Consider the following 54,219-nt stretch of genomic DNA (forward strand, 5'->3'; position numbering starts at 1 on the left):
GGCACATAAGCTTGTGCCATATGTGGAGAACGAAATGCATGTGAGATGTGTGGAAGCAAATACCTTGACGGTGCATGAGTTAAACAGCTACCACCTTGAGTACAATGGGCGTGATGGCAAGGTTTATCTGGTTGATATGAGAAATAAAAATTGCAGTTGCAAGAGGTTTGATATCGATAAGTATCCGTGTGTGCATGCAATAGCAGCTGCTATCTTTATGAGCGGGGATAGAGAGCTCCATCTACGTGAATTTTGCTCCCACTATTATTGGATGGAACATTGGTCGTTGGCTTACTGCAGGACAATCTATCCAGTCCCCCATAAAGATGACTGGGTTGTTCCTGACAATATCCGAGCAAAATGTATATTTCCTCCAGAAATAATTAAGAAAAAAGGACGCATCAACACAACTAGGCATCCATCAGTTGGAGAACATCGAGGGAGAGGAAGAGGAGGAAGAGGAGGAGGAAGAGGAAGAGGACTAGGAGCATGGTTGTTTAATGATCCTAATGTACCAGAGCAAGAGGAAGGAGAATAGTAATCGCTGTACAACTAGTACAACTATCGGGTACAACTAGTATAACTATTCATGTACAACTAGTATAACTATCGGGTACAACTAGTACAACTATCAGGTATTGGATCTTCTTTTTTTTTCTTTTTTTTGTTTTATTTAAAATACCGCATTTCGGAAAGCAGTATGTGTTTAAGGATTTAGAAAATAGATATGTAAATCCAACTTGATGCATTTTTGAATATTGAGAACACAAAAATCATATTTTCATAACATATACCTTATACTTCTATGACAACTATTACAACTAATGCGATATAGTTATAAGAAATTAACAAAAAAACATAATTTTATACATTTAATTATCTATATGTGTCTTAAATGTCTTATTATTAACTATTTTCAAAAGTAAAACAATAAAAATGTAATTTCTAGTACGATATAACTAATAAAATCGTTTTATCTATGAAATTGTGTAATAAAAAAAAATAGAGTACAACTTACCTACTTGGGTACAACTTTGTATATTATTTGACGGCGCGAAAAAAGTAATTAGTTATTTTTATAATTATTTTGCTGGCGCTCGTGTAGTTTGACGGCGCTCGTGTATTTTGACGGCGCTCGTGTAATTTGACGGCGCACATGTGGTTTTTGGGCCTGAAAATTTCCTTTTGTTCTAGTTTCAACAACACTAGTTGTACGCAATAATACCAGTTGTACTAAAAAATCTGAAAACATAATTTAATTAAAACAGTAAACCTCCTAATAGTTTTAACATATCACTAAAACTTGTTTCACCTAACATAAAAAACCTCCTACTAGTTTCAACCTAAACCATCTACTAGTTTCACCAAAAACCAATAACTAGTTTCAACAAAAACCAAAAAAAACTTGTTTCTTCTACTTCTTTTTTGCAGCCTCTCGTTTCTTCCTTTCTCCTGGTGCATCATTTTCGTAAGGAGTGGATATATGCCTCGATGGTTTACCCTTTCTCCTATTCCTAATGAGCTCAGCCGTCCTTTTAGCCTCAGCACTCTTCCGCATACATATTTTGTAGCGTGGTTTCTTTGCTGGTGGTTCAGGAGTCTCCGCAGGTACAGGTGTAGGTGCGTTTGTGGTCTCCACTGCAGGTACAGGTACGTCTGTGGTCTCCTCAGGTACAGGTGCAGGTGCGTCCCTGGTCTCCTCCGCAGGTACAGGTGCAGGTGCGTCCCTGGTCTCCTCCGCAGGTACAGGTGCAGGTGCGTCCCTAGTCTCCTCTGCAGGTGTCTCCTCCATACCGTTATCACCTACATTGCAAAATATTTTTTTTTTTAACATACACTTATGAGCGAGGAAAGAAATAAATATCTTTTTTTACCTCTTGCATTTGATCCTCCACCTGTTTCATACACTCTCCCCTCATCTTCATACTGAAAATCCATAAAATATGAATCTCTCCTTTGATCAGCTATTTTCATTTCTACAGACTTCAGTCTTGTGTCCATCTCATGAACCTTCTCATTAATCTTCCTAAACCCTTCTTCCATTTTCTCGTTAATCTTTATAAACCCTTCTTCCATCTTCTTCAACACATCCTCACTTCCTACCGCTTCAGTATCTGTCGGTTTGGGCAATGGCTGGTCTTCTCGCGATTTAACAACTAATAGGTACAGATCCTTCAAGTGTATTTTCTTCTTTTGTTGGACTAAAATCGTGTGTCAACTATCAACAACAGGGTCAGAAACAGTATCATCCTCTCCTACTTCGAAGTCATCCCATACATGCTCGTCTAGGATGTCAAGCAAGAGTTTGGCTTCTCCATCTTCAGGTACCAAGATACTAATAATATCCTGTTTAACAAAAAACAAAAATTAAATTAAACTAAATCTCTAATAATGTATAAATATAAAATTAAAGGAGACTTCTAAACCTTTGTATCTCCAAGCATTTCATAAATATCAGCTAAAGAAAATCCTGTTTTGTCTGTTCTCTTAAACTTCCACTTGCACATTTTTGGACAATCACCATCTGCATTCCCAACTTTTTCTTGAAATGCTGCTTTTAGAACCAGGATAGATTCAAACGCCAAAATCTGCACATATAAACGTACTAGTTATGCCAGTTCTACCAATAATACCAGTTCAACTAGTTGTACCTGAAACACGAGTTGTACCAATACTACTACCTATACACTATATCAAGTTGAACCAAGAATACTAGTTGTACTAATACTACGATTTTTAGTTGTACAAGTTATACTGAATTTAAAACATATAACATTACCTCTAAAGGCAATATGAACCCCGGAAAAGTCCAATTCCCTCAAACAGATCCTCCAAAATGAACCACCAGATGTGCAACCTCAGCTAAGACGTCATCAAAAGTGAAACGACCCCAGGGAAACGTTTCACACAGATCCAGATCATCCACCACTCGGAGAATGAATGGGTCTATGGATCCACCATATTTCTTGGACTTTCCTTTGATGACAGTTGCTAAGAAGAAAAGTACAACCATCTTCAACCGATCAGTACCACCTTCAATGAAATCCATTGATTCCAGCTTCTCACGCACCTCTTTCACCTCAATATTAGTCTTTCCAAACTGCTCCTCCACAAAATACATACTCCCTAACTGTTCATAGTCGGCTGGATAATGGTGGCAGAATAATCCTGAAAGAAGGCCGTGTTCTCTGATTGAATACCGAACAGGCACACCATTCACAACAAACCAACACTGCCGCTGCTTGTCTGTCACTGCTGTTCGGAGAAGCAACATCCACATTCCCATTAACATTTTATTCTTCTGGATAAACATGTGGACAATATGCTTGAATTGTGGGTGGTTCTCAAACCAGTTTCTCTCTGAGATATCAAGCCTCTTGAAGACTTCCATGAAATTAAAGGTTTCACACCTTGATTGAAGCTTCGGGTATAACCGATACTCGCTTTGCTTGAAGAATAAACCTCGAGGTTCCATCGGTATTGAGACGTCCTCTTGCTGCAATCAAAACGCATAGGATAAGTGAATATAAGTGTATTGGTACAACTAGTATTCTTGGTACAACTAGTATTCTTGGTACAACCAAAACCAAAAAATAAGTTGTACGCGATAATTCCAGTTGTACTAAACTACATTTCGTTCAACCACAAGCAAAAATCAGTTGTACGCGATAATTATAGTTGTACTAAACTACAATTCGTTCAACCACAAGCAAAAATCAGTTGTACGCGATAATTCCAGTTGTACTAAACTACATACCGGTAGACCACAAGCAAAACTCAATTGTACACGATAATTCTAGTTGTACTAAACTACATACCGGTTGTAATGGATCATTATTTGAGTTTGAACCCAATCCTTCTTCTGATGCAGTAGCATACTCAGCCTCAGATCTCTCTGGTTGAGAAGGTGAACCCCTAGTCGACATCCTCCAAAAATTCTGAAACAAAAAATCAGAAATCAGTTGGGGTTTAGGGTTGAGGGAAGAAAATCATAAATTAAGGTTTTAATTACTCTTAAGCCTAGAAGATACCTGTTCGGCGATGACGGAAGTGTGAAACGGCGGTTGTGGCAAGCCTAAAACGGCGACGGCGACGACCCTAAATCAGAAGGGTGAAGAGTGGAGAGTGAGTGCAAGTGAGTGGCGGTGAGCGAAGAGTGTGGGGATTTAATCGAAGAGGAAGAAGATGATGGAAGAAGACGAAAATGATGGAAGAAGATGATGGAATCGAAGAGTCCGAAAATGATGGAGTATGGAGATAATGGAATCGAAGAGGGGAGATGAAGGAGGTGGGAATAGATCCGATTTTTAGGGGGTAAGGTTTAGGTTTAGGTTTGCTTTCTGGTTTAATTAAATTGGATGGTTTAAAGGCTGGTTTAAAATAATTAAATTGGTTTAGTTTAATTATTTCGGTTAAGTTGGTTATAAAAATTGGATTTTGGTTTGAGTCTGGTATTCTGAATTGGATATGTAATTTGGTTATTCATTAATGGTTTTTTGGTCTTTTTATACCCTTTTGTATTAAAAAGAAAATCAAAAACAAAATATAGAGATAGAAAGAGTATATGAGAATTTCTTATAAGGGAGAGGAGTATGTGAGGTTAAGCTCCATATGTTTAATCACGAGGTGAAATATAAATATCTAAATAAAAAGTTGCGTTAATAAAATGATAAAAGAAAATAAAAGGGAATTTTAAAAGGATTGCAGCGATTGCCAAATGCAAAAAGAAAAAGAAAAAAACACGACTAGAAAACTGGTAACTTTTTCCTTTTGTCTTAAAAATAAATTAGATTCATGGGTTATAGAACTTATAACGTGAGTTTTAAAGACTAGGGTTTTGTAAATGTTTGTACTTAATCCCGAGCCCGAGGACACGTCAGTTAATCATAGCCATTTTCAAAATGAAATTTTCCCGAATGCACTAGAACTAGCTCGAATCATGAGCTCTTGATCTCTATTTTACAACTGTGTGCTCACTCTCTTCAATATCTGTTACAATGGCTATACTCGTATCGACTTAAGAGAGAGAAGGTGAAGGAATTGTAGTATGACTTTATACTCTCAGTGTCTCACACGTACCTTAATGAGAAGCACCTGCGGCCTGGATCAATCTACACGAAGATAAGACCCTCTCCTTCCCTTAGAGGTTTCAATACACACAGAGAAATCAGAAGATGAAAGACACATATTCTTCATACTGCTTTGCTTTTTATAGAATAGGAGATTCAGTTTTTTTTTGTTTTTCAAATCCGTCCTAGAATCCACAGAGACAATTGGCTCATCAATTCTGGTTGTTGTGACATTCCGGAATTGCTTAGATTCTTGAGATTCACATTTGAAGAGTTTGTATACCACGCCAAATTGTGTGTGTAACTACATTTGAATAAAAACTTGAATTAGTTGTTTAAGAGAAGTTATATCAAATACCAACTAACACATGGATTAAAAGATATATAAATATTTTTCTCTTTGAATAGTTGTAAAAAAAAGGAAATCTGAAAAAGAAAACAAATTTTGTATGTGAGAGTAGACTTACATCGACAATACATTATATTTATAAAAAGTTTATACTAATAACTAATATATTATGAATATAGAACACTTTATTTATTATTTATTAATTAATTTTGAATGAGATGTTCATGAGCCTTGAGAGTTGAGACAACAAAACGACTATGGTTTTGCTGTGTCACGTTCTAGAATGTGAATATCTAATTTATTTATACTTTGCATCTCTTCATTGATTTCTATGTAAAAACCAATTGACAATTACAATAAATAAAACTGTTCATAATTTCGTATTTTTATATATTACATCAGGTACGGTGTGTTATGTGTACTCCTCCTCATTCTACTTATTGAAATTGGGATGAATCATATTGAATGTATTTATCTTATTCATCATTCATTGCTATATTGTGCAATATTATAGATGTTTTTATTATTTTGAATGTAAGTTTAATATATGAAAGTGTGTAAGTAGTAGAATGTAAGTTTCATTTATTATAGAAATTTCAACGTGGAAGATAAAACGAAATAGATCTTGTAAACAACATAACTCGTAAGAGCAGTATTGACTAAAGAAATTTATATATGCTTCACCAATTTTTAATTCTACCTCATATGATATAGTCTATACTATAAAAGATGCTGAACTGACTTACACATCAATACTGGAGAGAGCGATGTTTCCTTTGAAATTTTAATTTAAAAAAAAAATTTTCCCAAAAATTCTTATAATGTTTCTTCACGTTCTCTTCACATTCGTTGCGAGTCTCCCCTAGAAGGTCTTTTAAAGTTCCCATCATAGCGGACTTTGTTTTGACGGAGCTTAACCGTCGCCTTTAAAATGGTTTCTTTCTTTAAAAACCCTAATCTTATGCAGACTCTGTCTTTGCTGCAATTTTCGAGCTCACTGCTGCATTGGTTTAATCGAAAGTGTAATTTCTTCTGTTTCCGTTTGAAATTTGCTATCTTTTCATCATGGGTTAAATGTTAGTGACCCCGATGCCTATGTTAATTAATCAAATATTGTTGTTTCAAATTCACTGTTGACAAATTTGGTAGCGGATACATTCAATTTTGGATTATCGACATGCGATTGTGTGGGTTTTGTGTTCTGATATGGGGTTTGTGTCCAAGTTTGAGTTCGACACTGATTCGAATGCTTAAAAAAATATGTTATTTTGATCGCATGTTTCTGATTTTGGCTCAGTCTCATTTGTGAATTATGAGTTAAATTTTTCATTTTTTTGGGTACTCGCACTGTAATCCAATGGTGATGAGCTATTAACCAGCTTCAAATCTGACATCTCCTGGGCTTTCACCATTTGCAGGGCAGGAGAGCAGCTTGTGGGGATAGAGCAAGACCCGTCTAATTTTACACCTTCGAATACGAGATTCCAGCGAGGAAGCTCTAGCATCCAGAGAAGGTTTAGCACCAATGAATCTATCAATCTCCAGATTCCTCTGTACTTCAAAGTTTGGGTTCGATTCGGGAACCTGATATGATTTTTTATAAATATATGCTTAATTAGGGTTTCACGATTAATTGTGAGCAATTTGATTACCTGCTATATAGTTGTTTTTAAGAAGACGCACATGTTCATGATCATGATTTATATTCATATCTTTGAGAAACACAACGAAGCTGAGGTCAGTGTTTGGATCCTTCTTCTTATACATGTTCATGATTTATATTCATATCTTTGGCTGGGTTTTTAAATTACGTAGATGAGAATGTAAATTCAAAAGGATTAGTATTTGGTCAGCGTTTTCTAATGATCTGGTTATACATTTACATATTATTCCCCTCATGAACTGTGGTTTTAGATATTTAATATCCTTTTTATGGGTTTGTCGGATTTGGATTAAAGAAGAGAATTTACTAAGATTGGGTGATTGTATTTGAGTTTTTGAAGATGCAGATTGTAAAGAAAAATCTGGGGAATGCAAAAGAGGAAGAAACAGAGTTTTTTTTTTTTTTTGGTAAAAAGAGGAAGAAACAGAGTTATTGGACGAAGGTTTTGTTGATCCTCACACTAATTCTTTTCCCCATATGTTTGGGTAATTTCTCCTAATACTTTTAGAAATTGTAAGAGAATTTAAAAAAACAGCTTCTATGTTGTTGTAGAATTATGTTTTCTGTTAAAGAAAAAAGGTCATCGAAAACAAGGAAAAATGGTTCAAATTAGAAGCTTTCAGAAACCACTTCTTATCATATCTTCCTATTCTGTTTAAGTGGATAACTGGAGAATAAACATGAACCTCTGCCTTTTCTTGCCAAATATATGTATTACTTGCTATCTATTTATATTTACTGTTTACTAATAAATTATTTCAAATTTTGGAGGGTTATCGATCAAAATTTGTTATTCGAGATTATGTGAATTAAAGATTAAACAAAATTTTGATCTATGGAAAAATATGAATCATATACATATTAATATTGGTAGGTGATTTGTAAACTGTCATTTCTTTTAAAAAAGGTCCAATAAGATCAAAAACTAATTTGAAATATATAAAAGCTTCAGTCTCCAACAAAGAAATTATTTTCAACAAATTCCACTTATTCCATAAAAATGTGTATTAAATTTATAATGATTTAATTATTTACTAATACAAAATAAACCTGTGCATATGCCCGGGTACTTACCTAGCAAAGGTAAAACGTAAGAAAAACTTTTGCTTTTAGTGTATTAGTAAATTTCTCAGGATTCAAATGATAATAGTAATGATGACTTTTATCTCAGAAAAAATAAATGAATAAAAGGATTTAAAAATTTACCGTTATAGACAATTTTTGTTTTGATTTGGCAAATAAGATTTATATTATTCTATAGAGTATATATTTTGTTTAATGCATAGACTATAAAGATCTCTATATTATTATTTGAGTAGACATTTTAAAATATAACATTTATTTTGTAAAATATTACATGATATGCCATTACAAATAACAAAGAATAATTAAATAGGAAAGGATATAGTTGTCTTTCAACTCTATTGTTAAAAATATGGAAAGTCTTTATTTCTCATTTAATAGAATATATTTATTATTTAATTTCTAAATTCAAAAATATGATAGTTTTTATTATTTTTATTTTCAAATGATATTATAAAGTATATTTAATTAAAAACGTGAAAATAAATTTTTGAATTTAGAAATATTATAAAAGTCAAAATTAAAAGTTATGATATTAAAAAAGTGGTGAAATATTTTTTTCAATAATTTGCTACATTTGATTGATTATATACACAAATACTTTTTTAGTTATTTTACTAAAAATTTGATATGAAAAATTGATTTTTAAATAAAAAAAGTTTGTGGTGAAATGAGAGTTATTAAACGGTGAATATTATAATTAATTATTAAATTTTAATCCAATACAAATATGTTAAGTAAACGGGTTAGTTCGATATGTACAGATTATAATTTTAATTTTTTAATACCCACAAAAAACCTCAAAATTCAAAATATTAATTTTTAAAAATAGGTAATATATTCAATCTACTAAATTATAGATTTTTTAAATTAAATATAATTTGTTGTATATTTATTTATTATATATCAAACCTAAGTGTAAAGAATATTATATTATTTTCATATATAGTTAAAAAAATAAAATAAAGTTTTTATAGTTAGTGAACAGATTATAAATATCAATTATTAAACGATGCAAATTAGAGTTGATGATTATAATATTATAATTTTTATATAATAGCCTAGATAATATTTTAGTTTAGTGTCAACGGTTTAAAACAACTTATTTTGCTTTACACGCTTATAAAATAAATTCATATACGGATTAACTCATTTTTTATAATTCAAAAAAATATATAAATATATACAAATCAACTCATTATTTAAAATTCACAAAAATATGCACTATATTATTGTAAACTTTATAACAATAACTATTTTTACAAAATAACTGTTTTCATCAAATTATTTAAATTAGTTAAAGATTAAAAATATATCTCCTGCACTATAGCGCGGGTTAATCCCTAGTAATTCTAATAGAAAATTATAAATGATAAACTCAAATAAAAACAAATAAAGTTATACTTATTTTTATTTTAACAATAAAACAAAAAAAACTATTTAGTTTTTCAGTTTTTGACCAAACTAAACCGAAACTAAATCTTAAAAATATGATAACTAAATAGAGAGTTTTAGGTTAAACTATAACCAAACCAAATCATTTCCTGGTTTAGTTTGGTTTGGTTTTTTGTTAAGTTTTTTTTTCCACCCCTAATTTGTAAGATGAGGGTGAATTATTTGATTGAGAAAATTTTGTTTTTTGAATTAACTTGGTAAAAATATATATATATATTTTTTCTTAAAACAACCCAAAAAGGTCAGAATATATTCCTTTAGCATATATTCGTTTTGAATTACTTTTCTACCTTTGCAGAGGAGATTTGATGTTTCTTTACTGAAATTTTGATCTTTACTTGTGGAGATAATTTTGCAGAGGATTTGATGTATTTTTACAGAGATTTGATCTTTGCTTGTGGAGATAATTTTGCAGAAGATTCTTTACTTTTCCAACTCATATTACGTAAAAAAGAAAATTATCACATTCAAATTTAGTATATGTTTGTCGAGTTGAAATCTTTTTGTCCAATAATCAATTTTTTTGGGGGGGGGGGGGGGTCGTATAATATTCAACGGGGAATTGTCTTGTTCATTATCAAACACGTTATGATATTTTTCATGGAAAGATACACAAGGGCTAGATTTAATGATTTCATTCATTAATGAGCGTTGTCTCACATGCACACAAACAAAGCATTTGTACGTGTATACATCATGGTAAAGGAATATAACCATCAAGTATAATACCAGATTTAATAGTTTAAATAGGTTATAAAAATGTTCAAAATGTATAATTGTTGATAAGGTGTTTGACAAAACAAAAATGTTGATAAGGTGAAATCAGGTTCTTGGCACTCAGAGTGGAATGCCCCTTTTGTATGGACTGTAAACACGACTTCCAAATAGATTGATTACAACAGGTGTATTTGTTCTTAAAAAAAAAATTAGGTAATTATCTTATGCGGGATAAATATTAATTATAATTTTTTATTTAAATATATAAATATAATATATATATATATAAATACAATTATAAAAATGTTAGTTGATATTTATAATTACAAATCTATGTACTGATTATGTAATTATAAATAATAATTACAATTATATTTATTTTTTAATATAACTGCATAAATGCTAGATAATTATTGGTAATTTTAATCGTATTTTTTATATGAAAGAAATTGTACATTTTGAATATACTAAATTGGATTAATAAGTTCTATCTAACCAATTCAACATATGATTAAGATATTTTGTTTTTATATCAAAAAATAGAATTATATTATGTATAAAAAAAATAGACAATATAATTATCTTTTAAACAAAATTAATATTAAAAATGAGATAAATAAATATAATGTTAAGTACCATAAGTAATATTAGGTATTAAATTTTTATAAATATGGTGATAAAAGATATAAAGAGAGAATATTTTTACAAATTAAATATGGAATATTAACTGTATAATTGATATAAATTAATCTCTGACCAAATTAATATTAATGACATGTAATTATTCTAGTAAAGCAATCAAATTTTTATGTGTTTTGAGAAGTTTTCTCAATACATCAAATGACACTTTTATAAATCACACGTTTAAAATGTCATTCTCAATTAATAATATATATAAGATTTGGACATGATATAAACATTTAGTAAGTACTAGTATTATCCGTCGATTAGCTAAATTCTTTTCATCGCACACTATATTTGTATTTATTGGTTTTTAATAGTGAAATTCATAGCTCCAAAACCTACCATTTGTTACAATTTTTACATCTACTTCGAAGTCATTGTTTCATGTCAGTCATTAGCTCTCATGATTCAATTTGTGACTTTAGCTCTAATTAAAAGAAAATATATTTCCAAGAAAATACATTTCCAACTAGAAGTATATTTCCAAGTCATTGTGCATGTCAGCCTTTAGGTCTCATGATTCAACTTGTGACTTTAGCTCTAATTAAAAGAAAATAGTTACTTAAAGTCTATCTCTCCATCTCTCTCTTAGTGACTCACGGATATATAAATAAGACTTGCAGCTACATTGTTTTATACTCTCGACTCTTTTATGATATAATACTCCACACTCAAAAAAATGTGGATTTCTCAAGTCTTTCATGATATATTCTACAAAAAAAATGTGGAAGGGTACAGATTTGGGCAAGGCTTACATAAAATATACGATAGCTACAAAACAAAAGGAGGTTGATGCCGCCTTAAAAGCTCTAAAGTCAAATTCCAAGAACCGTAAGAAGTTGATCGGTTTGAGCATGGAACCAATTCAAGAACCAAGACAAGAAGAGTTATCAGCTTATGTTCTCCTTTGTGATGAAAGTCGATGCGTTATAATTGACCTTGCTTCCTTACATGTTATACCCAAATCTCTCTACGAATTCATCACTTGTTCGAGCTTTACTTTCGTAGGTTTTGAGATAGCGGATACAATTGCTCCTAGACTTGAGAAGTATGGTTTGGTGTGTAAGAACGTCCTCGAGGCTGGACCATCGTTTCCCAAAACGCTTTCTCAGCTTCTGTCTCTGCGTCCAGGAGATCGTAGGACGACCGTAGGTGTACTTTCCGTTACTAACTAAGTGGAACTTTCCGTGGTCTCTATCTCAAAAGCCTATGCTGCGTTTTATGTTGGAAGCATGCAATATCATACAGTTAACGTGTTTACTTCTAGGAAAGTTTTTTGTTTTCGGTTCAATACATCAAAAAAGAAAAGTATGTTGTATTTAGATTAACTTATAAGAAAAGTTATCTTTCAAGTACTTTTTTTCGTTTTAGGTTATAGTAGAGGTTGCTATGTTGTTAATTTCTGCTTCATGGTGTCAAAATGTCCCTCCAGTTCATGTTACCTAAATAAACCATAACTGTAACTGCTCTGTTATCTGTGTGTAAGATGAAATTGTGATCATATATGCTTAATGTATTTATTCAACAACTGCAAGAAAATTCTCATTTCATATTTCTCTTTTCTCATAAAGTCGTTCTCGCTAAAATGGTAAGAAAGACACTAGATTTCCAATTTTACCATTTAATTCAATAGTTGGTTGGTTCTAATTTATCTCATATATATACATCTTCTTCCATTAGTACATTCACAAGACAATGATTTTTCATTTCCCAAGTAATTCCACTTAGAATCTCAGCAAAAAGGCAGAAGAAACATTTTAAAAAGTAGATGATTGTCGGGATGCAAGGAAGAGATCCTTTACTCCTCATAACAACAGCATTTTGCGTAATCGATGATGTCATTTTCACGGCTCAAATTAATCCATCACTTGTGCTAAGAGAAGAAAAAGGATGTCAAAGGCAAAGCAGAGGAAGATAAATCAACCATGGTTATTCATTTATTGTGGGGACATTTATGTATGAATGGTCTTTCTTTTTTTCTGAAGCCCAACTTGTTTCGAAGTCTACAAACATATATACATTTGCTTAGGCAAGCTAGAAACATCCGTGTTTTGTTAATCACAGTGTTGTATAGGACTACTGCTCAGTGCCAAAGTAACGATCACCAAACTCGCCCAAGCCCGGTATACCACAGAACTCTTGGTTCAGACACTGGTCCGTGAAACGTTTGCAGACACAATGGATTCTAGTGCAGCGAAAGGATTCAGAGGAAAGAAACTCGTTGCAGAGGTTTAAGCAAAGTGCAAAATAGGTTCTGAAAGAAAATTAGCTTGTGATTTGCAAAGAACTAATACGGCTTATAAAGCTCTGTTTATTAATTCTGTAAATCTATCGAACCTTTACAACTTAGGTTCGTATATATAGGAATAGAAAAGAAAACCTAATACGTTTCCTAAAAGGATTAGAAGAAAAAGAAATAGAAAAAAGAAAATAAATACTTATGCTTATCCTAAGTAAGAAATAATTAAAAGCTTGCGGTAAAAGAAAACGAAGTTGCGTTGCTTTCGACGATGCGCTGCATCAGGTCCCCGGGGGTAAGAGAAGATTCGTCTCTGAATCTTGAGGGTCATTGTCACCAGCATAAGGACTCAGATACTTAACATTGAAGACATTTGCTGTTTTGAGGTGCATGGGCAGTTCGAGACGGTACGCATTGGCATTAATATGCTCCAACACTTTGACAGGCCCAATCTTCCTTGAACGTAGTTTATTGTATTCATGCGCAGATAGACGGTCTTTTGTCAAATATACCCAGACGAAATCACCTGGTTCAAAAAGAAGCTCCCTGCGATGCTTATCTGCGGCCGTCTTGTACTTTGTCGCTGCCGACTCCAAATTAGCACGAGCTTGAACATGAACTTGGTGCATATTATCCACAAAAGTGCCAGCAATACCATGAGGTCGGACTTGATCTGGCAACGCAGTTAGGTCCAAGGGGCCACACGGAACGACGCCGTAAACCACATGAAATGGAGAATAACCAAGGCTTCGATTAACAGAATGATTGTACGCAAACTCCACCTGTGGCAAACGTGTTTCCCAAGAACGAATATTCTCGCCTACCAAACCCGCAACATATTACCAAGAGATCGATTTGTAACTTCGGTCTGGCCATCCGTTTGAGGATGATACGCAGTGCTCATGTCAAGTCTAGTTCCTAGCATCTTCCATACCGAACGCCAAAAATGACTCAAAAATCTTGTATCACGATCGGAAACAATAGACGTAGGAAGCCCATGAAGGCGATATACCTCCCTGAAAAACAACTGAGCCACTTTAACTGCATCCGTAGTTCGTTTACAAGGAATGAAGTGTGCCATTTTGGAGAAACGGTCCACAACAACGAAAATGGAATCACTTCCTCGCTGAGTACGCGGCAATCCCAACACAAAGTCCATACTAACATCTGTCCAGGGCTGTGTAGGGACAGGCAATGGCAAATAGAGTCCAGTGTTAGAGGCCTGACCCTTAGCAAGCTGACAGGTACGACAGCGTTCAACGAAACGCTCAACATCTCTGCGTAACGTCGGCCAAAAGTAGGAACTTGAGACAAGCTGCAAAGTCTTATCACGTCCCACATGTCCTTCAGCGTGAAACTCGGAGATAAGACGCAAACGAAGGCTGCAATCCGGTACACATAACCTAGTGTTCTTGAACAGAAACCCATCATGAAGCACAAAATCCGAACGACTCCCTTGCTGGATGTCACGGAGAATAATAGCAAAATAAGGATCAGAAACATACAGCTCGGAAAATGTGGCAAAACCCGGAACTGAAGTATGCATTGTTGTGAGAAAACAATGACGACGGCTCAGCGCATCTGCCACCTTATTCAGCTTACCAGACTGATGCCTAATCGTAAACGTAAACTGTTGCAAAAATGCTATCCAATTCGCATGCCGAGATGAAATCTTTGCTTGACTGTCTAAATGCTTTAGAGCATCATGATCGGTGAAAAGAACAAACCCGCGGTGAAAAAGATAATGACGCCAATGCTTAATCGCCTGAATGATCACATAGAACTCGACATCATAAGTACTATAACGACTTCGTGCACCCGCAAGTTTTTCACTGTAAAAAGCCACTGGACGTGATTGCTGACTTAGAACTGCTCCAATGCCCAGCTTCGAAGCGTCACAATGTAGTTCAAACGGAAGAGAGAAATCTGGCAACACGAGAATTAGCGCGGTAGTAAGCTTGGTTTTGATGAGCTCAAAAGCAGCTGCTGCGTCAGAAGACCACACAAACTTACTCTCTTTCATGCAATCAGTTATCGGTGCCATGATAGAACTGAAATGAGGCACAAAACGTCGATAAAAGGATGCAAGCCCATGAAAACTGCGAACGTCAGAGATCGTTCGGGGAACCGGCCAAGAACGAATTGCCTCTACCTTACTGGAATCTATAGACAAACCCTTATCAGAAACCACGTACCCCAGAAATAAGACCTTATCCACTCCAAACTCACACTTTTGTCTAGCAACAAATAACGACTCTTTGCGCAGGATAGTAAGAACCTGTCGCAAGTGATCAAGATGGTAAGCCAAACAGGAGCTAAAGATGAGGATGTCGTCAAAGTAGACGACCACAAAGCGCCCAATAAAAGGACGTAAGGCCTGATTCATGACTCTCATGAAAGTACTAGGGGCGTTAGACAAGCCAAAAGGCATGACGAGCCACTCAAATAGCCCCTCATGCGTTTTAAAGGCTGTTTTCCACTCATCACCAGGTCTGATACGAATCTGGTGGTAACCACTCTTTAAATCCAGCTTAGAAAAGATGGAAGCCTTGCCAATCTGATCCAACAAATCATCTAAACGCGGAATAGGAAACCGATAACGAACAGTGATTTTGTTGATTGCTCTGCTATCTACGCACATACGCCAAGACCCATCTTTCTTAGGAATAATAAGTGCAGAAACAGCACAAGGACTTAAGCTTTCCCTGATATGACCACGTGCAAGTAGCTCCTCTACTTGTCGTCGAAGTTCCTCGTGCTCTTGTGGGCTCATACGATAATGAGGACGATTGGGCAGAGAAGCACCAGGAACCAAATCAATTTGGTGCTGAATATCGCGTAGAGGAGGCAGCTCTTGTGGTAACTCAGTAGGAAATACATCCATAAAATCAGACAGCAACTCCGAAAAACAAGGAGACAACGGAGGAGGAGAAGATGTGGTGTTACTAGCAGCCACCAAAGCCCACACGCAATCGTCACGTTGGAGTTCTTTCTCAAAGTCTCCACGTGAACAGAACAAAACAGACGAGCTACGAACCTCTGTTGACCCTGCAGAAGAATCAGCAGCAAGTGGAGGAGAAGGAGGTGTGGCTTGCGGAGAGGGAAACAACACAATTTTTCGATTCTCAAAGACAAAACTGTAACAATTGCGGCGACCATCATGCATCACATTACGATCATACTGCCATGGTCTCCCCAAAAGTAGATGACTAACATCCATCTGCGCAATATCACAATAAATCTTATCCTTTGTAGTGAGACCCGATAGAAAACGAAACCAAGCAACGATGCTCAATGCGAATTTCAACTCCTTGTTTTAACCATGCGAGCTTATAAGGTGCAGGATGTTCTTCACGCTTTAATCCCAACTTGCGAGCCGCATCTTCCGCAATGACATTGCGACAGCTACCAGAATCCACAACAAAACGACACACCTTTCCCTTGATTGTAGATGTGGATTGGAAAATATTGGAACGAAGCCACGGCTCCTCGATCACTGCCGGTGCGAGACACACATGTCGTAACATCAAAGATGGCCCTGTATCTCCATGATTATGGTCTTCCAATAAAGTTTTATCCATCGCATCTCGTCCACCATATGTTCATTAGAGTCCCACTTGACCTCATCACCATACAATCCTCTCCGCGTCTGTTTTGGACAAGCGGTTTGCAAGTGTCCTTGTTCACCACAAGTAAAACAGCGCAGAGCGTTTGGACGCGTAGAACGTCGAAGCTGCTGGTCAGTGCTTTGTTGGATCTGTTGGTGATCAGGTTTAGAAGTTTCTGTTGACTCTTTCCGGTTTGACTGTCCGTGAGAACCTTCACCTGTTGATACTCGCAGAAGTACGCGAACGAGAAAAGCTCGAGTTCCAACCTGTCGACGAGGATTTGAACTGTTGTTCAAACGCAACTGCTCTCCGGTGAGCCTCTGACACAGTATCTGGATCGAATTGTGCCATTGCCGCTTGAAGTTGTGGTCGCAATCCTCCAATGAAACGAGACACCAATTGGACCTCACTGTCATAAATCTCCAGTACGCGTTAACAGTAACGAAAACTCCTCCGCATAATCATCAACGGAGCGAGCACCTTGCCGTAAATTTTGCAATCGAGTGTACAGGGTTCTATCAAAATTATAAGGCAGAAAGCTCTTCTTTAAAGCTCGTTGTAACTTTGCCCAAGTTTTGATCTTTTCCTTGCCCAAGCGAGACTTTGTTGTCTTCAATTTGTATCCACCATGAAGCTGTTAGCTTGACCACTCATTCATTGGTTCTTCTCTTCGTTCGTTGTTAGCTTGATTGGTGTTTTTTGGAGGCATCGTAACAGTTGAACGGTGAAGAAGAAAAGAAAATTTCGCAGGAACGGCCAGGCTCTGATACCAAAACTAGTGCAGCGAAAGGATTCATAGGAAAGAAACTCGTTGCAGAGGTTTAAGCAAAGTGCAAAAGAGGTTCTGAAAGAGAATTAGCTTGTGATTTGCAAAGAACTAATACGGCTTATAAAGCTTTGTTTATTAATTCTGCAAATCTATCGAACCTTTACAACTTAGGTTCGTATATATAGGAATAGAAAAGAAAACCTAATACGTTTCCTAAAAGGATTAGAAGAAAAGGAAATAGAAAAAAAGGAAATAAATACTTATGCTTATCCTAAGTAAGAAATAATTAAAAGCTTGCGGTAAAAGAAAACGAAGTTGCGTTGCTTTCGACGATGCGCTGCATCAGATTCCCTCCGGCGCCTTTCAGATAACAAGGTTTTGAGTGAGTGAGAGAGAGAGAGAGAGAGAGCTTGAGCTTGAGAGAGAGAGAGAGAGCTTGAGCTTGAGAGAGAGAGAGAGAGCTTGAGCTTAGAGAGAGAGAGAGAGCTTGAGCTTCTACACATATAAGGTTAAGGAGTATAATGTGAATCCATGAACTCCTTACGGTATGAATAGTTCAATGGCATAATTGGCAGAGTTACCTTCAACAACAAGCAATAATCATGGAGATAGAGTATGCAACCTAAAGAAACAGAGTACCTGTAGCTAAGACATGGGGTTCAGAGATGTCATGAGGAAGCTTCTCATATATAAGCTGATTTACATGAGAAGAGAAACCTTAATATTCTTGTTTACAAAAAGAGATGGTAATAACATCTTACGGATAACTTGAGACTATACCCTTTCTAGCCTTCTGATTCTCAGGACCCGCTTTGGTGCTTCATGCTCTCAAGTTCAACCAAACTTCCTCTTTGATCTTTTTTACAACTTTTCTTTCGGGTTTTAGCATTGTGTCTATTGTTTTAACCATTTATATTTTTTTTTTTTGTCAACAACCATTTTTATTCTATTAGTTGCAAGTTTTTCAACAATGGCTATCAACCTTTATCTGTACATAGACTTGTTGAAGAACAGTAATGATGTCAAATACTGGGCCCAAACTCGGGTCCAGATTCTAATTAAGTTTTTGTGCTTTATAATAATGCATTTGCTAGGGTTTACAAGTTTATAAGATTACAAATCTGAATTCCATTTATTAACAAATTTAATTATATCTTTCTTTATAAAGTAGAAACTTAGAAAAAAAGATAATATTAAATCCGTACAAGGCGGGATCACTTTCTAGTAATTGAGTAAGCAACAAGAGCTTGATAAATCATAAGAGAGTAAATAAATATATCACAAGCACAAGAAACTTGTGTAGGTTATTTAGAACTAAGACATACAACTCCATCTAATGTCTAGTCATAAATTTAGGCTTTACTCGTCAGTGCCAAAGTAACGATCACCAAATTCTCCCAAGCCCGGTATAACACGGAACTCTTGGTTCAGACACTGGTCTATCTCAGACGTCACTATCTTCAATGCCGGAAAACGTTTGCAGACGCAATGGATTCCCTCCGGCGCCTGTCAGAAAGCAAGGTCATGATTAGCAGAGAGAGAAGCAAAGACTAAAACAGAGAGAGAGAGAGAAACAGAGACTACAATCACCGAGATAAGATTCAGGAATATAATGTGAGATTCAGGAACTCCTTTCTGTATGAGTAGCTCAATGGCTTGATTAGCAGAGTTACCTTCAAGAACAAGCAACGATCATGAAGAACCATGTAGCTAATGAAACAAAATATGCAACGTAAAGAAATCGAGTACCTGTAGCTAAGACAGGGTCTAGAAGCAGGACATGGCGTTCAGAGATGTCGTGAGGAAGCTTTTCATATATAAGCTGATTCACATGAGAAGAGAAACTTTAGATTTCTTGTTTACAAAAAAGAGATTATACTCAATATTTTAAAAAGAGCAAATAGCAGACCTGTTTTCCATTGTCCCCATCACGGTGGATAAGAATCTTCCCTATCTTAATTCCTTTGCAGCAAGCGCGTAATGCATTTTCCATGCTTTCACCACTAAGAAGACATACATAACAGAAAACTTTTAGGTAAGATCAATTAATCATAAAAAGCTATATGTGCTTCTAATATATTATACAGTTGGAAGAATGAGCATCTTCTCAAATAAAAACTTAACCAAAAACAATACCTTTTAAGGCTCACCTTCGAATAATTGAGACCCCGCAAAGTTTCTTGCAGAAATCAACACCGGTATACACAGCTCCTGGTGTGGAAAAGATAAAGAAATGTAAAACCAATTGAATAAGCTAACTCTAACAAATCTGTGTGGTATCGATAAACGTGGCAACAGTTTTTCTAGATCCATGTGACAAAGACAGACATCTGATGACCTAGTTGGTTGCATATTTAGAAATCATGGCTTTATCTAAGAAAGTGTATAAAGTATTGATACAGCTCACGCAGCCTCCTCTCATACCTGTTGGAGTAACTACTTGTTTCTCAGTGAACGGCAAATGACCAAGACCATGCTCCACGACCTGAAAAAAAAAAAATCCCGACAATAGTTAAAATATGAAAGTCTGAAAGCTGAGTGACGATTAAAGAGATGACATGAGGCAGAGAAAGACCAGACGAATGAGTCGATCTGAATAAAATACAAAGTCATGCTTTGATATGTCCTTCTCCCGAATAAGTGTATGCATGCCTCTTATCTGCAATCGTGATCCTATAGTGAGACCATTGATACAAGTACTTACCGTCTAAACCAAGCATCACAGAGTGTAATAGAGAGAAAATACCTGAAATGTTGATTGGATGACATAAACATTCGGGTAGATTTTGCAGAGATCATGCTGCCCAAGTTTTGTGTGGATATGTTGAGTGATCAAATCAACTGCGACGTGATTATCACCTCCGCGAGGAATGATCACGTCAGCATATTTCTTGGAGGGAAGCACAAAGTCGTCAAATGCCGGCTTCACAAACTTTGCATACTGTAAATGAATATAACATCTTCAGATAAATAGTGTTTCGCAAATACAACAGCAGGAAGAAGAAACCAGAGTAAAGACACAATGAGATGTTTGCGAGAGTATAATTGCCATGTGTTGTTCGTTCCAGATCTCTTATTCACAGACATTATCAAGCCACCAACGTGGGACAGATGAACCAATCCTACACCATAAGTTGAAAGGACTAACCTGTTCGAGCACAGAATTGACATCTCTGCCTCTCTCAACTGTGTCACGCCTGATTCTGCGAGCAAGCCTCACATCAGCATCTGAAACCATACATACCTTTATATGAGGATAAGAGAAATATGAAATAGATTCCAATTTGGCTAGGATAACAGATAACATAAATGAAAAAAAGTGAGAAAACGCATCCAGGCATCAGCTACAGAACAGGAAATGGACAAAATTTATCACAATATCATTCGCAATGAGTGAAAAACGATGAGTAGCACAGGACATACGCATGCTTTGGGGATATGAAAAAGAAATTGCAGATGAGATAATACTGAAGGTAAGGTAGCTCATTACCTGTGTCAACGAAGATCTTCATATTCATCAGATTCCGAACTCGTGAGTCATGGAAAACTAGAATCCCTTCCAAAATGATAACATCAGAAGCATTGACCTGACAGAGGGCCCAAACTGATATTAATATAATAAATCAACACAAATCTCATCCACTGCAAGCCGGAAATCAACTCATTCTTTCTAATGTAAGAGACGTGATCTAAAACTTCAACTATGGAATTCAAAGGGATCTCGAAGATATGCTACTATGCCCCTTAAGTTAAAAATAGGAACACATCTATAGCCACTCTTAAGAGGATTCAAATCATACGAGCACAAAAAATAGTCTTGCAAAGAAGAGTATGCACCTGGCGGAAAGTATCAGATCTACGTTGATGAGTCTTAAAGTCGTAGATTGGAACTTGATACGGTTGCCCGCTCTTGAGAGTCTCAGCACAATGCAAAAGCTGCTCGGTGTCAAAGGCATCTGCAAAAGAAACAGAAACAGAAGATGATAAATTGACCAAACACAGCCCTTGAATTCAACCTCACTGTATTTAACCCAACATACAAGCAGAGAGAATATTCAAGGAGAATCCATTAAGATAGTTTACCTGGATGATCAAAGTTGTACTCTTGCACACGCTGCAATTCTTCAGATGTCAAACCACGGTAAAAGGAATCCTAATCAACAAAAAACATCAATTATATGATGTGAATCTCAGCCAATCAATATTCAATACAGTGGAAAAGTGAGAAGGGAGAACAGAATCAAACCTGATTAACTAGAACAACACGATGATCATGAAGTTGCTGGATTATCATGTCACAGACCGTTGTCTTACCAGAAGCCGTACCACCAGAAACCCCTATACACAATCAAGCAATCAAACGCAAAACCAAACAAAACGCAGACTAAAGACTATGCCCTGGAAACTGATATTCATGCAGAGATGGTTAATCTTTATACAGTTGAAACCAGATTAGTTAGCACAAACTCCAGGAGCACAACACAGATCTCATCAATCAAGAGACGAAACCCAAATTATCCAAATTTGATCAAACCAAAGCATGAGAAAAAAAACAATTAAGTAACGAAATAGGGGGGGATTGAGGAATCACCGATAACGAAGGGCTGTTTGGGAGCTTCGGGATCGGAGAAATCAGGAGAAGAAGAGGAAGAAACAGCCGATCGGAGGTGAGAAGGAGAAGAGACGGAGGAATTGGGTGGAGAAGAAGAGAGAAGGCCGTCGAAGCGAAGACCGGAGAAGTGAGGCCCCGATGCCTTCTCCATCGCGTAGTCTATCGACGAAGAATCCTCCGGCATTGAATTCCGATGAATCGGTGGTTGCGAAAATTTTGGGTTTTGTGATTTTCCGGCGAAGAATCAAGCGACGTCGAATCGGAAACAAAAAAAAAAATCTCCGTAGTGAAGAAGACTGACGAGTGACAACGATTCTGTTCAACGCAAAGTAGACCACTTTGTCTCACTCTCCCTTGTATTTATTTTCAAAATGTGTAATTAGGTTATTTCAAAACATGCCAAATACTGTGATTTAATTTAAAACAATCTGGCTATAGTTATGGTTACAATATTTGATTCTGGATTTATAAAAATTTTAAGTTTAGACTTGTTAATACTTTGATACGTACTCCACCAAAAATTGATGATAATTAAGTAAGAAATGAAACAAAGAGATTTAGGGGGTGTTATTCAATCATGAATTTGAAATGAATTTTCTATGTTTTAATTTCTGCAATATACACTGGATTTTGATTCTAATAATTTACTCATAAAATTTTATTATAATTGATTTGAAATGACTTAATGTACAAAGATTTTAAAAATTATTTAGTTTTGAATAATACTGGAATTTAATGAAAGATTTGGAATCTTTATTGACTAACACCAAACTTTAAAACCTCTTAAATATGATTTACAATCAAAAGAACCAATAATACTTGATTTTAAAACATTATTTAGAATCATTAGTTGAATAATAGTGGGTTGTGGTTGGATTTAAATTCTATTAAAAACCATGATTGAATAACACCCTCTTAATGGCATATCATATTGATGAGCATATATAAAAGAAGAAGAATGGATATTCCATTTTTTACCAATCTAAGTAAGCCCCACTTATTATGAGACATGTTGCATGGTCAAACCAAAGAGTTAAAGTAGATCAACTTTTTGGGTATTTTTGTAGTGTTTGTCACAATCCTTATACTTTTGGACAAACAAAGGCAAATTTCATCCACCAAATTTCAATATACAGTACAGAATCTAGTACTCCATTTAAACATAGGCAAGCATGGGCAAACAGGATCTAGTAATAGGAATTTTTTTTTTTTCAGTCTGATTCTGATTTGTATCAAACTGAAATCATATCATCAATCCATGAACATAACTGTTCCAAAAAAGTTTTTGATGAGGGACTTAAACATTTAAGTACGTGTTCATTGGACTTAATGTTTACAGATATTTTTAAGTTTTTGATTAGGGACTTATACAACTTTTACTATTCCCTCTGCTTAAAAATATAAGATGTTTTGAAGATTATTTTTTGTTTAAACATATAAATATTCTCACATTTTCATGCAACCATAAATTTACTGAATAATGTATGAACAAAGTATATCATATAGTTTTTTACTATTAATTCATACATTAAATGATAATTTTTGAAGAAAAATAGGTTTGCTAATCTTTGTGTTTTTAAGTAAAACATCTTATATAGTTTTCCCAAAATCTATGAATTCTGATTAGAATTGACAAGTGAAAGAGCCTTTAACTAATACTAATGTTCGACCTAGTATTCAGAATTATGTTAGATTCTTCAAATTTCACCAGAAAATGATCCAAAAACTAACAATAATTAAATCGTACAAAAGCTTCTCTTCATCTAGATCATATGTTGTCTTCTGTTATTCATCATAGCAAATCAGCAAGAATTTAAACCTGTAAAATTGTCAAGCTAAAAGTTTTCAGATTTTGATTATAAAATATCCTTTCTTTCAATCTCATTTCACATGACTTTTCTTCTTCTTCTTCTTCTTTCTCTTCTCCATTAAACTTCCTTTAAAAGATGATAATCTAGGAAGACAACGATGATGGTAATTCAAAGATTTAAGATTCTTCTTCTCTATTTCAGAATCTTCAATGACCTTGAGCTCACCAGAGTTATCACCCGATGATTTTTTACTCTCTTCACTTTGATTTTCTGAAAACTCTTCCAAAATATCCACTCGTTCTTCTCTTATACTGTCTCTAAAAAGCTCGGCTAGTTTCTTCCTCCGCGGTGCTGGAGGAAGCAAAAATGATACGCGAGGCTTCTCTTCTTCAAACAAAGGGTTGTGAAAACGAGGATGCTTATCTGAGAAACTACATTTTGGAGTATTTCCACGTGATGGAGTGAACTCTGCACAATCAACAACTCAATCTTGAGTTTACATAAACGAAAGTTTATCACACTTTCTGTTACACGATTATTATTTTTGTCAAAAAGTTTATAGAAAATTGATTACACAGATCTTGAATGTTAGTTGTTTTGGCATTTTAAGTTTCAAATGAATAACCAGAAAAGAAAGGAAAAAAATAAACATTTTCTTGTGTCCTTGTAAAACGAAACTAACTTTTGGAAGTATTATTAGATTTTACATTTTCAGTAGTTTTCATTAGAGAGATCATTGAGATATTGCCTTAGTCATTTACAAACGACATTCTCGTATGAATTAAAACATAACTATAGTTTTATTGTGGAATGGAGATTAATATTATTTAACAGTTTAGGAGGTGTTAGTGCAACATACCTCCATTGACACTATAGAAATCATCTTCTGAATCTGATTGTAGCCATTGATGTGAATCAAAGAAGGTTTCATCTCTACTACTTCCTGTTTCATTAAAACAATTTACACATTTCATCAAGACTTCAGTTGAAAAAATTAAAGCAACCATTCAAGTGAAAGAAAACACTCTTTAGAGCTCTCACCTTGAGACACAAATCTTACATCACAAAAACTTCTCCAATTTCTCGAACAAACAAAATGGAATATGTCGATACCCATCAAATTACTAATTGGAAACAATGACACACTCAGATTATGTATATAACAAAAAACGAACGAAAAAACAAATATTCAACGTTTTTGAGAATTTGAAAATCACTATTTAAGCAGCCATTAGAGGAAGAAATTTCTCTCTTTTGACGGAAGCATAAGCCAATGATTGGGAAAATCCATTAATGAAGAACATAATCTGATCATGATTCTAAAACTAAACAAATTTTCTGGACAAAAAAAACTATTAATGGAAACAAAATTCCTTAAAGGCTAATTTTTCGAAATTTATGATATTGTCTTACTAGAAACAGCTCAACTACGATATTTTCATACTATTAATTAACCGTGTCAAATTAATACTATTAATTAAAAGAGGCAAGAGATAATTTAATAATTATCAGAGAAAAACAAAAAAACTGTTCGGTATTAATCAGATCAAACACGATCAAACTAAGTATATATTTGAAAGGAAATTAGAAAACAAGTACCGAAGCTTCTCTTGGAAGAGGAAAACGACCAACGAGATTTCACTTGAGCTACACCTTTATCTGCCCCCGTCGTTGGAGTAGCCGCCGGAGCCAAATTATCCTTTATCGGCGATTCTGATCAATACATACGTTTTATACGAAATCGTGTATATAGACATATTATAAATACACATAGTTGAACCAAAGAAAAAACATACATTTTTGCTTACATTCTCGGATGAATAATCCCCACTAATTATTTTGTTTTCTTAAATCATGGAGTATTAAACCAAAATTCAAACTAATCTACCAAACCTATGAAACCTGATTTTTTTGGCCAATTAATCAACCATGACTAAAAAAGAAAACCTCACATTTCTTATATAATCCGAGTTTGCATGGATGAATTCTTAAAATATCAAAAATAATAACAATACTATTTTTTTTTCTTTTTTGCTAAATGGTTTACTCCTAAAAAATAAAAATTAAAAAAAATCTTTGAAAATAAGAGATTCATCAGATAGAGAGAATTACTATACCGGAGATTCTCTTAGTAGAGGGAGACGTATGACTAGGTTTCTCCGCAACATTACCGTTCTCCTCCTCCGTCTCCGGCGAATAAACCACCAAAATTGAGTTATTATCTTCCCTAGAAGATTCGGCGTTTACCATAGTTGGCGTTTTCACGAGCTTCTTCGATGGACCTTTCGACTAAGAACGCAAATACTTTACAAAAGATTTGATATTTGCGAGTTGATGTTTGATATGTATTGCTTTGCACGCCGTCGGAAAATTTGGCCGGCCGATTATTCTAACTTTTGGACAGGCATTATGGGTCCCACGACACACGAACACTCGAACTCCTCTTGGGGACGATGTCGTTTTATTTCACTTCACGTTATATTGATCGTGCCCCATTGGAATGACATGGCAGTTATATACGATAAACACTAAAAACGTTGGCTATTAATATTATGTATCTTTTAATGAAATTTTGACTGTGTGGTAAGACTTTTCCTGATTATTAGTTTGTTTATTTTGATTTTTATTCTGATGGGGATTTTTTTTTTCTTTTAACATGCGTTTCTTCTTTCCATTTTCACAAGAGAACAGCTATGAAAAAAAATATTTAAAAAATAAACACAACGAACGTGACGAATAATCATCTTCTATTTTAGTAGCTTTGTTTAGTGCACTTTCAGTAGCCAAAAATTTGTTGGACAAAAGTAGCAAGACTATAAACATATGGCCACATAGTGCAAGACGTGGCAATGAAGACTAAACCGAACTCTCTTCTTTTTTTGTCTGTATTAAAAACATTATTGCTAAATTTGAAGATCAATTCTACTTTCTCTATGCACGTGTCCAAAGTAACAAGAAGAAACCAGCAAAACTAAACAAGAAAGCAACATATATGGTGTTTCCAACTGTGACTTTTGTTAGCAGTTTTAAAGCAAAACCTCACCAAACTCTCCATGCATTGCTTGTTTTTGATCAACACCTAACTAGAAATTTCGTCGAAACAAAGCGAAAACAAAATCAATCATGCATGTTGTATATATGATTTGAGAGAAGCCTGTGATCGTAAAATCAGCAAAAATTGTTCCCTTCAATTTCACTGAGCTGTTTAAACAAAACACACACACTCGATCTAAAATGTTCTTTGTATTAAAGATTTACTCCATCCCCTAGAAAAATCTAACGGGACTCTACAAGGCAGGAGGATTCTTCTCTCGTGCAATACGGCCATAAAGGCGAGAGCTCGACAACTTTCCCAATGATGATGAGCGTTGGTGATACCAATCCAGCTGACTGAATCTCACTTGCAAAATCTTCAAGCTCAGCAAAAACCTGCATCATCATCATCATCCCAAAACAATAAACCTCTTCAAAAACTCCAACGTAAAACATCACAAAGAGTATATGGTTAAGGCAACGCTTACGGTTCGCTGTAGAGGAGTGGTTCCACGTTCGACAGCAACAGCTGGTGTATCACAAGGTAGACCGTGGTCCATCAGTTTTTGTGCAAGAGAAGGTAAGGTTCCTAAACCCATGTAAACAACAAGTGTTGTATCAGGGTCAGCTGCATTCTCTGCAACGAACAGAGGGTCGGTCCCTCCTTTCCTAGAGTGACCCGTGAGGAACCTCACACTGGTTGCAACGCCTCGATGTGTTAATGGAATCCCTAACTCTGCTGCTATCCCTGACGCTGCAGTAATCCCTGCAGAGTCAATTCATAAGAGTTTTAGAGGTCTATTCAAAGAAACCTTATTGAACCAGTTCATTAGAGTTCCAATAAAAAGCAACTCTAATCAAAAACCAGTTGCTTAGAGTATAAGAACAAACATTACCTGGGATGACTTGAACTCGGATCCCTTGCTGTTGCAGAAAGTCCATTTCTTCCCCGCCTCGTCCAAAAACCTGAAACATCGAACCAGAGAGTTGCCAAAAACATATTATACAAAGGAGCCAAAAGAAGAAAGCTACCAGAGAGTATATCAGAAGAAGCAGGACAAAAAAAGAAGCTTACCAAAGGATCTCCACCTTTAAGCCTCACAACAGTAGCTCCAGCTTCAGCAAAGCTTAGGAGTAGCTCATGTATCTCTTCCTGTAACAACAACAACAACATCAAAAAGGGCTTATTGCTCCAATCCCATCAATTTCAAATTCAGACAGGAGCTGTACTGATCACCAAGCTAAGCAATCAAAAGGGCTTATTGCTCTAATCCCATCAATTCAATTTCAAGAACTTCAAATCATAAACAATCTGGCTAAGCAATCTAAACACTAACAAGGGCCAATTTTGGGTGTCTGTGTACCTGAGTCCTGCTATGATAACCAGCAGTTTTGCCGACATAAAGGAGCCTAGCATCAGGAGCAACCAGCTCCAAGACATCATTGGAGACAAGCCTATCGTAAAGCAAAAGATCGGCGCTTTGGATGACCCTGACGGCTTTAAGAGTCAACAGCTCAGGATCTCCAGGTCCTGTCCCAACTAGATACACATCACCTGGTCCACAATCACCGCCTCTGCATCCTTTCTCCCTCTTCTCTCTCAGCACCTCCAAGAGCTTCTTCAGCTCCGGAAGCTGAGACGCGATGTCGTTTTCTCTAACGAAGACTTCATCTTCTTGATCCGACGATGGAGATGGCGTCGAGGCCTTGTAAAGCCATTGGTCCCTCTGGTATCTCTCAACGGAATGCTTCTCTGTGAAGGGCGAAGAAGAAGTAGAAGAAGAAGCAGAAGTTTGTGTTTTGTAATGGAGAGAGCAAACAGGGGTCAGTTTTGTCGAATTGGTCTTCCTCCAATTTCGAAAATTGGATGAGAAATTCGGAATCCGCTGGACAAGAGCCATTCAAAACAACAACAACAACAACAACACGCGCCTGCACAAGATTCAGATGCAACACAGAGAATGTGTAAGAAGAAGGAAGCGAGCGTTGACACCAACTTGGAGGGTTTTTGCACATATGCGTTAAAAGGAGACATTTTTATAATCGGATTGATTTGTTGCTTTTTTCCGAGGACGAAAGGGCACTCAACAATAAAGGTTACTAACCCTTTGATGCGTTCAAGGGGACTTGTGTCTCTCTGTCTACTCTCTCGGAGCTCAAGCCGAGGGCAAATTCGTAATTCTTTCGGTCGCCATCTCGGACCCATAACATATATTTTGTTCTTTACTAAATAAAACCTCAGTTTTCAAAATTGCTTTTGCTTCCGCGAATCAATTATCAAACTTTTCACAGAGCAGAACCAAAGGCATGGATTTTAAACAGATCAACGAAATAATTAAAGGGTTAATACCTGTGAGGGTAAGAATCTCCGGCACGGTGGATACGGAGGAATCGAGCTGATCTCGGAAGAGAAGAGAGAGAGACAGATTTGAGCTTCAGAACGCGAGAGAGCTTTTGGGCCCTTTATTGGGCCTTTCAGCAAAGCCCAACATGAGATCCCGACAGTGTCACGTCGGATAAAAGGTCACCACCCCTAAATGCCACGTAAGCTTAGACCAGACACGTGGTATACAAATGACCTAGCAGCAGTAGAAAACGTTTTTACCACCGCTATGTTTTTGAATCATTGAAATTTGAAAAATGCCAGCTCACCGATTTGATCAACTCGTAGTTATCTTCCTATTTACTTCTTTTTATTCCGAATATTTACTTCTTTTTCTGTAAAAAAAATATTACTGTTAATATAATAATATTTTCCATATCACAATCATAAAAAAATTTGGGAAAGGAAAAGGAAGGAAAGATTTATATAAATAGAATTGCATAATTAAGAAGGTTTGATTTTTTGTCACCACCTAATTAAGAAGCTTCAAAACTACCCATATATGACTTTATCACAGACCTAAATCAACGTTTTCAATTTCCTATAATAATTTCTCAATATTTTCTTACTAAAGTTTACGCTTGGAAAAACGAATTAATCATAAAAAACAGATTAAGCGTGACTTAACAATAAAATTAAAGAATACAAATTATAAAAAGTTTTCTCGGGTTTTTAAGAAGCTTGTTCCGTACACCGCATGACCGTTTTTTATTTTTCTTTTCCCATTTCTCCTCCATTTTCTTCTTTTATTTTTCTTTATTCAATTTTCTTCTCTCCCTCGCTTCAGTATCTGCGAAGCTTTTGCTCTCTACTCTTTAAACATTAACACTAAAATCCCAGAATCTGAGAGTGAGAAAAGTGGTCAAAGACCAAAATGTTTTACTCGCAATGTCTCGTGTCGGGAAAAGGACCTTTAGGAGCCATTTGGGTCGCTGCGTATTTCTTCAAGAAGCTTAAGAAAGCTCAAGTCAAAGACACTCATATTCCTTCTTCCGTTGGTTCGTCTCCTATCTTAATTCTTCACATTGTTCCTTGTTTTACTCTTCGTTCTAAAGAAAATGTTTTTCGCCGGCGATTTTAATGTTTTAGACTTGGAAAAAAAAAATTGATTGAATGTGTGAAAGTCTGCAACTTTAGTGTAAAATTACCCGAAATCGGGTTTTGTGTTTCTTATTGTAATTGCAGGATAGATTCCTTCTCTCATTCGTTGGAAGATTAACTTTGTTTCTTCTTTGATCTCTTTTTATCTTTTGCATCTATTGGCAGATTAATTCGAGGTCACTGTTGATTTTTGGGATTTTTTTCTATGTTGGTTGTTTATGCTCATTAGCTGTTTGACGAAATGCCTGAATGAATCTTAAATGAGATTTTTTTTCAGGGATATTCATATAACAGATGCTTTTAGAGCTGAAAAGTTTCACAAATTTTCTATTGTAAATTGATGGATTGTTTTTTTATTTATAGTAAAGAATAAAGTCGACTGTTTTGGTGGAAGAGTGACAATAACAGAATCTGTAAAAAAAAACACTCCTTTTCTCATTGGCTTGAGCATCTGAACTTGAGTATCTCTTTAGAACAGAAACTTGTTTACTTTTTACTCAGCATTTAGTTCGCTTGATTTCTACAGTCCTTGTTTCTACAACAATTGACATTTTGAGAATTTTCTTACCTTATGTTCCTTATTTTCTTTTGGATACACAGACCAGATCTTGCAAAAAGAGTTGGACGCCTTGACATACAGGGTTTTAGCGTATCTTCTGCTGGGTGTTGTTAGAATATATTCCAAGAAGGTGGACTTTTTGTTCGACGATTGCAACAAAGCGTTGATCGGTGTAAAGGAGTTTGTGGCTAAGGAGAAGAACAGAGAAAACACAAATGTACCATTGCCTGGATCTACGGGCTTTTTATCCATTGATTTGCCTGAGTGTTTCGAACTAGATGCTTTTGATCTTGGGGTTTTGGATGATTTTCACGGGTATGCTTGTTAATCTTGTATAAAATGTATTTCGCAGAGATCTTATATATAGTCTCACTTTTTGTTTCTTCTTCGCAGGGGTAATGTTAAGCCGCAGGAAGATATTACACTGAAAGGTAAATCTCTACTAAAATCTTTTCAAGTTAATCTCGTCACTGTTAATGTGTTTATATCTCTCACTGAATTGCGATGAAACAGATGGAAGTCCAGAAGCAGAGACCATGGACCAGTACTGTATGGAAAGGGTATGGCTTCTCATCTGATATACTACCGAGTGTGTAACTTGAACGTGTATTGACATTATTGCATGAATCTATGTCTCTTTTATCACTTGTTTTATTCTGGTATTCTATGGAAATATAGTATATATGTATTGAAGACATTATTTTGTGGTGTTGCAGTTCGACATGGAGGAGGACCTCATGGTTACCTTTCATGAAACATTCTTATCTGATCACAATGAAACCAATCAGTGAGTATGATACTTTTTTTTTATCTCGATTTACATGTATTTGACAGGCATAAGCCCAACATTCTGTGTTTAAAATTGTTGTTGCAGTGAGAGATCCGCTCATGATTCAGAAAATGTCAGAGATACTACTGAAGAAGCATCAATCAGAGTCGTTGAAGCGGAACCAATGGATTCTAACGAGCCATCCATAGATCATCAAAGTGCATCTTGGCATAGGGAGGATCCAGAATCAGATGATATGGTTGTGGAACCTCAAGTTTCTGAAGGTATCAGAAGAGCTCAAGAAAAAGAAACAGTTAGAGAAACCATATGTACCATTGTGCAGAGAGTAGAGGATCCTCATGGATCCGCAGACGATAATCTACATAGAGACGGGCACAGAGAGAATTCAGAATCAGAGAAAACCTCGGTGGAAACAAGTCTGGAAAAGATGCGGCATGACGGGTTCCTACCATCTGAATGCAAAAGTCCTGAAACGATTCAAGGGATTGAGGAACAACCTTCTGGTGCCACAAGAATTGATGGGGAGAAGGAGATCCCCGAGATGAGCACTTTAGAAGAACCAGAACCAGGATCTATGAGTGAAATTAGAGACTTGCCTGATGGCATAGAGAAACATCGAGGCCATAGTGATGGGGAAATGACGGACTTTGAGATGTTTCATGGGTCTCATAAGGAGCCATATGAGACTCCTGAATTGAACACAGTTGGAAACAATGGTACCGAGAAAGATTTTCTCCTTGACATGAATTCTTCAGAAGAGGGGAGTAAAGGGTTTACTGCTAAAGATACGCCAGTTCCTGTTACTCCCAAAGCACCTTCGCGGCTAAGAATCTCTGAAGGTACACACTTTTTAGAAATAAGAGCTTTAGAAAATTTACTTAGTTGTGTTTGTAATGTGTTATCTTATACTTTGAAATACAGGGGAAACAAGCCATCAGTTCTCGATCATTCCTACTCCGGCTGCAAAGGAGTCTGCTCGGGTTTCACGGAAGAGAAAATGTGTAATAGATGACGAAGTGATAATTCCGAACAAGTAAGAAAACTTTTTTGTTAACCTTGGATTTATTCATCTGTAGAGTTCCATACAAATGTGTAATATTTTGGTGCTTCTCTGTTATTGTAGAGTTATGAAGAAAATGATAGAGGACCCAAGTACATTGGTCTCCAAACGGAGAAAGGTTCCTCATACTGACTATCCTGAGAGAAGAATCAAACGTCTTGCCGATCCCTCAAGAAGTGTCTGGGACCCTTTGATTCCATGTAAGTGAAACTTCAGAATTCGCTGCATTTCAGATTGTATTGTTGTGTTTGCTGACTGTTGTAATCCTATCGCAGATGGTTCTTCGGACTTCCTGTCACTTTTTGGTCAACCCATAAAGCTCAAAAAACAGGACACCACAGAAACTCCTAAGGGTACTAAAACCGCAAGGCGAATGGAAAATTCTTCTCGTGGAACAGTTGGAAGTCATGGGGATGTTTTTTCTTCAGAGCAGGCCGATCATGTTCGAGAAATTATGGAGACTCCTCAGGCTGCTGCTCTTGCTGAGCTGAAAGTTATTATTCCAGAGACTGTTGGAAATAATAAAGAGGTTTCAGCTGAGACGGGAGCTAGTTCCATAGCTGCTAGTATTGCTCACCAAACAGAGATTGCCCTAGAGACGCCAGTGAAGCCTGTGGAGCCAGTAGAGATTGCTCCGGAAACACCAGCGAGGACATCAGAGCAAACAGAGATTGCTCCAGAAACACCAGTAGTCTCTGAGCGAGTAGAGATTGCTCCTGAAACGCCAGTGAGGGAATCAATGTCGATAAGATATTTCAAGGACCCTGAAACCTGTGAACAAGAAAGGAGACCTGCAAGTTCCTTCACCTCCTTTGACGGGCAACCATCAGAATTTCGCGAGGATAGAAGGGACCTTGATGCAATTTTGATGAACGAGGAGGTGCTGCTCAATTGCATCTTCTGACAGTAGCAAAAGAAAGTTTTTTGAATAATACTTTTAGTCGCATCTAATTGCAGAACTGAGCATTTGTTTTCGTTTCTGCTTCAGCAGGTGAATACACATGCAACAGAGGACTTGCAACAAGGTAAAATGCTTTCTGATCTTGTTCTAAGATTCGAGAGCACCCAATATCTTGAAACCATAATTCAGAAATGATCTCATGCCAGTGCCCAGTTTTTGGTTGAAATCTATGAAGAAAATAGGACATTTGGATTGGTGCTCTTGAAAGTATATGTAGCTTTTAGTGAAAAGTTTCAACCATCAAAATGTAGACTACTTATTTTGGGATCCAAATCTTTTTATCGAAATGTTGTTTGTTGCATGTCGGTATGTTCATCGTGCTGTGTTCTTACCATTGTATGTTTTTTATTTGCAGAGACATGGTCAGTAAGAACAAGGTTGGTAGTCCCAAGCCTTTGATCTCAACTTCTCCTTTTGGCTTATATTCAGATAATGATCCGGACTTTCTGACTCTGGAATGTGCAGGAACGTGGCGAAATTCTTGGAAAAGACGTTTCTGGAGCAGAGGGAAAAAGAAAAAGAAGAAAAGCTTAGTTTGTTGGAGCTGTGCAGAGGAAGAACTCAGAAGGAAAGCGCAAGACTCTTCTACGAGACTTTGGTATGTCACATCTGGTTTCTCGGTCCAGTTTATTATCTTTAGGTTTTTCAAGTTTTGGAAAATGGTTCTGAATTAGAAAAACACACTGAATTTATTTGATATGGGTAATAAAAAAACTTGTCTGGTTGCAGGTGTTGAAGACGAAAGGTTACTTGGAAGTGAAGCAAGATCATCCATATAGTGATATCCTTCTCACGCGATTCACCAGACAACAAGAAGCTTGTTGAGAAGCTCTAGCTAGATTTCTTCTCTCCAGTTTTAGGTTTTCTTAAGAAGTATCTGTGAATCAAAGTTTGTTGTCTCTTAGGATCCAAGGAATCTAACCCCTTTGCTTAGTTCTTTTAAGTTGAGTCTTTAGTAAGAATGATCAATGATCTGAAAATATAAATGAATAGAGTTTGGTTAATCTTATCAAGTTTCTAGAGACAATGTAGCTTCTGTAACCATTCTAGAGACAATGTAGCTTAGTCGATCATCAAACGTCTGAAAGCAAGAAGAATGTTTAAGCAGAACAACACGCTTAAAAAAACCACACAATAGATCGTTCGTAGAGATATCCACAGGAACTACCAAACCAAAATCAAAGATCAAGTAAAACCTTCCCAACCAGAGAAGCTCCCTTGAATTTCTCCAAAACCTCATAAGAATCAGCTGAGCTGTCAGGTTTTGGCACCACCTTTTTGGCTTTAGGATTGGCTTTCTTGGCATCAGCATTGGCTAAGTTGGCCCTTGAGCTTACCAGTGGGAAGGGATGACAACCGAGACTCAGCAACCACGTACACTTTCCCATTGTTCTTGTTACGAACCTTCAAATAGACAAACTTTGCATTGACACACAAAGCAAGATTGCTTGGAAGAGTCCATGGAGTAGTAGTCCATGCCACAAAAGCAGCATTATCTTGATCGCCAATAACTGGGAATGTCATCATGATTTCTGGATCTGGAGCGTCCTTGTAGCTCTGACCCGCTTCGAAATTAGATAGAAGGCATAACCTTGAAGCCTCTGTAGATGAGATTCTTGTCAAAAAGCTGAGCAAAAACCCACCAAACGCTTTCCATAAACGTCAGATCCATCGTCTTGTAGTCATTAGTGCAGTCAATCCAGCGACCAGTCCTAGTAATAACCTTCTCCCACCCCTCATCATATCGCGTCACAATACTCCTACACTCCTTGTTATACTTATCAATGCCCATCTCAAGCATTTGTTCTCTCTTCTTAATATTCAGCTTCATGCACATCCCACTTGGAGGTCCGGGCTGCTTATCCTTAGATTTCAACTACAATACAAAATAAATAAATAAAGTGGAATTAGAATAACAAAACAAAGAGCAAGACATGGAATACAATAAGATTGTGTAACCACTAACCATAAACTTCAGGTTTTTTTCTTTTTTTTCTTGGTATCCTCTATGAATTTTGCGTTTGGTGTCATGTCCATGTCGATGGAAAAGAATTCAGAAAGGAGATATTGAGGTTCTGCAAGACATGAATAAGCTGCATGCTTCATTCTTGTGGCTGCAACCTCTATAAGCATGACATAACTAGATACATACATGTATCCACGGTTGCAGTTGTGAGTGTCATGCATGCTCTTGCACTTAATCACCCTCTTTCCCTCATAATCTATGCACGAAAGCATTAACACCTGGTGAGCACCTTGATATGCAGCACCACGTTTAGGGTCATAGTAAATCTCTTCATCATCCCAGCCTTCAAAACAACACAAAGTGGCAGCAACTGGATGAGTTTGTAGTCTTCCAAAGCTTCCTGCAAGGTGTTATACCTGAAAACACCCTTAATTGTATGCATTCTCTCATTGGGAGGAGCTTGCTTCACATGCTAAATTGTAGTTCAAATGGGATAACAGTTCCCTATCTGTAGCTTTGGGTAGACCATTTTGCAGAACAAAATCCACTACAGTTCTGAAGTCGTACTCGTAACAGCTATGAACCGCCTCATCCTCTAAGTTGTCACCACTTTTGACGTACTCTCCATAGTGCTCTTTATTGATCTTTTTGCACAAATATAATGTGCTGAGCGGCTTATATTCCTCTAAAAATCTATGCATGGTAATGAAAAAACTTTTAATTGTAAGGTATATATATTCGTTTTTCTCCATGTTGATAATAGCTAGAGCTCATATAAAAAAGGCCAGCCAATTGAATCGTGTCATATTAAACTCTAATACTTTCTGAGTAATGTACTATTTTTGTGCAGTACCATATATCATACTCAAATTAGGTTATGGACATTCTCTCTTTTCATATGCAATATTATGTGTGATTTGATTGATTTATAAAAATTTATTGTTTGAACTTTAATTAATTTTTTTTATGGGTTTCTAGTTGAGTTGAATGCATATTTTATTTCCTTTTTTATCTGTTTTATTTCACTAAAAAAATATGAATATATAATTTAGTATTGAAAAAGATATCCAAAATATGTCTGATCAAAAACAAGATGGAAAACTTTGAGTTATTATAGATTTTTTAGAATTTTTATTGTGAAAGGGATATATCGTATCTCATATCATTTTACTTGTACATACATCCCAAAATAGACAAACATATGTGTGTGTATACAGTAGCTTTGATAACTCAACTCAATTTAGGAATTTGGATAATCTAAAAAAAACTGACTTAATCAGTAAAAAGATTAATAAATCAGTTAAGACCGTTTTTTTTTTTATGAAAACACCTCCTATTTTCTTGCTATTGTTCCTATTTTTGAATATAAATTCGGGAATAGGATATTCCAATCATTTGTCTAGCTCAAATTTGGAACTTGGGTTTGTATTAGAAGTTTTGCTTTAAAGGTTTTTGTCTACAATCCATGTTTATAAAATACCGTTATTAGCAAAAATCAAGACACAAATACGATGACCATCTTTCGACCCAAAAAAAAAAAAAAATACGATGACCATCCTCTTTCCTTATACTATGGTGAGAAGAATGTGAATTATCATATTGATGTGGGATATGCGAGAGGAAATAAATTCAAAGAATTGATTCTACAAATGCAGTGAGTGTGGCTCCACTCTTCATACTAAATACGTATTTAACAATCATATACACCCAAATTTGTTCATGAAATCATATACGCCGGCAGTCCACTCTTTATATCATATACACCCAAATTAAAATGCAATGAACAAATTAAAGTTGCTTAAGGCTTATAATTTTTGATAGTTATAGTATGCTATAAATTTTGAGAGGAATCATTTTGCATACAGTATCGGGTATACCACACAGTCTAGATTTTTTGAATTTTCTGATTTACACATACATATATATATATATATATATATATATATATTGTTTCCCAATGTATACGTAATTATTGGTTTGGCACAACCTTTTAAAGTCAATAATTTTCTGTGAATCTAATACAATAGTGAAGATGCAAGTAGTGTTAAAACTTAAAAGAGACCAGCTGATGTATCAGCAGACGATACATTGGGTAAAAGGAGCTGTCTCGTCTAATGTAAAAGCAGCTGAGGTGTCAGAACCTACTAGTTATATATCGTTCAAAAAGAGAGAAAAATTATTTTTAAGAAAATATTCTCAGAAATATTCGTTAGTTATATATCGCTCACTTATCACTAGCATCATACGCAATAATTACGCATCATGATGTTTATCTAATATTAATAAAATCTCAAAAAAAATAATACAGATTTCTCAGCTACTATGAATTTTTAATTAATTTTTAAAGATATATATATAACAACAAAAAAAGTTATATTATAAAAATTATTTCTATAAAAAAAAAATTCTCTCTCTCACGATTTATAAAAAGCTATAAAAATTAAAATATATTAATATCACCGTTCAGCAATATTGGACGATCATAACATCAAAGGTTTTTGTTATCAATTTGCTGTTTTAGATCTGTTTTTAATGACCGAAATCATGATCTTCATGGTGTTTTTCATCAGAAGCCATCTAGATCACAGTTATCGTACTTTTTAGACTACGAACAATGACACATAAAGCATATAATATATGATTATATTTATATGTTCGAATGAAAATTTAAAAATGAGAAAAAAATAATGTGTAATTGTTCTTATTTACACGTAAAATTTATTTTAATCAATTTTAAAAAAAAATTCATTGACAACAATGTAATGCTCGATTTGGTTTAAACCTGTAAACATATGTTAAAAAAATATTTTTACTTTTGAACATTGATCAACATAGCTAAAAAGCTGAAGCTACAAGCATTAGATTTTGGAATTTCGACGCAAAAATCCAAGCTAATCGTGCGTCTAACATTTGTTATAGAATTTAACATGAATCTGTGACGTGTATTTACTTAATTCTCGGTTTTAACAATTACTCCTAATTTAAGCACATACACACACAAAGAAACAATTACCCCTGAAATTCCCAATATTGTATTTTGTTGGAAATTTGACAATTACGTATATATGGTGTTTTTTTGTTAAAGCAGAGAACATCAATCTTCAAATGTATAGTTTTTAAATTTTAAAATTGACCATCAAATTATCCGAGTACTATTTAAACCGAGTTGAATTTGTTTTCTTTTTTTTTTTAAAAAATTGCAGTACAGAGTGGGAATCGACCCAGGACAATCAACTTGACGATTCAAAAGCACCAAATAACTTAGTCGATCCTCAAACGTCTGAAAGCAAGAAAAATGTTAACAAAACTTGCAAAATCATATATGTAAAGTCGGCCTTGAAAATATATGGATCGCAATAAACAAAATTTTAAAGGTCTGTGATCTGATTAATTTTGTGGCTTTTATTATCTAGATCGAAGTTCGTCAATTTTGGATATCCGAATTTTCAAAATAGATCAGAAAGGATCACATCTCGAATCTCGGATATATTGCCAGTCTAAAATTAACAATAAAACAACATATTTTTTTATGTGAGACAAACCAGAATGATGAACTGAGATCGGTTTATCATGTGTGAGACAAAACAATAAATAAAACGGAGAAAATAATATAATCTCAAAATCATGTGTGATGAGATTTGGAAAAAAAGCTTTCTTTTTACTTGTTCTTCCCTCATTATAGAAGAATCTCTAAACGATAAATAAAAACGAAAAACAGACATTTCCCTTCAAATATTTCGAAACAAAAAAAAGTGGGATTTTACCATTTTTACCCCCTTTCAAGATTATGCTTATTACCCTCGAGAAAAATAAATCTGCTCTTCTCGGGTCTTAGTTCACAACATCAAGAACAAGCTTACGAGATTTAAGAACTGACCATTTCAGTCTCCGATAATATGCAGCTTGCAGCAGAGCCAAAGACAGTAAAAAGATCCACTTGAAACCCATCTGCACACACAAAATGAACACAAAAAAGATCATCTAAGTTCATGTCTGATAATAGTAGACTCAAAGAAAAAAAATGTAATCATATCAAACAAAGAAACAGTTACCAATTTCCTCTCTTCCATTTCTGGTTCAGCTGCCCAGGACAAGAATGATACAACATCTTTACCCATCTACACCACCAGTGGAAAAACAAAAGCAAAGTTAAAAACTATGTGTTAACTCCATGAGAGATGAGCTCTGATATGGCTCTACAGTCTCTGCAATTAACTTCTTAAGCTAACCTGTGCTTCTGTAGCGATGGTTCCATCTTCATATTCCACAGCTTCATCATTGAGCATCTTTGGCATAGCGATTGCTCCACCAGGGAAATAAGGATTGTAGTGTAACCCTTCTCTGATCTGTGCCATTATCACAAGACTATTTTCAACACCCAACACTTGGAAGTTGTAATAAGACGAGTACTGCGAAAACAGGAGAGACAATAGAGATTTACCGAAATTCCAGCAGGAGGATCACGGTAACCAGTCAAAAGAGCAAAGACATAATTTTGGCCATTGTGACGTGCCTGGCAGAACATATAGCAGAGATGTTTAGATCACAGAAGATGGATTCTCTAAATTGAGTGAAAGAAGAACGGACCTTCGTTATAAGACTTAGATCAGGTGGATACGCTCCTCCATTGGCGAACCTCGCAGCTGATTCATTTGAGTATGGTTGAGGAAGCCGGTCACTGAGTTTACCAGGTCGTGTGAACATCTCACCTTCGTCGTTTGGTCCATCAACAACCTCGATTTCAGCTGCCATTGCCTTTGCCTCTTCCTCTGTGTAAGCAACACCCACCAAGTCTCGGTATGAGATGAGAGACATTGAGTGGCAAGATGCACAGACTTGCTGATAAACTTGGTGACCACGACGGATTCTGCTCATTCATTAAATCAACCACAAATAATTAATCTCGAATTCGCCAAATGTTACTATATAACAGTCCCTAATTTGTCAATTTTTCTCCTACAACTATACTGGTTGACAGGTCGAAAATCGACTTATAAAAGAAGAACATCTGTGACAATAAGGCAGCCCCTAGTTTCTGTCAATACTTCTCCTAAAGTGTTACACTACAACTATACTGACAGGTCGAAACTCGACTTATAAGTTATAAAGAAGAACATCTGTGACAAAAGTGTAGTATGAAAACTCACGAAGCATGGTCATATGAGCTGAGAATGCCATCATGTGGCCAAGGGTAGTTTGGACACTCTAAGCCGTGTTCGGCTTCATCAGCGGAAGCTACTGTAGAAAAACTCAATAATCCTGTAATACCAGCACCCATCAAGGCAAATGCTTTTACACCAGCAGACGCAGCATCCTCATTAGCTTTCTTCGAAGAAAACAATGACAAGACCGGAGTTGCCTGTGTAGATAACACATAACAACAGTAAGAAAACTCAAAAAAAAAAATGGCAAGAAACAAGTAGTTGTATGGTTAACAAATGCACAATCAAAAGATTGCCACAAATCAAATCGAAGATGACTTATACTCTCTAATTAGAAATCAAAATGTCTGCGTCAAGAAAAAACTCTTTTTTTCCACCAACAATTAGTCTTTATTCTTCCCAAAGACTAAAACCTCCCAATCTTATATCCCAAAATGTCATACGCCAAGGAAATTCTAGAAACAATTCTCTAACGTTAATCTCTCAGAGCATGAATCAGTAAACAAAAAACAACTAATAAAACATCCTAAGATTCTTCTCTTCAAAAAAGATCAGCACCTGAAATCCCAGATATATAGAGAGCAAAAACAAACGAAGCTAACAAAAAATCCAAATGTTGAGGGAGATCAAATCTCACCGTTGATTTGAATTGAATTTTCCTCCTCAGAAGCTGCTGGATAACTCCTCCTCCAACCATTTGATGAAAGCTTGTACCAATAAATTACCTGAATAAGAAAAGAAAAATAACAGAGACGAAACTTTTAAACAGCGTAATCAACAAATGATATACTGATGCAAAGACACATATACGAATATCCAAAAATGCCTGATAAGCCCCTCGAATTTCGATTCTACATACAGATCCCACGAATTTTATATCCAGCAAAGCAAAAAATGAAAGAAGACATCCAACGGTTCGGAGGCAAGATATAACGATCGGAAAAAGAGAAATATCTCACCGGAAAATGAAGTGACAGGATCGGCGATTGACGACTATCGAGAGATAGAGAGACAGATGCGAACACAGGAGGAAGACGAAGTAAACAGAGACCAGAGAAAATGGATTCCTCTCGATGACGCGACTGTGACACACGACACCTTTAGGCTTTTAAAGGCCCATGGGCCAAATATAATGTATTGTAGGCCTTAATAGAAATGACCGTAACAAAGGGACATTAGATTTATACCATTTTGCTAAGAGAGAAACACAAAACAAAAAATCTATAAGGAAAATATTTAATGAGGAATTTCCTTTTAGTTAAATGGGTAAATAGTTTGATACTTGTGGTCTTTTTTTTTACCGTCGTTCCATTTCATTACCCTTCATGAAGGGATTGAAAAAACAAATCCGATCAAATAACACAAGGGTTTATTTGCTAGATAGCCTAATTAAGTTTGGTTCAAAGATAGCATAAATACAGGTGGCGAAACCGAATTTAAAATAATTTTTTTGCGGGTGATTTTAACAAATAGTATGAATCATATGTATAACTATAAACTGCATGTCATCATATTTAGAAAACTTGTCATACTAAAAAAAAATAATAACATGTTATTAAAAATAGCTTCAGGAAGAATGCCTTTAGTCTAATGGTTAAATAGTTTTATCTTTGCAGTTTTTTTTACCGTAGTTCAATTTAACTTCCCTTCAAAAGATCGAAAGCGAAACCATAACTAAAAAAACAGGGTGAATCATGTATATATTGCATCATTATGTTACGAAAACTTGTCAAATTAAACAAATAACATGTTGAAAAATGGAGTATCAGTACAAAACTAACATGAAATTTAGAGAAATAAAACGCGCTATACTTTACGTCCTCCTTGAAAGTAGTTTGCTAATAATAAATAGATAAAACTCTTTGTTGTTTTGCCAAAATTGTGGGTGTAGTAAGCTCATTTAGTGGTATTGTCCAATATTTAAACACAAAGTAACCAAAACTCTAATAAAATTGAATTTGAAAATCTAATCGAGCTGATTTGATATGAAATATTAAAAAAAAAAGACTGTACAGTAAAACTTCTATGACTTATGTCTTTGTTTTTACTCAAAGAAGTTGAAATCCTATTGGTTTTCATCTCTCTAATTATTAAATTAGTAGCTTTGATTGTTGTTTTACTATATACATTCAAAATTTGTGATGATTTTTTGATGTGATAATTGATTTTCTTACTTGTAAATGTTTTTAAATGTATTGTAGTGTTATCTTCATCATCAATTATATTGATAGTAGCCATGTCTTCTTTATAAAATTTAAACTTATAAACATGTATATTTTTACATGGACAATCCAATATGGTGTTAAAAATTTATTTTATTGCGATAGTTATGATTGTTAATCATAATTTATATTATGAGATTTGTTGAATTTTAAAATATAATATTATTTCAAAAAAAAATTTAGAAAATTATCTGCGGAAAGCAAATTTTTTTTATAAATTAATATCACGATAAATTAATAAAATATCATGGTCCCAATATTATTAATTTATAGAGGTTTTACTGTATATGGTTAGAGCATGTTCATCAGGAGTTTATATGGAGTTGGCACAGTTTCATATGTAAAAACGATTAAAAAAAAAGCCTATTTTTTATGAACTCATCTCTTCCCAAAAAGTCTGAAGAGACCGACTCTATCCTACATAGAAGCATATAATTGGTTGAAAATCATGTTTTAATTTTTTCATTTTTAAATCCAAAAAATAATAATATTAAATTCTTATGAACTCCTCTTATAAAAATTTTAAAGGTTCACTTATGTACCTGGTCTTAAAGCCTAAAGGTCAATTAAACATTTACTCAAATCAAACTAACTGAACCCGAATCAAATCTGGAAAGGAGAAATTAACCAGCATAGTGATAAACTTATCGTTAGAAAAAAAAAACACCTATACTTATTACGATTTGGGTATACGTATGAAATGACCAACCATGAAAACGAAAAGAAACATACCTTATTGGCTTGTTGCTTTACCTTTACACTTCTATATAGAGGACACGCGTACATGTATCTCTATTAGATACGTCGAAACAGATAACTAGAAGAAAACAAGGAGTTAGAAAACTCAACTATTAACAACTGAAAAAATGGAAGAAAAAGAATTAGATATTATGTAACTAAGAAATTTCAAGCGTAGTCTTCTTCATGGCATCTTTTCTTGCGTAAATCCTCCTTTCCGATTTTTTTTTTTTTCATTATAGAAAGATTGAGCATTAATTTCCACTACTAACCAACCACACACTTGATTTCGTTTGTATCTTAGACATTTTTGATATTACTCTTTTTCCTTTTCGATATACTCCTGTATTGTCTCGTAAAAGAGTATACATAAACGCCAACTATTTGCTTGTAATAAATAAACAACAGTCATTTTGATTTGGATTTTATATCAAATGTGCAACAACGAAACAAAAGGAAACACATCTTATTGGACTTATTGTTTTACACTTCCACATACAGAGACACGTCTATAGTTGATAGATACATATATATATAGATAGCTGGTATACGTATATATTTCCAAATGTTCCCTGACATGACAGCTTTTTCGACTTTGAAATGGAGGACACTTCATGCAATGTGATTGGTGGGATGAGAAGGGACCATAAGAGTCTTGAAATATGGTAAAAACAACAGATGCTGTTTTAGCCTGATCGTAGGACCCATAACACCCATTTAAATCTCATAGTAATAAAGAGAATTAAAGCAATCAAATCCCATATCTCAGTTCCCATAATTATTGGGTACTTTGGATAACCATCCAATTAAATTATGTGAACCTATGTGCATGATTGTATGTGGAGAGATATAATAATATATAATATGCGTACTCACATAGCTTATAGTCTAATTAATGTTTCTGTGTGTCTGCTTCGAATTTAACATTAATCGATTTCGACCATACATATTTGTTTCTTTTATTGATAAAGTACGATACATATTTCTTTGTCTTCTTAATACGGAGAGCTTAATTAATGTATCTCGAATCTCAATACCCATTCATAGGATTCGAGTCCAAGATATTTTTTTGTAATTAAAGGTTAGTCCAAGATATTTTAGAAGATTTACAGGCATATTTTATATAAATAGTTGCTACCAAGTAATTTATCATGCCATTTATAGATAGAACAAACTAATAGCATGTCAAACCGAACCCTCTAGTGTCCGTACATTTTATATATTAAATAAACTGAAAACTAAAATAAACCAATGTTTGCTTAGAAATGTAACTAAGAGTATGTATTTAGTTTCAAGTTTACAACATTGTTTCAAGATTTTCTGGCTTCCTTACTAGATTTGACAACTCATGTATGTACTCATTCAAACTCACATAAATAAACATGTATTATTAACATATACACATACATATGAAGAGGAGGTAGATTAGAGCTGATATACTTGTAACTAAATAAATAAAAATTATGAGTTTGCTGTTATGCGTCGTGGGTTAGGGACTTAGGGTACTCCTCAAAACTCTTAGATTGTTAATTATAAGCCCTAAACGAGTCTAACTCATGAAAATGTTTTTAAAAAAACGAGTCTAACTTAATTACAGCTTAACGGGATTATTAATTAGTAGTAGGTCTTATAAAATTTTACTCTTAATTAATCTATATATAAAAAGTTTCTCGTCAGTCTAGACATAGCTAAATACATATGTACATAAATAACAAGTATTTGATATAATACGTTTTTACGATAAAAGTGTATATTGTTGTACACATGCATATCAGCCCATATATAGCGCACAAATATTTTTATTTGTCAAACTTATGAGCCAGCATATGACCTGTAATCGTTGGCTAAGCTTGCGTATCTTTAATTAATCCGTTGATATAAAGTCCCCTTTAGTGTATATATATATGTATATATACTACTTATGGCTAAACTTATTATATATATATATATATTTATATACATATGGACTAACAAATTTAAATCCTACTCTGAGGGACAGTCTTTTACTAGTTAAATCTTAAAAGACGCTTTATTAAAATAAAAGGCACGTCAACTCTAATCCTGAGATTTCAGTAAACTGTGTCACAAGTAATCGGTTAGAAACGTAAGATTTGGCTATAGATCGCTTAAAAAAAATAAAAACAAACAAATTTCGTGTTTTTTTTTTTTTGGCAAACTTATTGCTGATCTATCGGAAAATAAAAGTTAAAATAACAACAAAGAAACATAAAATTATAGTTTAACGCAAGAGATATGAGAAGCACATAACCAACCATAATATCCACTGATTCAAGTGTCTCATATGTTTTGCCCTAGACACGTGGCTTTATCCTATTCCCGAATGATAATCTCTTCGGCCACCGGAGAGACACAGAAAGAATATAGGGAAAGAGAGAGAGAGAGAGAGAGAGAGAGAGAGAGAGAGAGAGAGAGTGAAGAGCTAAAGAGGTGTGAGAAAGAGGAGAGAGAGAGAAATGAATCAAGATCATGAGTTATGGCGAACGCTACGATGCGCAAGTGATAAGGCGCAAGTTAAGAGCTCTGTTGATACTCTCATGCTAAAGTACCGTCCGATCGCTCCGAAGCCGACAACGACTGGTCAACCATTAATCGTCGGAGACACGAGCAAAAGAAGGACGAAGAGAAAGTACGTTAGGGTTTCTAACAACAATAAAGCCACGTGTCGATCAAAGAACGGGGTTAGATCTACCTCAACAGATCCGGAGAATGTCCGAGAAGATCTCGTGACGCTACAGCTCTTGCCTGAGAGATCTACGTCGTCGTTGAGATTGGATCATAATAATAATCTCGATCCAACGGTGGAAACAATCATCGGAGATGAAACCTGTAAAACCGCCACGTGGCTCAAGTTTCACGTCGGAGATGACGTTGTGCATCCTGCTCCGGTGGAGACGTGGGTTACGGTGGAATCCGTTAACGGTGGCTCCGTTTCCCATGCGTTAGGGTGTACAGACGAAGAGATAGTGGACGCTTTAGATAAAGACACGTGTCCTGGTTTCGTATCGGATGGTTCGAATCGTGTGGTGATGGTGAACGAGGCTTACCGGAGGACAGTAACCGGAGACGGTGGATTCGAAAAAGAGCCGTCGTGGTTGTTGCCGGAAGTGATTGTGTGGTTGGTGGTTGACCAAACGACGACGTTTTGTGAGTACCGAACTTTCACGTGTAAGGTGAGACTTGAGTACACGTGGAGAGAGACCAGGTATGTTAAAACGGTGCCGTGTGATGTGTGGAAGATGGAGTTTGGTGGATTTGCATGGAGGTTGGACACTAGTGCAGCTCTAACTCTTTGGCTTTGAGTTAGCTAGAGAATAGCGATGCTTAGAGAGGGTAAGATTAATTAAGATCAAGATCATGTGGTTAAGGTTCATATCACAATCTCAAACCTTAATCACTTTTTGGCACTTCGTTTAATTGGGAAATTATAATAAGTAATACAAATTAAAGAGAAAACGAATATTATATATGTATATAAAAATATATTACTGTGGGAAGATCTTGAGAATCAAGACTTTCGGAATAAATTGTGTGAGAACTATATATATAGGTTGAAAATTGCCATAATGTCAGATATCGATTGGCAATATGCTTTAAACAAAAAGATGTCAATGTTTGGCTTTTGTATTGATTCTTACTTATCTCTTTCATTTCGATCGTATAGTATAACTGATATCTATTTATATGTCCTTATATATTCATCATCATATAAATTGGCATGTCATAGGCTAAGATATCACCAGTAATTTTACCGATTATCATCAGAACATAATTTACAAACAATATAACCAAATCTTAATTTGCAATATAACCATATGGTGAACTTGGGACACACTATTATTGTGCTTGGTAATATATATATATATATATGGATTCATGCACCAGCCTACACATATTCGTATTTACAAATATGGATAAGTGACAGTGCATATATAAAGAGAAGAATCCGATGTGTGCGTGTGTTTTAAGTACAGTATTCTCGATATATATCATCTGGTCCTGGTAAACGTCTTTCAGTCTCTAATTTTCGGACAATCTTATCTCATGGTTATGACTTTTTAAGTTTCATAACTTTAAAGCAATTTAGTATAAGGTACACGCAAAATGTATACATACGAAATGTGAATAGTCACTCACACGTATACGTACATAAATATACATATAATGTATTTCACTAATCACTAGCTAGGTATAATGTGTATATATATACAAATGAGCATTTAATTATAGCAAATATTTGCTGTAGTAGTAAAGCTTATATATATTTTAAGAGCGTTTTTTTGCTAATATATTTCAAGACCGTTTGACCATTATACAACAATATATATTTTGTAGAATAATGTTATTTAGTGTTATTGGATAAAATAACATGGTTAAAGTACATATAATATTCATATTAATTAAAACTCAGCAAAAACGTTAACATAAATTAGTAGCATGCCATAAAAGTAAAAACACATGAGTTTTTGAGTATTTATTAGAAACAGAAACATGTGTTTTCAGCAAAATTCAGGGTACCGATTGAGGAAAATTATCACTAATCTACTTGAATTAAAGTATATATACTATATATAGGCATTTACGTAATTAACTCGCATGCTATCTACTTAACTAGACGTATATATACATGAGATGATGTTATAGATGTGTGTGTCGACATGCTATATATGCGCATGTTAGATATAGGCTATAGCCATTCCGCAGTGGCCAATAATAATGATCACATCACATCTCAAATAAATTTTCGTGGCTTTTGAATCTCAACATATGGAGAAATGCTTCATTGGCTGAGAGAAAAGTTATAAAAGAAACAAAATAATATAAAAAGCCAAAAAGAAAAAAAGATCGGCTATCGAAGGGAGGGAATAAATAAAGTGGTTATGGAACACTCAAACACGCACAAGGAAAGAAAAGTACACGTGGCATCTCGACCGAGAAAGACATCAACCAATCAGCTTTCACTTATTTTTTGTTTTTTCGCTTTCTGTTTAATTGTCGTTTTTCTTGATTATTGACGTCATGCCATACCTGAGATTGTTTTTCTCCTGGGTCCTACGTTTATTGATCTGAACCGTTGAAACGTCTGTGTGCGATGAATCTTACCGTACGTTGGTGTCACCTTCTTGTGACGCGGCTGGTGGAAATTCGTAACAGTGATGGAATTTGTGGTTGACGAGAAAACTAATAGGAGCCTATCACGTGTCTCTATTTCTCGAAACAACTAAAATCTAAAATATATTGACCACTAAAAGAATTACGTACAATACCAAAAACTCATATTTTTTTAAAGCAATATCACTGTAGTTTTTTCCTAAGGTATTCAATTTTTTTTTTTTAACAGCTAGGAGGCAAAACCGTATCTGAGATTTCTCTAACTACAAGCGAGAAAAAAAATTTGGTCTCTTAAAACTTTTTTTAATGTAGTTTAATCCACAAATAATTGGCAAAAGAAAGAAAAAATGATAAATATACGTTTGGAAATAATTAAATCCAGACAAACTTCTAACCAAACGTGTTTTCACATATTCACAAACCACTTGGACTAACTTAAATTTTGGAAAATTGACCCCAAAAAAATATTTAACTCTTATGGCTGCTTCATTGACCTGTGCTCAGACTCTACTAGAAAGTATTCAACTATTTATTATGAGTGTTCGGTCAGGTTATTCAGTTTTTTGGTACACATTTTATAAAAGAAAATTATCAAAATACACCGATGCAGTTTATATGAGTTTGGTACAGTTTCAGTTAAAGATTCTTGATTGTTTATTCGATATTTTAATCAAGTGTATTGTGTTATTTTCGAAAGAACATCAAGTTTTGGTTCGTTATTCACATTTGATTCCGGTTTGGATGTTATTTTGGTTTTTCAGAATAAAGCTCAATTGGGTTTGATATATATGTTATTTGGTTTTGCATTGATTTTGTTTATCTAAATCGAGCACTTTAAACTTATAATATTTCCAACAAATACATGTCGGTTTAAATACTACTACTACGTACATGTCTGCATTCTCCGTAAATAGTTTTCGAATGAACAAATCAAGCTTTTCAAATTTACCTCGTATAGACCGGTGTGTTAATTATTGAAGATTTTTAGAATAAGTATTCTAATTGTTAAGTGAATATCAATTAATTTGGTAGGTATAACGAATAAACAATCAAGAATCTAGACGAGTAGACCTATTTGAACTAGTATAACTCGTAACTGGATATTTTTATATTTCAAGTTTTGAAAATTTACCTACAAATTATTACAAATTTCACGTCTAAAATGATACTATACAACTTAAAAGTAAATTTTGTTTTCCATAATAGTTGAAGCTCGATGACCATAATATTTGTTTGATGATACCTTAAAGTGTAACCAATTTAAATTCGGATAATACCTTAAACCTTTACCTACGGATTAGTCTCTTCTCGGGATAATCTTAACCACTTTTGTCTCTGTTATGCAACATCTGAAACTTTCGTCTATGTAAACTATACTAACCTATGAAATGAAAACCCAATCTTATATGATAGCATCTCTCTTTGTAAACCTATCAGAAATGGTCCAATAAAATACTACTAATTACTAATTGTTTACATAATATACAATGTGTGGTGGGGAAAAACGAAGTGTGACACTATTGGTGAGGAGAAATTCCACATGGACTATACTTTTCCATAGTGGAATAGATGGTCGCAACTGATTGGTCCAGCGTCTGTTGGACCAAAATCTCAAGGTCCCCATTAAGATAGATACGCTTATATCTCTATCTTGTCGTGCTTTTTAAAATTCAAAACTCAAAATCGTCTTTCTATTGGTTGTTTTTTTATTTTTATTACTTTAATTGTACTTGTTCAGTTGTTTGGCTCGTTATAATCCTGAACACGTGTGTGTATACGTATAGTTCAGGAATGAATCATGAATGCATGTACCGTGTACGATGGATTGAATATATAATTTATAAAAAATATGATATATTTTAGATATGACATTACAAGAAAACAACTTGTATTCCTATGAAAATTTTGATGAAATATTTGGTAAAAAAATTTTATAATTAATATTTTACGCAATTTTGACGAAAAATATAAAAGTGATGGGAAAGTGGTAGGAAATTTCCTACCAAATATTTCGTCAAAATTTCATAAGATATTTCCTACCAATAACTTATCACACCGTCAAAATTTTTTTAAAAAATGGTAGGATCAATGGCTGGTAAGTATTTCGTAGGAAATTTCCTACCAATTTTTGACGAAAAATTATGTGTAAAAAAATCGTAGGAATTTTATAGGAAAATTTCAACTTTTGTATCACATCGATGACCTAAAACAATTCACATGATGAAGTTGCTTTATAAATAAAACCTTCATCTTCCCTTTAATTAATGTATTTTTTTCTATATATAGTATCTTTATATATTCTCTATATATAGTAATAATTGAATTAATAATTAATTCATCTTTTAGTTTCAATTTAATTTAATTTTTAGTTTTAAAAAATTAATTTTTTTTCACAAAATCTGGTAAGTGGTAGGAAAATGGTAGAAATATTTTTTAGAAAATATGTAGGTAATGTTTCATAAAAAATTGGAAAGAATTAAACTGAAGGGAGATGGAAGTAGTTTGGTAGGTATTTTCCTACGAATATCCTACCGCTAAAATTTTTCTACCATAATTTTTGTAGGAAATTTTTTGTGATTTTTCTACCTTCTAAAACTTCCGACGGCATAGAACCTACAAAAATATTTGGTTGGAAATTGTTAAGAAAAGTCGGTTTCCTACGTTTTTCTGATGAAATATTTGGTAGGAATATGTGATGTTTTATTGTAGCGTGAGTTTATTTAACTTATGTCAATGTAACTGGCATAACTTTATGATTTATCTATATATATAGTCATATTTACTCCAATCTAAAGTTAAATAACAAAAAATGAAAACGAACAAAAGAACATAGACTAGTCAACTAGTAACTCATATGAGTTTTTAAATCGGTTACAAAAAAAATAATAATATGAGTTTTTTGTTGGGAGATGGGACTCGCTCCTTATACATATCTTGAATTTTTTTTATTTTTTTGGTAAAATTGATTACAATTTTTTTTTGGGGTTATATATATATATATATCTATATTTATAACTAGTTTTCTTTTTTTATAAACTACGTTCCGAGGATAGTTTTGTTGTTGTTAAACTTTAAAATATATGACGTATAATGTAGCTGACTACAGAGACTTCTGTCCTTAGTTCTTACAGAGACAAAAGAGTGATCAACTTCCAATGGTGGTAACGAACTAGATTTAAATCACGGACTAGGTAGTATAAGTTATATGTAAAGCATAATCCATGCATATATAGATTATTAGCTTTTGACAATAGGTATAAATATATACACGCTTGATCGTGTAGATTTCGGGTTTTAGCTTCTTTTGCTAAAGATAATTCGGGTTATAGCTTAACCTGCGGTTGTTCATATAAATGATATGGATGAATTGGTACATTATATGTCCAGTAATACACACACCTATAAACAAATACGTACAGTGTTCAACTAATAACGATTTTGTTTTTGTTTTATTACATTGATCATGCATACTCCCTTGTCATTCTATCACATATATTTTTATTAGAAATCTATTTTACCTTTATTTGTATATTTAATTAATTATTTTTTCTATTTAATACACTAAAACAATAAGGAAAACTAGATTGTTGTTCAAAATTTTTCATTACAAATACAAGAAAAAACCTTTTTAAAAAAAAAAAATGAAACTCTTGTTTTAAGAGGAAGTATATACATGTGTGAATTTTCTTGTGCCAACAATTTGTGTATGAAGTTTGTTGTCAACTTTAATACGTTGAAATGCTTTGTTGATGAGGGATGCATATCATAAAAATGGAACCAATCATTAAATCTGTTATTCTCATATGCTATACGCTTGCCCTAGCCACGTGTTCAATGTCCTTTACTTTCCTCTTCTATCTCTCATATTCTCAAACTCTCAACCTATAACTTTTTGCCCATCTTTTTTTAGCAACAATTTTTTTTTATACCAAATACAATAAAGCAAAAAAAAAAAAAAAAATTGAACCCTACTAGAGAGAAAGTGAGATCGAGGCAGAGTCGAGTCAAGTCATGGAAGACGACGGAAAGCGGCGGCAAACTCCTGTTTTCGACGGTGTAACGAATCAGGACAGAACCGTTATAAGCAGAATAATGCAAAGGTTTCGTCCGATCGCACCAAAACCAACTGTCGGTGAATCTTCAGACGATTCAACAAGCTGCAAGATCCTTGGAAGAAACAGAAGATCTAAAAGAAAGTATGTTAGGGTTCGGAATAAAAACATCAGTACTGGTAGAATAGTTAGTAAAAAGAATGGTTGCGATGGAGAGAACATAAAGACCGATCTTGGTTGTGATGATAGAAGCGATATCGTTACGCTTCAGCTTTTACCAGAGAAGGATAATAGAGATCTAAGAAGTAATCAAGAAGATCAAACTGGTCATGATGATGAGTACTATGGTTCGATCGTAGGGCTGCCGTCATCTTCAGATCGGACGGTGGTGGAGTCCTGGTTGACGGTGGAGTATGTGAGTGACACGTGTACTGACTTGGGAGGGTATCACATCCTGGAGCTAAGCCGTATGCATCAGGGAGAGGAGAGAGTAATGAAGTTGTTAGAGGTTGACACGTGTCCTTGGTTAGTTTCGGATGGGTCAAACCGGGTCTATTGGGTTAACAGGGCGTACCGGAGAATGATAGGAGCATCGGATGAAGAGGTGAATATCAAAGTGTGGCTGGTGGTGGCGATGGATCTTATGGAGGAGATGGCGTGCATGGTGGAGTTATATGGTGCGATGACGTGCAGGGTTAGGGTTCGGTATGAGCCGTCCACGTGGAGGAAGGAGAATGGTCAATCGGAGTCGGAGGTTAAGATGACGGTGCCGTGTGATGTATGGAGGATGGAATCAGGTGGGTTTGCTTGGAGATTAGATGTTGAATCAGCTCTAAGACTCGGCAGGTAATTGAAAACGGGAATGATATATTCACAAACAGAACCAATAGTAAAATATACTACACTATATAATATACATGCATTTTTTTACATATGTATATATAACCAATATACGTGTCTTTTAATCTATATATACGTACTTTGCTAGTTTGCTGTGACGAGT

The 54,219-nt window shown here is 34.8% G+C and overlaps 11 protein-coding genes across 13 annotated transcripts in view; 5 read left to right on the plus strand and 6 right to left on the minus strand.

The window, feature by feature from the left end:
- LOC112088574 overlaps nucleotides 1-538 on the plus strand; it is an 887-nt gene extending 349 nt beyond the window's left edge. The window contains exon 2 of the mRNA XM_024158976.1: nucleotides 157-538. Coding sequence (XP_024014744.1) covers nucleotides 157-538 — 382 coding nt within the window. The remainder of the gene's footprint in view (nucleotides 1-156) is intronic.
- An 876-nt stretch (nucleotides 539-1,414) lies between these two features.
- LOC112088575 (myrosinase-binding protein 2-like) lies at nucleotides 1,415-2,076 on the minus strand. Its single transcript, XM_024158977.1, has 2 exons — nucleotides 1,875-2,076; nucleotides 1,415-1,803 (listed from the first exon to the last, which is right to left on the minus strand). The coding sequence occupies exons 1-2, from the start codon at nucleotides 2,074-2,076 to the stop codon at nucleotides 1,415-1,417; spliced, it is 591 nt and encodes a 196-aa protein (XP_024014745.1).
- Nucleotides 2,077-2,214: 138 nt separating this feature from the next.
- Nucleotides 2,215-3,926, minus strand: LOC112088576 (uncharacterized protein At3g43530-like). The gene is made up of 4 exons (XM_024158978.1): nucleotides 3,819-3,926; nucleotides 2,825-3,496; nucleotides 2,427-2,588; nucleotides 2,215-2,346 (listed from the first exon to the last, which is right to left on the minus strand). The coding sequence occupies exons 1-4, from the start codon at nucleotides 3,924-3,926 to the stop codon at nucleotides 2,215-2,217; spliced, it is 1,074 nt and encodes a 357-aa protein (XP_024014746.1).
- Nucleotides 3,927-11,742: 7,816 nt separating this feature from the next.
- Nucleotides 11,743-12,195, plus strand: LOC18022991. The gene has a single exon (XM_006405355.2). It carries the CDS (start codon nucleotides 11,743-11,745, stop codon nucleotides 12,193-12,195), a length of 453 nt encoding a protein of 150 aa, XP_006405418.2.
- A 6,622-nt stretch (nucleotides 12,196-18,817) lies between these two features.
- Nucleotides 18,818-22,432, minus strand: LOC18022992 (uridine kinase-like protein 1, chloroplastic). The gene is made up of 14 exons (XM_006405356.2): nucleotides 22,228-22,432; nucleotides 21,883-21,974; nucleotides 21,720-21,789; nucleotides 21,474-21,592; nucleotides 21,127-21,223; nucleotides 20,785-20,864; nucleotides 20,383-20,577; nucleotides 20,212-20,295; nucleotides 20,061-20,121; nucleotides 19,787-19,847; nucleotides 19,546-19,639; nucleotides 19,386-19,458; nucleotides 19,227-19,309; nucleotides 18,818-19,142 (listed from the first exon to the last, which is right to left on the minus strand). The coding sequence occupies exons 1-14, from the start codon at nucleotides 22,430-22,432 to the stop codon at nucleotides 18,996-18,998; spliced, it is 1,461 nt and encodes a 486-aa protein (XP_006405419.1). The 3' UTR covers nucleotides 18,818-18,995.
- A 1,697-nt stretch (nucleotides 22,433-24,129) lies between these two features.
- Nucleotides 24,130-26,309, minus strand: LOC18022993 (uncharacterized protein At3g27210). The gene is made up of 4 exons (XM_006405357.2): nucleotides 26,177-26,309; nucleotides 25,659-25,772; nucleotides 24,919-25,002; nucleotides 24,130-24,527 (listed from the first exon to the last, which is right to left on the minus strand). The coding sequence occupies exons 1-4, from the start codon at nucleotides 26,307-26,309 to the stop codon at nucleotides 24,130-24,132; spliced, it is 729 nt and encodes a 242-aa protein (XP_006405420.2).
- An 867-nt stretch (nucleotides 26,310-27,176) lies between these two features.
- Nucleotides 27,177-29,106, minus strand: LOC18022994 (uroporphyrinogen-III C-methyltransferase). Its single transcript, XM_006405358.2, has 5 exons — nucleotides 28,457-29,106; nucleotides 28,168-28,245; nucleotides 27,989-28,058; nucleotides 27,581-27,858; nucleotides 27,177-27,488 (listed from the first exon to the last, which is right to left on the minus strand). The coding sequence occupies exons 1-5, from the start codon at nucleotides 28,991-28,993 to the stop codon at nucleotides 27,336-27,338; spliced, it is 1,116 nt and encodes a 371-aa protein (XP_006405421.1). The 5' UTR covers nucleotides 28,994-29,106; the 3' UTR covers nucleotides 27,177-27,335.
- Nucleotides 29,107-30,271: 1,165 nt separating this feature from the next.
- Nucleotides 30,272-34,949, plus strand: LOC18022995 (sister chromatid cohesion 1 protein 2). Of its 3 annotated transcripts, none has more exons than XM_006405359.2 (13): nucleotides 30,272-30,473; nucleotides 31,177-31,450; nucleotides 31,529-31,566; nucleotides 31,649-31,695; nucleotides 31,852-31,922; nucleotides 32,010-32,764; nucleotides 32,847-32,958; nucleotides 33,049-33,185; nucleotides 33,261-33,865; nucleotides 33,974-34,010; nucleotides 34,302-34,323; nucleotides 34,412-34,544; nucleotides 34,676-34,949. In XM_006405359.2, the coding sequence occupies exons 1-13, from the start codon at nucleotides 30,350-30,352 to the stop codon at nucleotides 34,769-34,771; spliced, it is 2,451 nt and encodes an 816-aa protein (XP_006405422.1). In that variant the 5' UTR covers nucleotides 30,272-30,349; the 3' UTR covers nucleotides 34,772-34,949. The 3 variants fall into 3 exon arrangements, with proteins under 3 accessions (XP_006405422.1, XP_024014810.1, XP_024014811.1); XM_024159042.1 differs by having other exon boundaries at nucleotides 33,977-34,010; XM_024159043.1 differs by lacking the exons at nucleotides 34,302-34,323; nucleotides 34,412-34,544; nucleotides 34,676-34,949 and having other exon boundaries at nucleotides 33,943-33,997.
- A 4,572-nt stretch (nucleotides 34,950-39,521) lies between these two features.
- LOC18022996 (cytochrome c1 2, heme protein, mitochondrial) lies at nucleotides 39,522-42,152 on the minus strand. The gene is made up of 8 exons (XM_006405360.2): nucleotides 42,034-42,152; nucleotides 41,712-41,799; nucleotides 41,060-41,271; nucleotides 40,500-40,779; nucleotides 40,354-40,425; nucleotides 40,142-40,258; nucleotides 39,965-40,030; nucleotides 39,522-39,860 (listed from the first exon to the last, which is right to left on the minus strand). Exons 2-8 carry the CDS (start codon nucleotides 41,769-41,771, stop codon nucleotides 39,744-39,746), a joined length of 924 nt encoding a protein of 307 aa, XP_006405423.1. The 5' UTR covers nucleotides 41,772-41,799; nucleotides 42,034-42,152; the 3' UTR covers nucleotides 39,522-39,743.
- Nucleotides 42,153-46,284: 4,132 nt separating this feature from the next.
- LOC18022997 lies at nucleotides 46,285-47,507 on the plus strand. Its single transcript, XM_006405361.2, has one exon. It carries the CDS (start codon nucleotides 46,509-46,511, stop codon nucleotides 47,352-47,354), a length of 846 nt encoding a protein of 281 aa, XP_006405424.1. The 5' UTR covers nucleotides 46,285-46,508; the 3' UTR covers nucleotides 47,355-47,507.
- Nucleotides 47,508-53,175: 5,668 nt separating this feature from the next.
- LOC18022998 lies at nucleotides 53,176-54,066 on the plus strand. Its single transcript, XM_006405362.1, has one exon. It carries the CDS (start codon nucleotides 53,176-53,178, stop codon nucleotides 54,064-54,066), a length of 891 nt encoding a protein of 296 aa, XP_006405425.1.
- Nucleotides 54,067-54,219: the final 153 nt, after the last annotated feature.

This window comes from Eutrema salsugineum, unplaced genomic scaffold (genome assembly GCF_000478725.1).
Source record: "Eutrema salsugineum unplaced genomic scaffold, Eutsalg1_0 scaffold_14, whole genome shotgun sequence".
Lineage (NCBI taxonomy): Eukaryota > Viridiplantae > Streptophyta > Magnoliopsida > Brassicales > Brassicaceae > Eutrema > Eutrema salsugineum.

Coding starts and splice junctions, on each gene's coding strand:
- LOC18022992 (XM_006405356.2), bottom strand. CDS start 22,432: ATGCCGGAGGATTCTTCGTCGATAGACTACGCGATGGAGAAGGCATCG. Junction 19,848..20,060: donor ACAAGTAGTTACTCCAACAG/GTATGAGAGGAG, acceptor TTTCCACACCAG/GAGCTGTGTATACCGGTGTT. Junction 19,459..19,545: donor ATGGGGACAATGGAAAACAG/GTCTGCTATTTG, acceptor CATGTGAATCAG/CTTATATATGAAAAGCTTCC.
- LOC18022996 (XM_006405360.2), bottom strand. CDS start 41,771: ATGGTTGGAGGAGGAGTTATCCAGCAGCTTCTGAGGAGGAAAATTCAA. Junction 41,272..41,711: donor AAATTCAATTCAAATCAACG/GTGAGATTTGAT, acceptor TTATCTACACAG/GCAACTCCGGTCTTGTCATT. Junction 40,780..41,059: donor AGCTCATATGACCATGCTTC/GTGAGTTTTCAT, acceptor ATGAATGAGCAG/AATCCGTCGTGGTCACCAAG.
- LOC18022991 (XM_006405355.2), top strand. CDS start 11,743: ATGTGGAAGGGTACAGATTTGGGCAAGGCTTACATAAAATATACGATA.
- LOC112088576 (XM_024158978.1), bottom strand. CDS start 3,926: ATGTCGACTAGGGGTTCACCTTCTCAACCAGAGAGATCTGAGGCTGAG. Junction 3,497..3,818: donor ATAATGATCCATTACAACCG/GTATGTAGTTTA, acceptor TTTTGATTGCAG/CAAGAGGACGTCTCAATACC. Junction 2,347..2,426: donor AAATGCTTGGAGATACAAAG/GTTTAGAAGTCT, acceptor TTTGTTAAACAG/GATATTATTAGTATCTTGGT.
- LOC18022997 (XM_006405361.2), top strand. CDS start 46,509: ATGAATCAAGATCATGAGTTATGGCGAACGCTACGATGCGCAAGTGAT.
- LOC18022994 (XM_006405358.2), bottom strand. CDS start 28,993: ATGGCTCTTGTCCAGCGGATTCCGAATTTCTCATCCAATTTTCGAAAT. Junction 28,246..28,456: donor GTTATCATAGCAGGACTCAG/GTACACAGACAC, acceptor TTGTTGTTACAG/GAAGAGATACATGAGCTACT. Junction 28,059..28,167: donor TTAAAGGTGGAGATCCTTTG/GTAAGCTTCTTT, acceptor TCGATGTTTCAG/GTTTTTGGACGAGGCGGGGA.
- LOC18022998 (XM_006405362.1), top strand. CDS start 53,176: ATGGAAGACGACGGAAAGCGGCGGCAAACTCCTGTTTTCGACGGTGTA.
- LOC18022995 (XM_006405359.2), top strand. CDS start 30,350: ATGTTTTACTCGCAATGTCTCGTGTCGGGAAAAGGACCTTTAGGAGCC. Junction 30,474..31,176: donor TCATATTCCTTCTTCCGTTG/GTTCGTCTCCTA, acceptor TTGGATACACAG/ACCAGATCTTGCAAAAAGAG. Junction 31,567..31,648: donor GGAAGATATTACACTGAAAG/GTAAATCTCTAC, acceptor GCGATGAAACAG/ATGGAAGTCCAGAAGCAGAG.
- LOC112088575 (XM_024158977.1), bottom strand. CDS start 2,076: ATGGAAGAAGGGTTTATAAAGATTAACGAGAAAATGGAAGAAGGGTTT. Junction 1,804..1,874: donor TGGAGGATCAAATGCAAGAG/GTAAAAAAAGAT, acceptor TTTGCAATGTAG/GTGATAACGGTATGGAGGAG.
- LOC18022993 (XM_006405357.2), bottom strand. CDS start 26,309: ATGGTAAACGCCGAATCTTCTAGGGAAGATAATAACTCAATTTTGGTG. Junction 25,773..26,176: donor CTCTACTAAGAGAATCTCCG/GTATAGTAATTC, acceptor TGTATTGATCAG/AATCGCCGATAAAGGATAAT. Junction 24,528..24,918: donor TTTCTATAGTGTCAATGGAG/GTATGTTGCACT, acceptor TTGATTGTGCAG/AGTTCACTCCATCACGTGGA.